Source organism: Halichoerus grypus, chromosome 2 (assembly GCF_964656455.1).
Source record: "Halichoerus grypus chromosome 2, mHalGry1.hap1.1, whole genome shotgun sequence".
Taxonomy (NCBI): Eukaryota; Metazoa; Chordata; class Mammalia; order Carnivora; family Phocidae; genus Halichoerus; species Halichoerus grypus.
Window position 1 is genome coordinate 104,927,125 of NC_135713.1, and position 72,089 is coordinate 104,999,213.

Consider the following 72,089-nt stretch of genomic DNA (forward strand, 5'->3'; position numbering starts at 1 on the left):
TTAATACTATTATATTATATATTAATTATTGTAGTTCCCATTTCAGTATAAAATGTAGAAAAGAGGACTGCCTCATTAAGAGTTCACATTAAAAAGGATTCACTCCAAACTTGGTATCTAAACCAAAATCTCCTGAAGATATACTGAAAGAGGGGATTGTAACTTCGGTGCCTACAGAAATGCGTACTAAATTCCTTTACTGACCCATCATTCCAAGCTCCTTGTGATTCCACAATAGACAACTCTCCTCTTATTCCTTTCCCTATCTGCTTTGATACATTAAAAGGATGATGCCTTTATGGTTGAGTGTCTTGATTTTTTTTTCACTGTTTTAGTGGCATCATGGGAATTAACAATCCATTTATAGAAAATTCATAGTATTCTCTACTTGGTACTTGCATTTAAACTCCAAATTATTATTTTGTAATATGTTTTTTATGTCCCTGAAAACTTCAAAGTTGAACCCTGAGTGAACTTACTAATGGTTCAAGGCAATCTTACAGAATACATAGTAATTCCATCTTATGTAAGTATCATTTACCCTAAATCCTCATATTTTCATTACATTTCAAATGTTATTTGAGCCTTAATGTTCTATTGTTATGGAGTAAAACAAACCTCTTAATCTCTTATTCTGAGAGGGAGAAATGTATCTTATAAAAGCTTTTCTTTTTGTGTGTAACCAGACTCTTGGTCTTGTTACAACCAGAATAAAGTGAGGTTTTCATAACCTCTTAATGTTGTTCACTTTCAAAACTATTGTGTCATTTTCACTGAGTCTATAGGCAACATTTCAGTGCTTTACAGTAAGATAGTTATATTGAGCTGTCTGACTGGAAATTACAACGGAAACAGCATGAGCTTTCCTCTTTTCCTCTGTAAGAAGCAACTACATTTTAGCAACTGCTACCATTTGCCCAAGATGCATCAGAAGGAATAATATTCAACATGTAATGCCTCTGTGAATGCTTCAGTATCATATTTTAATATATATTGTATTTTATTTTAGACTTTGAGCAAGTTTAGTTAAAAATGATTGTGGATTTGCATTCCAAGATAAAATTTACCTATGATATGATTACACCCATTGGAATAAGAACAAAAATGATCATCAGTGCTATGACCTGTTTTGTATTTGAAAACTCCTAAGTCTAGGGAGAAATTTAATTGATCACCCCTCATTGCTTTATTAGCCTTCTCTTGTTGCCATTCTTCCTTATATTCATTATCAAGGATTGGCCAGAGACCTATGACTGTAAACCTTGAACTAAGCCAAAGAAGAATGGAATCTTTATAGAAGTACTTCGATGAAGTGGAAATTTGGGACTTAGAGTAGCATCTTTACCACCTTAAGTGATAACTAAAACCCTCATGACAGCCCTGGAGGGAGGGCTGAGGCCAGTATTGTCGATTGGTTTTCTAATCGTCATTGCTTCCAACTTTTCCTTGGCTTACAGAACCTTGATATTTATAGAAATGCGATGTGTTGAACCATAGAAGAGCTGTCATGGTTTAGTCTACTCAGTTCAAGTTGTCTTGTTTTAATTTCTGTGATCTGGAGACTCCTTTGTAGCAAGTGCTGTGAGTAACAATTACTCACTTGGATACATGTTTTCTGTTTTGTTTATTGCAGTGCTCTGGCCTGTGTGCTGTGTTCCCAGCAGGCTTGGTCCTCTGGTTCTGCCTTCCAATCACTGGATCACACCTCTGGTGAGTCTTACTACACTCAGTAGTTAGCATTAATATCTTCATCTGTCCCCAGTTTTGGGACTGCAGTCACCCATAGCTTTCATGTATAAATTCAGCTGATCAGTTTTAGGAATCACTGGGGTTCAGATTAGAACTCCTCTGGTCTTTCCTGTGATTTTTGTAATTCTTGTACTAAACCCTTTCTGCTAAAATATTTACAAAGATTTTTATTCCCTACACTGAACATGATGGATACAGCCATACTCTTGTTTTTGCAGGTAAGGTTGGCCCTGTGACTCAGTAGTTGCAAGGGTTATTGGAATTTTGTTGAATGTCTTTTGGTAAAGATTGTTTTCTGATTAAAGATATAGGGTATAAAAGTAAGTGGTTTGGCTGTTCTGCTCCTTCCCCTCTTTCTCCTCTTCCTTCCTTTGATCTTAATTTTGGAGCAGCTGTCCTGAAACCATGTAATTTCTAGATGGATGAGGACTAAAGGCTACTATATTAGGCATAGTAGAGAAGGATGGAAAAAGCCTGGGTCCTTGATGATGTCATTAGGCCACTGAAGAAGATCTGGATTGCTTACCGAATTTGTGCATTGTTAGGCTTCCTGTTACATACTAGAAAAATAATTTCCAATTGGCCAGATAGTATTACCTACTGACTTCTTCATGGTCCTAGATTAAAGGTAAAGGAAATCTTAACTTCTCTAATGGAAGAGGTGCTGTCAGTGTCCCACCCATGTTTCAGACTTTACTCTTCCATGGTAGTCTAGCCAACCTCCCATGGCCACACAGTATCTCTGTGCTGGAGAACTTTTCTTGGAATTTCAAAAGGCCTCCTTCCCACCTCTAGAGCAAGGGGGAAGTGCCAACGGATTAATGCCTCTTCAGATACCCCCAAGCAGCAACTCTCAGAAATTGCCATATAAATATACTAATTTCCTGGTCCTTGGGGCAGAAAAATTCTGAGGCATGTGGTTTTTACACAGTTCCCAGACTTGCACAGCATACTGTGGTAGCTTAATAACTGATCGTTTATTGCTTGTCTCGTGTATCCCTTAGGTAGAGGTTGTACCTCCTAAATCAAATAATTGCACTTGATTTTTCTTGTCTCTTACATGCTCCTGCGAGAATCAAACCTAAGATACCTAAATTAAAATCAAATTAGATATATTAGACCCCAGTCAAATGAAAGAGGCTTTGCTGTTTTACTCAGTGGTCAGTGCACAAAGCCCTCTGGAAGCCATCTGCGATGTAATTTATGACTACGGCTTTTCAAAGACTTAGGCTCTTTGATTTTGATATATTACTTCAGTTATAACTGTGTCTTGACTATCCCCATCATATAAGTCCTAATGGGCGCCATTACATCAGCTTTTATCACTAGGTGTCATCAGGACAATCCGTAATTAACCCACTGATCTGACGCTACTACTGCTTCCAAAGACAACTTAATTTTAGTTCATTTAGAATACGATTTTCCCATTTGTTAAATGACTTTAACTGAAAATAGAATTTTGAGTTCTCCTTAATCAAGTATCTGCTATTTCCATGAGCTCAAACCACATAACTTTTTATATCCATGCGTGCAGGCAAGATGGGTAGATTTTGTTATGGTGTTAAAAAAAAAAAAAAGTCCCCGTTGACATGAAAATACTTTGCTTCTTTGCTAAAATACTAGACATTCTCTAGCTGAGAGAGGTTTCCTAGAGTAACAGGCCATTGTAAGGGAATTAAAACATTTTGCTACCAAGGAAGACCAAATAATGAGCTAGCTGATGCATCACTGAGGATGTTCTCATTTAAAATATTACCACCCCTTGTCACCTATCATATGGAAATGACTCTGCTGAGGTTACATCTTAATGAGAAGGAGGAAGAAGAAAACTGATGAATGATTTGTCACTCAGGTCAATTATTATGTATCACAGAGCACACTGGGAAGAAGTCAGGGCCCCAAGAGGCAGATCATAAAATGGGGGGTCAACCAAAAGCTGATATCCACTGAGCAACTCTGCCAGAGGGTTACCCTGTATACTAGATTACATGAAAAATTAAAAAAAAAAAATAATAAGCTACAGTTAAACTTTGCCTTAACTCTCCATTTCTACTTCACAGCACTTAAGAATTATGGGATCAGCATAAAACATTTTGCTTTTACAAGAAAAGCTATTTTATTCTGACAGAAAGGCCTTAGGTAGAAAGTAAATATAAAAATCCAATTTAGAGGGGAAAAATACAGGAAACTGTGTTATTTTATGTTGGTGGAAACTGTTTCACAGACAACTAAGTGAGTTCCCTTGCATGAATCTTTCATCAAAGCAAGGCCAATGAGGCTAGTTAGCTGATGACAGAGCAGTTTTACACAAAACAATTTTATTTTGGTGAGTTTTAGTTGATGACAAACATGTTTGAATATCTACTAGGAAAATTTCCAAGGAGCTCCCCTTAACTTAGAGGGAGAAAGGGGTAATATGTTTTAGGAAGTAATTTTCCTGCTAGAAATTATCTTTCAACTCTCTATTAACTGATTAGTGCCAGGAATGTGTTTTATACAACTTATTGTAAGAAAAACTATAAAGAAAAAAAGAGTTCACCAAATTGTAAGCTTATTGAGAATAAAGCCCTTAATTTAGTCATCTGAAGATCCCCACTGCCCATAACCATACTTTGTAATTATTAGGTTGTCAACAAGTATTTATTGAATAAATGAATGCTAGTTAAGTTTTGGCTTATGTTCTCAAAGAATTTATAATCTAGTTGACTTAGGGAGGCATACTGTTATAAACTAGCCAAAACACTATGTTGTATATGCAAGCAGTGGGTTCTTTGGGTAACTATTGATAGGGGTCAACAGTGTGAAATAAGTAAAGGTAATTCCCAGGCTATAATAAAAGCAAATCTCAGAACAAATTTGGCCAGAGACACCAACATGTATTATCAATCAAATATATGATGCCAACATGTGTCATCAATAAAGTATATGATGTTTTAAAAAATTTGGTGAAGTTTCAGTTTCTAAGAAAATAATTTGCATAGAAGATGTACTTATGGCATATGTGACAATATTCCATTGTTAGATCATGCTAAACTTACTAAGTCAGGCCATTAAGAAACCTCTGGATCAGTGGTGGAAAATAAATATTTAAGAATCAAGCCTAAGATGTCATGCTTAAAGGTATAGGTGAAGGGTGCAGTGTTTGTTCTATTCTTACCCCTGTTAAAGCAAAGTCTGGGATTAGTCCTAAAATTTTTCAGTCAATCTACACATCTTGAAGATCACCAGTGAGATTTCATCCCTAATGACCACTTTGTTAATGAACAAAATTTCTCCAGTAGAGTTGTAATTGTAACATATTGTGCTAGTGAGCTAACTGATGATGATGACCAGAAAAAGAGGTAACTGAAGTGTATATAGTAGCTGTTGGAGGGATGTGGCTAGTTCCTTCTCTGCTGAATTCCTGATGAGGATGAATAAATGCTCCTAGAGTGTGGTTTTCACATGCATATATAATAGCCAATTGTCTGTAGTGAAGTACTTCAAATAAATGCAGTTTCGTATCATATATGACATGAGTGGAGATCAGTAAAAATAACTAACACATATTGAATGCTTCCTGTGTGTGGAGGGAAGATTCTAAATATTTCACATGAATCGTCTCAAACAATCCCACAGCAACACTATTATTTCATTGTCAGTAAGAGAAAATTGAGGCTCTGAGAAGTTGGGTTGCTTGCTAAGGGAAGAAGCTGGCAAGTGGCAATTTATGATTTAAATGTAGATTACTAGCTTTAGAGTCCACACCCTTAACCCAAATGCAGTAGTGACCCTCACAACACGGAATACAGACTGATGGAACTAAGGGCTAAATTGTACAAGCTACTGGGACTTAGAGGCTGACCCGATCATACATGCAGAAGGACTGGACAGGAGTGCTGTTTGTCCTGGATTCAAGATCTGTTCAATAGGGAAATACAGTCACAGGTGAACCGCGATTACCTATACAATAGGTACTCTGTCACGTATCTGTATTCCGTCCATATCATTTATTCAAATTTATAACAGGAGAGTAGTTACCTTCATCAAACAATCAGGCTTGACCTGTAAACCCAGCTTCCCAGGACCTATATAGTTGATAGGACATCTGGATAAGTGCCATGATCAACTTGAACCCCTGGATTCATATTACAGTGGTGAGTTTCAAGGGGTATGGGTGATTTTAGTGATGGTAGAATGTGATTATCTGGTGGAGACAGCTCAGTAGATGAGAAAAATATCATCTAAAAATAATTACTTCAGTGGAATAACCAATTTACCCTTTAAAAAAATTTATTGGCGCATAATTGCATACAGTGTTGTATTAGTTTCAGGTGTACAATATACTAATTCGACAATTCTATACATTACTCAGGGCTCACCACTATTAGGTTAGTCACCATCTGCCATACAGTGTCGTTACAATATGATGGACTGTATTCCCTATGCTGTACTTTTCATCTCTGTGACTTAATTATTTTAAACTGGAAGTTTTACCTTAATCTGTTTTGCCCACCTTCTCATCTACCTTCCATCTGGAAAATACCAGTTTGTTTTCTGTATTTAAGAGTCTGGTTTTTTGTTTGTTTTTTAGATTCTACATATCAGTGAAATCATATGGTATTTATCTTTCTGTGTCTGACTTCACTTAGCATAATATCCTCTAGGTCCATTTATGTTGTCACACATAGCAAGATCTCATTCTTTATTCTTCCTTTTTTTCCCCTCTGGCTAAGCAGTATTCCATTGTGTGTGTGTGTGTGTGTGTGTGTGTGTGTGTGTGTGTTGTGTGCGCGCGCCACATCTTCTTTATCCATTCTTCTATTGATGGACACTTGATTTGTTTTCCTATCTTGGCTACAGTAAATAAAGCCACAATAAACATAGGGATGCATGTATCTTTTTGAATTAGTGTTTTTGTTTTCTTTGGGTCAATACACAATATTGGAATTACTGGGTCATAAGGTATTTCTATTTTTAATTTTTGGAGGAATCTCCATACTTTTCTCCATAGTGTTATGCCGATTTACATTCCCGACAACAGTGCACAAAGGTACCCTTTTCCCCAACTCCTGACCAATACTTGTTATTTCTTGTCTTTTTGATACTAGTCATTCTGACTGGTTTGAAGTGATATAGCATTGTGGTTTTGATTTGCATTTCCCTGACGGTTAGTACTATTGAGTACCTCTTCATGTGCCTGTTGGCCATCTCTGTGTCTTCTTTGGAAAAATGACTGTTTGAGTCTTCAGCCCATTTTTTAATCAGATTCTATTTTTTGGTATAGAGTTGTAAAAGCTTTTTGTATGTACTTTGGATATTAACCCCTATAAGATCTGTCATTTTGCAAATATCTGCTCTCATTCAGTAGGTTGCCCTTCCATTGTATCAATGGTTTCCTTTGCTGTGGAAAATCTTTTTATTTTGATGTAGTCCCAATAGTTAATTTTTGCTTTTATTTCCCTTGCCTGAGGAGACATATTCATACATGTGGTGCTAAGGATGATGTCCAAAAGATTACTCCTATGTTTCTATTAGAAGTGTTATGGTTTTGGTGTCACATTTCAGTCTTTAGTGCACTTTGAGTTTATTTTTATGTATGGTATAAGAACACGGTCCAGTTTCATTCTATTGTACATAGCTGTCCAGTTTTCCCAACACCATTTTTTGAAGAGACTGTCTTTACTTGCATTGTTCATTTCCTTCATTACTGTAGATTAATTGACAATATAGATGTGGTTTTATTTCTGGGCTCTCCATCCTATCCATTGATGTATGTATATATTTTTGGGCCAGTACCAAACTCTTGTTATTATAACATCATATTGATTGATTTTTGAATATCGAATCAGGCTTACCATCCTGGAATAAATCCCACCTGATTTTAGTGAATGATTTTTTTAATATATTGTTAAATTTGGTTTGCTACTATTTTGTTGATGACTTTTGAATCTATGTTCATCAAAGATAAAGGGTATAGGTGTTTTTTGTTTGTTTTTTGTATTTGTCTGGTTTTAGTATCAGGGTAATGCTGGCCTCGTAGAATGAATTTGGAAGTTTCCCCTCCTCTTTTATTTTTTGCAATAGTGTGAGAAGAATAGGTATAAATTAATTCCCCATTACTTGTTTGATAGAATTCACCTGTGAAGCCCTCTGGTCCTAGATTATTCTTTGTTGAGAGTTTTTTGATTACTACATCAATTTTGTTACTAGTAATTAGTCTGCTCAAAATTCCTATTTCTTGCTGATTGAGTTTTAGAATGTTGTATGTTTCTAGGAATTTATTCATTTCTTCTAGGTTGTCCAATTTGTTGGCATGAAATTTTTCATAATATCTTCATAATTCTTGGTATTTCTTTGTATTTCTCCTTTATTTCTGATTTTATTTATTTCCGTACATGCTCTTTTTTTCTTAATGAGTCTGGTTAAAAGCTTACCCGTTTTATCTTTTCAAAGGATCAGCTCGTGATTCATTGATTTTTTTCTGTTGCTTTGCTGTAGTCTCTATTTAATTTATTTCCATTCCAAGTCTTTATTTCCTTCTTCTTCTAGCTGTAGGCTTTGTTATCTTTTTCTAGCTTCTTTAGATATAAGTTAAGTTGCTTTTTTGAGATTTTTCTTGTTTCTTGAGATAAGCCTGTGGTGCTATAAACTTCCCTCTAAGAACTGCTTTTTCTGTGTCTCAAAGATTTTGGAACATTGTGTTTTCATTTTCATTTGTCTTTATGTATATGTTTTTTTATTTCCACTTTGATTTCTTCGTTGCCCATTGGTTATTTAGTAGTATGTCGTTTCACCTCCATGTGTTTATGTTTCCTTCCAGGTTTTTTCTTATAATTCATTTCTAGTTTCATATCATTGGGGTTGGAAAAGATGCTTGATACAATATCAGTCTTCTTAAATTTACTGAGACTTGTTTCATCCTAACATGATCTATGCTGGAGAATGTTTCATGTACACTTGAGAAGAATGTGTGTTCTGGTTTGGAAGGGAATGTTCTGTATAGATCTTTTAGGTCCAGCTAGTCTAATGTGTCCTATAAAGTCACTGTTTCCTTGTTGTTTTTCTGTCTGGATGATGTGTCCACTGATGTAACTGGGGTGTTAAAATGCCCTGCTCTTATTGTATTACTGTCAACTTCTCCCTTTATGTCTGTTAATATTTGTTTTATGGATTTAGGTGCTCTTACACTGGGTGCACAGAGATTTACAATTGTATATTCTCTTACTGGATTATTCCCTTTATCATTATGTAGTGCCCTGTTTTGTCTCTTGCTATAGTCTACTATTTCATATAAGTATTGCTACCCTCACTTTAATTAATTTATTTTTACCTCCATTTGTATGATGTATGTTTTTTCATCTCTTTGCTTCCAGTCTATATGTATCTTTGGTCTGAAATGAGTCTCTTCTCAGCAGATAGATGGGTCTTGTGTTTTGTTTTGTTTTTAAATCCATTCAGTAACCCTATGTCTTTTAATTGGAACAGTTATTCCATTTATATTTAAAGTAATTATTGGTAGGTATGTACTTACTGCCATTTTATGAATTGTTTTCTGGGGTTTTTTTTTTGTAGTTCCTCTGCTCTTTTCTTGCTCTCTTCTATTGTAGCTTGATGATTTTCCTTAATGTTAAGCTTAAATTCCTTGTCTTTATTTTTAGTGTATCAATTTCAGGGTTTTGATTTGTGGTTATCATTGGGTTCATATATAACACCTTGTGTGTATAAAGTCTACATTGAGTTGATGGTTGCTTAAGTTTGAACACATTCTAAAAGCATTACGTTTTTACACCTCCCTGCACATTTTATGTACATATTTTACATTGTTTTATCTTGTGTATCCCTTCACTAATTTTTGTTAGATATAATTGATTTTAGTATTTGTGTTTTAACTTCCATACTGGCTTTATAAGTGATTAGTCTACTATATTTACTGTATGTTTGTTTTGCATATAAATTTTTTTTTTTCCTGCCAGAAATTTCTTGCTTCTAGTTATGGCCTTTTCTTTCTATTTATGCCTTTAATAATTGTTATAGGGCTGATTCAGTGGTTAGTAACCTCTTCAACTCTTGTTTCTCTGGGAAACTCTGTATCTCTCCTATTCTGTAGGAGAGAATGGGTAGAGTTGCTGGGTAGAATATTCTTGGTTGTAGGTTTTTTCTGCTTAGCACTTTGAATATATCAAAGTGGCCTACAGAGTTGCTGTTGAAAAACCATCTGATAGCCGTATGGGATTTCCCTTATATGTGGTTGTTTTCTTTTCTCTTGCTTTAAAAATTCTCCCTTTATCATTCCTTGCTGATTTTTTTAGTTATTAGGTGTCTTGGTGTGGACCTTCTTGGGTTTCCCTTTTAGGGACTTGGAGTTCCTAGAATCTGGGAGTCCAGAAGTAATAGAAGGTAACTTTCAGAAATCTAGAATGATCTCTTTGTATACCCCTGAGGGAATCAAGGCCTAGAGAGGTCGACTGACTTTAACAATTGTGAAAGTTTCCAGAAGGTAATAAAAGCTTATGAATAATCTTGTAATATATTCTGATTAAAAAACTGAACTAGGAAAAAAATGTCTATTTCAGCTGCCTGAGGGAAAATAAGAGATGTGAATGCCTTTGTTAAAGTTCATCATATATGATAGTTTTACGATTTCAGTGTTGGTGTGAAAATGAGTAAGGAAACCTTAGTTTTCTAGCATTAAAAAATGTATATTACCACATATCTTCTAAAACTTTAGATTTAGTTCATTGTCCTTGGGGTAAAACAGTTCAGTATAGCAATAGGCAGATGACCATGATGCTATCAAACTTTTTTGACATTGATACTGTTATTAATGAGTAGTTAATTGAGGGTGATAAAAATTTCTCTCTTTTTACCTTTTTATCCCCTTAAAAACAAAAGTAATACTCCATTTTGGGTGGCAGCTTTTCTACCTCTGTGGAAAGAACTGGACTTTGATTAAGTATATTATACTATTGAAAAGTTTTATGTATGTGTGCCTATGTGCAAATGCATGCATATGTTTATATTTTCACGTTCACTAAAAACAACTTTGATGTCAAAATTTTTCTGTTCTTAATTATATATGTAGCCAATGCAGGTATAGTGTCTTAGAGTAAATATGTATAGTGTATGTATAGTGTCACATTAGTAAATACGCATCATTTGTTAAAATTGTACTATGGTTATGTGTGGTACTTCTCTAAGCTTTGACTGACAAGATAATTTTACTGAAAGGGAATATATCAGATATTGACCATTTGGATTCACAAATAAAACTGAGACATCTAGAATAAAAGAATTTTAAAACCTCATTTTTGGAGAGCAAATAGAAATCTTTCCAGTTGGGGCTCTTGGGTGGCTCAGTTGGTTAAGCGTCTGACTTTGGCTCAGGTCATGATCCCAGGGTCCTGGGATCGAGTCCCACATCGCGCTCCCCGCTCAGTGGGGAGTCTGCTTCTCCTTCTCCCTCTGCCCCTCCCCCATGCTTGTGCTCACTCACTCTCTCAAATAAATTAAAAAAATCTTAAAAAAAAAAAATCTTTCCAATGACTTCACTTAAGGTAGAAGTAATACGTACCAATATCTTTTCTTCTTTGGAAAAATAAAATGGAAAAATAAAAGTTACAGCATGGCCCCCATTTGTAAAGGGAGGCATAAATATGTCTGGCTTCAGCTCAAGTAAAGTTGCTATCTTGCAAGCTCTGGTTTTACTATGTTTCTTTTGGGTATCCCACAAAGGGAGTTGTTTATATACACTATGCCTAAAATAAATATTTACTTTTCATGAAATGCAACTCCCTTGGAAGCACAAACAAGCACCTGTATCACTGTATCATTCCTCTTGTCCAATTTGCAAAATTAAGGACTCTTAAGAGTATGTAATTATTTTCAGTACAATGTGATGTAACTGTGCCACCTTCATCAGCATTAATGAGTGCAGCACAGCTAATTCTTTACTTAGGGCACTGACTTGGAGTTCTATTGTGGGAAATGGCTCTACAACTAATAAATTAGACTTTCTGCAAGTTATACAACAGCTGAGAGTAGGCAGCCTCTTCAGAAATCCTCAGGCCCAAATGGTTTCTCTAATTGTACTAAACATTGAGAGAATTGCTCGGAATAGAGCTTTCCTATACCTTCAAAACTGCTTAGTAAGGGAGTAAAAAAGGAACAGAAAACACTATCTATTGTTTAATTTAAATCATGCTAGACAGAGTGTTGGAAAATAAGTAGACTGTTTTAAATCAAAAGTCATGGGGTAGAGTAAGAGATATTTTAGTTTCCTAAGGGGGCATAAAGGAGTGTCTAAGGGTTAGAGTATTTGCTCTTTGAAGAGGGTATGGAAGTCCTCATCCTATAGGAGAAAACTTCTAATGAACTTGTTTTACTTTCAGTGGGAAAGACAAAGTTTCCTGGCATGACAAAAAATAGGAAACTTTTAAACATAATCTCATTAGTTTTTGAAGATTATTTACTTGATATCTGATATGTTACATTATCTAAAATGATCATTATATTAGAGTCTCACCCTGGAAACAAATGAATATAAAAAGGTCTGAATCCCTAAGGTCATCATCTATGACACAGTATAACAAAGGAGTTCCATATATAGTAAGACAGGACAGCATTTCCTGGACTCAACATCTGCGTGGTCATAGAAGGATTTTTCCCCAGGGAGAAATGTTTTTCTGTGAATGGGCAGTAACATGAAATATTTCAGATGAAATGGAGCTAGGTTTTTTGTTTGTTTGTTTGTTTTTTAGTAAGAATTAACTAGGTTTTTGTTAATACCTACTCATAGCAATCAGTGAAATTTTGGTTCCCCTTTCTGAGTAGCCCCTCTTGTTTGATGGTGATGGTGATTTTTATTTCCCAGTTTACTCCATGTTTTCATTAAAGCTTGATTATTGTGAGGCTATAATCAAGTCAAATTTCCTCCTCTTAGTAAGAAACAGCTCTTAATTCATCCCATATCTCTTGTTTTTTCCTCATTTAGCTTGTGTTCCTTCTCAAGACACTTCTTCAGGAACGCTAAGTGGGAGAGAAACTTTCTGAGCCCTTTCATGTCTGAAATATATTTTGTCTTCACATTTGAATAGTAATTTTCCTTGGCAAAAAATCCAGATAGAAAATAAATTTCCCTGAGTAATTTAAAGATGCTTTCAGTTGTCGCCTAGCATTCAGTTTTGCTGATGATAAATATGATTTTTGTCTGATTCTCATTCTTTTTGGTTATGTTGTTTTGTTTTTTGGAAGTCACTGGATCCTTTTAATCCTTGGGATTATAAAATATTATGTAAGTATTTGGGATTGGTTTTTTTTTTTCAGTCATCCTGTTTGTAACTTACTAAGGCATTTCAGTACAAAGGCTCATATTTTTAACAGCTTTAGAAAATCATTACACTATTTCTTTGAAACACTTTTCCTTTGAACTTCTAGTCACATAGTGCTGAGTTCTTAGTCAATACCTATTACGTACTTCATCTACAGATACCAAATATTGATGGGTAACATATATTTATGGTTTAAAATATGTGGCAAATAATAAAATGCCAGGCCTAGGCATAACATATCAACATATCAATAATCAATATCAATAATACTTAAAGGTAAAAAAAATTAAATATACCAACTTAAAAAAAAAGATTTCCAGTGAGTTTAAAAAAATGACTAGCTTTGAAATCAAATCTGTAAGTATGTTGAAAGTCAAATGATGGGAGGAGATATACCATGCAACCATTAATAAAAAGCATAAGTGGCTACATTAATATCTAATAATGTAGACTTAAGGGTAAGTAAAATTACCAGAGACAAAGAAAAACATATGTAAAGATAAAAAGATCAAACTACCAGGAATGCATAATGATAATAAATAGGTTACCCACTAAACAACAGAGACTTCAAGTATGTGAAGCAAAAACTGATAGAGCTAAAAGGAAAAATTAACAAATTCACAATCCTATAGCTGAGGACTTTAACAATGTCCTTGCAACAGCTGTTGGAACCAGCCAGAAAATTAGCAAGTGCACAGAAGATCTGATCAACATAATCAACCAACAGTATCCAACTGAAATATACAGAACATTCCAGCCAACAACAGCAAGACATCTATCAAGGTAGATCATATTCTGGGCCATAAAACAAACCTCAATAAGCTTAAAAGAAATGAAATCATACAGGGTCTGTTCTCTGATCATTATGGAATTAAAGTAGAAATCTATAACAAAAAGACAGCTGTCAAATTTATAATTCTTTGGAAATTAAATACAACTTCTGAATAGTCCATGGATCAAAGAGGATGACTCAAATGAAATAAAACATAGAACTAAATGAAATGAAAAAGTCAGTATATCAAAATGTGCAGGGTAAATCTAAAGTAGTGTTCAGAGGCAAAGTAGATTTAAATTCTTACATTAGAAATGAAAAAAGGTCTCAAATCAGTAATCCAAGTTCCTATTTCAAGACACTAGAAAAAGGAGAGTAAAACAAACAAAAGACCTCAAAGCAAGCAGAAGGAAAGAATTAGTAAATGTAATAACAGAAATCTATGAAATTGAAAGTAGGAATATAATAAAATCAGTGAAACAAAAAGTTGATTCTTCAAAAATAAAAAAGTGGATAAAATTGTAGCAAGACTGACAACAATAAAAAGAACACAAATGACCAGTATTAGAAATAGAATAGGAAATAGCAGCCTAGATTCTAGAGCCGTTAAAAAGAAGGGAAACACTATGAACAACTTAATATTTATAAATTTGGTACATTAAACCAGGTACTTAAAAATCCAAACTACTAAAACTCATCTAAGTTTGAATAGAGAAACTGCATGGGTCTATAATCACTAAAGAAGTTGAATTTAGGCTCTTCCTGAAAAAAAAATTTCAAGGCCAACTTGTTTCTCTGGAGAGTTCTATTAAATATTTAAAGAAAAATAGTACCAACGTTATGTAATCACTTCCAGAAAATAGAAGAAAAGCACTTCCCGGGGCGGAGCAAGATGGCGGAGGAGTAGGAGACCTGGATTTCGTCTCCTCTCAGGAATTCAGCTGGATAGGGATCAAACCATTCTGAACACCTACAAACTCAACAGGAGATCAAAGAAAAGAAGAGCAACAACTCTCTGAACAGAAAAGCGACCACTTTCTGGAAGGTAGGACGTGCGGAGAAGTGAATCCGAGGCGATATTCGGGAGGATAGACGGCGGGGGAGGGGCCTCCATTGGCCGCTTCTGGCAAGTGATAGAGCCACGGAGCACAAAATCGGAACTTTTAAAAGTCTGCTCCGCTGAGGGACGTCACTCTGGTGGCGAAGTGGGGGGTGGAACCCTCGCGGGACAGTGTGGTCTCAGGACCCTCGGGGTCACAGAAAGACCCGGGGTGCCTGAGTGCGGCAGAGCTCCCGGGTATCAGAGCAGGGAAGCCAGCTGCAGAGACGGAGCCCAGGCGCGGGCTCTCAGCTCGGGGTTGTCATAAACCATGATCCCTGCCTATTTTCAGACCACAATGCTTTGAAACTAGAACTCAATCACAAGAGGAAAGTCAGAAAGAACTCAAATACATGGAGGCTAAAGAGCATCCTACTGAAGAATGAATGGGTCAACCAGGAAATTAAAGAAGAATTAAAAAAATTCATGGAAACCAATGAAAATGAAAACACAACTATTCAAAATCTTTGGGATACAGCAAAGGCAGTCCTAAGAGGAAAGTATATAGCAATACAAGCCTTTCTCAAGAAACAAGAAAGGTCTCAAGTACACAACCTAACCCTACACCTAAAGGAGCTGGAGAAAGAACAGCAAATAAAGCCTAAACCCAGCAGGAGAAGAGAAATCATAAAGATCAGAGCAGAAATCAATGAAATAGAAACCAAAAGAACAGTAGAACAGATCAACGAAACTAGGAGCTGGTTCTTTGAAAGAATTAACAAGATTGATAAGCCCCTGGCCAGACTTATCAAAAAGAAAAGAGAAATGACCCAAATCAACAAAATCATGAATGAAAGAGGAGAAATCACAACCAACACCAAGGAAATACAAACAATTATAAGAACATATTATGAGCAACTCTATGCCAACAAATTAGATAACCTGGAAGTAATGGATGATTTCCTAGAGATGTATCAACTACCAAAACTGAACCAGGAAGAAATAGAACACCTGAACAGACCTATAACCACTAAGGAAATAGAAGCAGTCATCAAAAATCTCCCAAAACACAAAAGCCCAGGGCCAGATGGCTTCCCAGGGGAATTCTACCAAACATTTCAAGAAGAATTAATACCTATCCTTCTGAAACTGTTCCAAAAAATAGAAATGGAAGGAAAACTTCCAAACTCATTTTATGAGGCCAGCATTACCTTGATCCCAAAACCAGACAAAGACCCCATCAAAAAGGAGAATTACAGACCAATATCCCTGATGAACATGGATGCAAAAATTCTCACCAAAATACTAGCCAATAGGATCCAACAGTACATTGAAAGGATTATTCCCCACGACCAAGTGGGATTTATCCCTGGGCTGCAAGGTTGGTTCAACATCCGCAAATCAATCAACGTGATACAATACATTAACAAAAGAAAGAACAAGAACCACATGATCCTCTCAATAGATGCAGAAAAAGCATTTGACAAAGTACAGCATCCTTTCTTGATCAAAACTCTTCAGAGTATAGGGATAGAGGGTACATACCTCAATATCATAAAAGCCATCTATGAAAAACCTACAGCGAATATCATTCTCAATGGGGAAAAACTGAGAGCTTTCCCCCTAAGGTCAGGAACGCGGCAGGGATGTCCACTATCACCACTGCTATTCAACATAGTATTGGAAGTCCTAGCCACAGCAATCAGACAACAAAAAGAAATCAAAGGCATCCAAATTGGCAAAGAAGAAGTCAAACTCTCACTCTTTGCAGATGATATGATACTTTATGTGGAAAATCCCAAAGACTCCACCCCAAAACTGCTAGAACTCATACAGGAATTCAGTCAAGTGGCAGGATATAAAATCAATGCACAGAAGTCAGTGGCATTCCTATACACCAACAACAAGTCAGAAGAAAGAGAAATTAAGGAGTCGATCCCATTTACAATTGCACCCAAAACCATAAGATACCTAGGAATAAATCTAACCAAAGAGGCAAAGGATCTGTACTCAGAAAACTATAAAATACTCATGAAAGAAATTGAGGAAGACACAAAGAAATGGAAAAACGTTCCATGCTCATGGATTGGAAGAACAAATATTGTGAAGATGTCAATCCTACCTAGAGCAATCTACACATTCAATGCAATCCCCATCAAAATACCATCCACTTTCTTCAAAGAAATGGAACAAATAATCCTAAAATTTGTATGGAACCAGAAAAGACCCCGTATAGCCAGAGGAATGTTGAAAAAGAAAAGCAAAGCTGGCGGCATCACAATTCCAGACTTCCAGCTCTACTACAAAGCTGTCATCATCAAGACAGTATGGTACTGGCACAAAAACAGACACATAGATCAATGGAACAGAATAGAGAGCCCAGAAATGGACCCTCAACTCTATGGTCAACTCATCTTCGACAAAGCAGGAAAGAATGTCCAATGGAAAAAAGACAGTCTCTTCAACAAATGGTGTTGGGAAAATTGGACAGCCACATGCAGAAGAATGAAACTGGACCATTTCCTTACACCACACACAAAAATAGACTCCAAATGGTTGAAAGACCTCAATGTGAGACAGGAGTCCATCAAAATCCTAAAGGAGAACACAGGCAGCAACCTGTTCGACCTCAGCCGCAGCAACTTCTTCCTAGAAACATCGCCAAAGGCAAGGGAAGCAAGGGCAAAAATGAACTATTGGGACTTCATCAAGATAAAAAGCTTTTGCAAAGCAAAGGAAACAGTCAACAAAACCAAAAGACAACTGACAGAATGGGAGAAGATATTTGCAAATGACATATCAGATAAAGGGCTAGTATCCAAAATCTATAAAGAACTCATCAAACTCAACACCAAAAGAACAAAAAATCCAATCAAGAAATGGGCAGAAGACATGAACAGACATTTCTCCAAAGAAGACATCCAAATGGCCAACAGACACATGAAAAAGTGTTCAATATCGCTCGGCATCAGGGAAATCCAAATCAAAACCTCAATGAGATACCATCTCACACCAGTCAGAATGGCTAAAATTAACAAGTCAGGAAATGACAGATGTTGGCGGGGATGCGGAGAAAGGGGAACCCTCCTACACTGTTGGTGGGAATGCAAGCTGGTGCAGCCACTCTGGAAAACAGTATGGAGGTTCCTCAAAAAGTTGAAAATAGAGCTACCATATGATCCAGCAATTGCACTCCTGGGTATTTACCCCAAAGATACAAAAGTAGGGACCCGAAAGGCTACGTGCACCCCGATGTTTATAGCAGCAATGTCCACAATAGCCAAACTGTGGAAAGAGCCAAGATGTCCATCAACAGATGAATGGATAAAGAAGTTGTGGTATATATATACAATGGAATATTATGCAGCCATCAAAAGGAATAAGATCTTGCCATTTGCAACGACGTGGAAGGAACTGGAGGGTATTATGCTGAGCGAAATAAGTCAAACAGAGAAAGACATGTATCATATGACCTCACTGATATGAGGAATTCTTAATCTCAGGAAACAAACTGAGGGTTGCTGGAGTGGGGGGTGGGGTGGGAGGGATGGGGTGACTGGGTGATGGACACTGGGGAGGGTATGTGTTCTGGTAAGCGCTGTGAATTGTGCAGGACTGTTGAATCTCAGATCTGTACCTCTGAAACAAATAATGCAATATATGTTAAGAAAGAAAAAAAGAAGAAGAAGAATGTAGCAGGAGGGGAAGAATGAAGGGGGGGAAATCAGAGGGGGAGAAGAACCATGAGAGACGATGGACTCTGAAAAACAAACTGAGGGTTCTAGAGGGGAGGGGGGTGGGAGGATGGGTTAGGCTGGTGATGGGTATTGAGGAGGGCACGTTCTGCATGGAGCACTGGGTGTTATGCACAAACAATGAATCATGGAACACTATATCTAAAACTAATGATGTAATGTATGGGGATTAACATAACAAAAAAATTTAAAAATAAAAAATAAATAAAATAAAATAAAATAAAATAAAAAAAAAAAAAAAGAAAAGCACTTCCCAACTCATTTCATGAAGGTTAAGATTACCCTAATAACTTCACCAGAAGATAGTAAAAAAAAGACACTAGAGAACAGTATCTCTCATGAATATAGATACAAAAACTCTTAGGAAGATATTGACAAACAAAAAATCCAATGATATGTAAAAATAATTATTGTGTTATTAGCAAGTGGGATTCATGCCAAGTATGCAAAGCTGGTACAACACTTGAAAATCAATGTGATTCACTGTATCTACAATTAAAAGAAGGCAAAACCATATGATCATATCAAGTGACACACAGAAAAGCACTTGACAGAAATCCAACATCCGTTCATGACAGAACTCTCAGCAAATTAGGACTAGAAGGGAGTTACCTTAACTTGATGAAAAGCGTCTACAAAAAGACAACAGCTAACATCACAGTTATTTCTGAAAAATGAAATTTATAGGGGTAAAAATGAAATAGGCTGGGAGAATTTTATGTGATTTGTTGCTTCAGAGGCAATTATGTAGAGGCAATAAAATATATTAATAAATCTGAGTTGAAGAAACCTGCTTTATTAAAATTTCAATGATAGGAGCAACTGACAGCTTTGAATTACTTAGTGGTAAGAAATGATTAGGTGTCAGTATGATAACCTTTCCAGCAAGAGAGTGGTGTGGTTGGAACTGATAACTCTGATGCAACTCAAGAACAAATAGAAATTGATAAAAATCAACATAATCTACAAATTGGCTGTATTAACTGAGGCTCTTCCAGATTTTTGGTAAAACTAATTTAGTTCATATGTTGACATAATAATACTCACTAGTACCTTTTGACCACCTGGCCACCATCCCATTCCTCTGTTCAGAGATAATCAGTTTGTTGTGATTTCTTTCCCATATATTATAAACATGTAAAAGTATATATGCATTGGGATATACATTTGCTTACACAAAAGGGGTCATACTAGAAACATTGTTTTGTAACATGCTTATTGACCTTAATATCTCATGCATCCCAGTGCCTACTGATGGACCTTATTCTTTTTTTTCTGCATGCTATTCCAGTGAATTTATTTAAATTGGTCCTCTATTGAACGTTTTCCCCAGCTTTATTGAGATATAATTGACATACAACATTGTGTAAGTTTAAGGTATGCATGTAATGTTTTGATATACATAAATACTGGGAAATGATTACTATAGTAAAGTTAGTTACTATGTCCATAGCCTTAAATTGTTGCCGTGTGTGTGTGTGTGTGTGTGTGTGTGTGTGTGTGGTGAGAACATTTACAATCTACTCTCTAGCAACTTTCAAGTATACAGTACAATGTTATTAACTATAGTCACCATGATGTACATTAGTATTGATGAACATTTATGTTGTGTTCAGATTTTTGTTTTGGGGACTAATGCTGCAATACATATCCTTGTCTATATGTGTCCTTATATTTGAGCATATCCTTGGAGGTGAGATCACTGTAAGTGGTAAGAATATTGATTAATAATACTGACTTTCAGAGGTTATAAAAATTCATTTCCTCACAAACATTATATGAGAATTCCTGTTTCTCTACATCTTCACTAATATTAGATATCGTCAAGTCTTTTTAATGTTTTCTATCTATAGATGAGAATAATATGCTGTTTCTTAATTTGTATTTCTCAGTTATGAGTGATGGTAGGCAATTTTTTTTACAGGTTAATAACTTGTTTGTGAAACATCTTCATATACTTTGCCCATTTTTCTATGGTGAGAATTAATCTAACTTATAAAAGTTAATTAAATATTAAAGAAAAAGTCTTTTGTTTGACATAGGTGATAAAATATTTTTCTTTCTGATCCCTGGACTATTTTGAATTTTGTAGGAGTTTTACTTGGGGAAACATAGAACTTAAAAAAAAGTGTTTTTAGTTAAATTTATTACTCCTTATTTCCAGGATGTTATGGTTTTGTGTCAGCTTTAGAAAATTTTATCCCTACAAAATTATTTTTATTTTTATTTATTTATTTATTTTTAAAGATTTTATTATTTGACAGAGAGACACAGTGAAAGAGGGAACACAAGCAGGGGGAGTAGAAGAGGGAGAAGCAGGCTTCCTGCAGAGCAGGGAGCCCGATGCGGGGCTCGATCCCAGGACCCTGGGATCATGACCTGAGCCGAAGGCAGACACTTAATGACTAAGCCACCCAGGCACCCCCCTACAAAAGTATTTTTAAAATTAACCTGAACATTCTTCTAGTATTTAGTTGGTTTTTTCTCCATTTTAAATTTGGTATATCACGAATTTATTCTGTATAAAGAGGGAAGTAGGGCCTAGCCTGACCCTTATGGTAATATTCTTTGCCAGGAGTACAAAAACATACATGACAACTCACATTTTTTCCTCGCTAATTTAAAAATATACCTTTATCATGCACATTTTCGTATGTATTTCTGGATACCCTGTTTCATTCCAGTGGTCTGCTCTCTTCATTTCTGTATTGTACAACCACGGGAGCTTTATAGCATGCTTGACATAGTGTAGCAATAATCTCTTCATTAATTGCCTCTTTTCAGATATTTTTCGTGGTTATTGCCACATTTACATTCAAATCAACTTTATGGTCATTTTAACAAATTATACAAATTAGCCTGTTTGTAGCTTGATTGAAAGTACATGAATATAAGATCAACTTAGAAAAATTATCATCTAAACATGAATAAGTTTATTCCTAAAGGTTTAAAACATTTTTATTGATACAAAAATGAGAATTTTTTCATATTATTTTCTATAAGTTTTTTGTTTGTATTTAGGAAATCTGAATATACTATGCACATTGCTACTATGTCATCAAAAAATATTAGGAACAACAAAAATTATTTTAAATTATATCTAAAAATGTATTCATTGAATAAAATAAAATCAAATACACATATGACACTGTGTGCAATCAGATGTACAAATGTTTTGGGGATCAAAATAAATGTTTTATGAAGTCCCTCTGAAATTCCAGGATTCTCTGATTAGTAGTTTTTCAAATGAAGTACTTCACTATACTTCATTTTTAAAATTTTATTATGTTATATTAATCACCATACATAACATCATTAGTTTTTGATGTAGTGTTCCATGATTCATTGTTTGCGTATAACACCCAGTGCTCCATTCAGTACGTGCCCTCTTTAATACCCATCACCAGACCAACCCATCACCCCAACCCCCTCCCCTCTAGAACCCTCAGTTTGTTTTTCAGAGTCCATAGTCTCTCATGGTTCATCTCCTCCTCTGATTCCCCCCCTTCATTTTTCCCTTCCTGCTATCTTCTTCTTTTTTTTTTTTTTAAACATATAATGTATTATTTGTTTCAGAGGTACAGGTCTGTGATTCAACAGTCTTACACAATTCAAAGCGCTCACCATAACACATACCCTCCCCAATGTCTATCACCCAGCTACCCCATCCCTCCCACCCCCCACCACTCCAGCAACCCTGAGTTTGTTTCCTGGGATTAGGAATTCCTCATATCAGTGAGGTCATATGATACATGTCTTTCTCTGATTGACTTATTTCGCTCAGCATAATACCCTCCAGTTCCATCCATGTCGTTGCAAATGGCAAGATCTCATTCCTTTTGATGGCTGCATAATATTCCATTGTATATATATACCACCTCTTCTTTATCCATTCATCTGTCGATGGACATCTTGGCTCCTTCCATAGTTTGGCTATTGTGGACATTGCTGCTATAAACATCGGGGTGCACGTACCCCTTCGGGTCCCTACATTTGTATCTTTGGGGTAAATACCCAGTAGTGCAATTGCTGGGACATATGGTAACTCTATTTTCAACTTTTTGAGGAACTTCCATACTGTTTTCCAGAGTGGCTGCACCAGCTTGCATTCCCACCAACAGTGTAGGAGGGTTCCCCTTTCTCCGCAAACCCGCCAATATCTGTCATTTCCTGACTTGTTAATTTTAGCCATTCTGACTGGTGTTAAGTGGTATCTCACTGAGGTTTTGATTTGGATTTCACTGATGTTGAGCAATGCTGAGCACTTTTTCATGTGTCTGTTGGCCATTTGGATGTCTTCTTTGGAAAAATGTCTGTTCACGTCATCTGCCCATTTCTTGATTGGATCATTTGTTCTTTGGGTGTTGAGTTTGATAAGTTCTTTATAGATTTTGGATACTAGCCCTTTATCTGATATGTCATTTGCAAATATCTTCTCCCATTCTCTCGGTTGTCTTTGGTTTTGTTGACTGTTTCATTTGTTTCCATGAATTTTTTTAATTCTCCTTTAATTTCCTGGTTGACCCATTCATTCTTTAGTAGGATGCTCTTTAGCCTCCATGTATTTGAGTTCTTTCTGACTTTCCTCTTGGATTGAGTTCTAGTTTCAAAGCATTGTGGTCGAAAATATGCAGGGAATGATCCCAGTCTTTTGGTACTGGTTGAGACCTGATTTGTGACCTAGGATGTGATCTATTCTGGAGAATGTTCCATGGGCACTAGAGAAGAATGTGTAATCTGTTGCTTTGGGTTGGAATGTTCTGAATATATCTGTGAAGTCCATCTGGTCCAGTGTGTCATTTAAAGTCCTTACTTCCTTGTTGATCTTTTGCTTAGACGATCTGTCCATTTCAGTGAGGGGGGTGTTAAAGTCCCCTACTATTATAGTATTGTTGTTGATATGTTTCTTTACTTTTGTTATTAATTGGCTTATATAATTGGCTGCTCCCATGTTGGGAGCCTAGATACTTACAGTTGTTAGATCTTCTTGTTGGATAGACCCTTTAAGTACAATATAGTGTCCTTCCTCATCTGTTATTATAGTCTTTGGTTTAAAATCTAATTTGTCTGATATAAGGATTATCAACCCAGCTTTCTTTTGATGTCCATTAGCATGGTAAATGGTTTTCCACCCCCTCACTTTAAATCTGGGGGTGTCTTTGGGTCTAAAATGAGTCTCTTGCAGACAGCATATTGATGGGTCTTATTTTTTTATCCAATCTGATAGCCTGTGTCTTTTGATTGGGGCATTTAGCCCATTTACATTCAGGGTAACTATTGAAAGATATGAATTTAGTGCCATTGTATTGCCTGTAAGGTGACTGTTACTGTATATTGTTTGTGTTCCTTTCTGGTCTATGTTACTTTTAGGCTCTCTCTTTGCTTAGAGGACCCCTTTCAGTATTTCTTGTAGGGCTGGTTTTGTGTTTGCAAATTCCTTTAGTTTTTGTTTGTCCTGGAAGCTTTTTATCTCTCCTATTTTCAAAGACAGCCTAGCTGGATATAGTATTCTTGGCTGCATATTTTTCCATTTAGTGCTCTGAATATATCATGCCAGTCCTTTCTGGCCTGCCAGGTCTCTGTGGATAGGTCTGCTGCCAATCTAATGTTTCTGTCATTGTAGGTTACAGATCTCTTGTCCTGAGCTGCACTCAGGATTTTCTCTTTGTCTCTGAGACTTGTAAGTTTTACTATTAGATGTCGGGGTGTTGACCTATTTTTATTGATTTTTGAGGGGGGTTCTCTGTGCTTCCTGGATTTTGATGCCTGTTTCCTTCCCCAAATTAGGGAAGTTGTCTGCTATAATTTGCTCCAATATACCTTCTGCCCCTCTCTTCTTCTTCTTCTGGGATCCCAATTATTCTAATGTTGTTTCGTCTTATGGTATCAGTTATCTCTCGAATTCTGCCCTCGTGATCCAGTAGTTGTTTATCTCTCTTTTTCTCAGCTTCTTTATTTTCCATCATTTGGTCTTCTATCTCACTGATTCTTTCTTCTGCCTCATTTATCCTAGCAGTTAGAGCCTCCATTTTTTTATTGCACCTCATTAATAGCCTTTTTGATTTCGACTTGGTTAGATTTTAGTCTTTATTTCTCCAGAAAGGGTTTCTCTAATAACTTCCATGCTTTTTTCAAGCCCAGCTAGTATCTTTAGAATCGTCATTCTGAACTCTAGTTCCGACATCTTACTAATATCCATATTGATTAGGTCCCTGGCAGTCGGTACTGCCTCTTGTTCTTTTTTTTGAGGTGATTTTTTCCATCTTGTCATTTTGTCCAGAGGAGAATAGATGAATGAGAGAACAAAATGCTAACAGGGTAACAACGACCCCAGAAAAATATATACTAAACAAATCAGAAGAGACCTGAAACTGGGGGAAAAGAAAGCAAAAGAAAGAAAAAAGAAACAGAAAAAGAAAAAGATTTAAAAAAAGCAAAAAAAGAAAAAACAAAAACAAAAACAGAATATGATCAAATATGATCAGGCTGGTGCCTAGATCAGTGCCACACACTAGATTTTGGGTGTATTTTGGTCTGTTAGAAGAAAGTTCCTCCCATAATTTTAAAGAAAGATAAACTTATATATGTACAAAAATAAGGGTAAATACGATGAAGGGATGGAATATGACTGTTAAGATGAAAATTATAAAAAATTTTATAAAAGGAATTGATAAGATAATAAGTTGGTTGAAAAAAGAAAGAGGATTTAAAAAAAAAAAAGGGAGAGAATGTGATCAGGCAGGAGACTAGAACAAAGCCATACACTAGAGATTTAGGGTATATTTTGGTCTGTTAGAAGAAACTGTATCTCAAAATTTTAGAGAGAGAACAACTTATATGTATACCAAAAATAAGGTTAACTACTATGAAGGGATAGAATATGACTCTAAAAGTGAAAAATAAAAAAGATTTTTAAAAAAGGGTTTGATAAGATGTTGGTTGAAAAAGGGAAAAAGAAAAATTAAAAAAAAAAAATTAACTTTGAAAGACTAAAGAATCATGGTAAAAAAGCCATGGATTCTCTGTGCATTGTTCCCCTAGCACTGGAGTTCTGCCGTTCTCATTGATCGGTAAACTTGGTCTTGGCTGGCTGTTCTCGCTGATCTTCTGGGGGAGGGGCCTGTTGCCATGGTTCCCAAATGTCTTTGCCGGAGGCGGAATTGCCCCGCTCTTGCCCGGTCCGGGCTAAGTCATCTGCTCAGGTTTGCTCCCGGGAGCTTTTGTTCCCTGCAAGCTTTCCGTACAGCTTTGGAGGCTGAGAGTGAAGATGGCGGCCTCCCAATCTCCGCCCCGGAGGAGCCGAGAACTCGGGGTCCCGCTCCTCAGTGAGCCCCCAGAGAAAAGCAGTCAGTCACTCCCGTCTCCCCGTCTGTGGCCGCACTCCGTGCTCACCTGGCCTGTGACCGAGCATTTCTATCTCTGGCACCTGACTCGGTGTGTAGTCTCCAAACCCAGCAGATCCCTGCGGTGCGCCTCCGTGCTGCTCCTCTCGGGGGAGGAAGGGGAGTGTCCCCGGATCTGCCACTTGTTGGGTCCCTGCGGGAGGAGCAGTGGCCCGACTGTGCCGCGGATCACGGTTTATGGCAACCCTGAGCTGAGAGCCCGTGCCTTGGCTCCGTCTCTGCAGCCGGCTTCTCTGCTCCGATCCCCGGGAGCTCTGCCGCACTCAGGCACCCCCGGTCTTTCTATGACCCCGAGGGTCCTGAGGCCACCCTGTCCCGTGAGGGTTCCACCCCCCGCTTAGCCACTGGAGCGACGTCCCTCAGCGGAGCCGACTTCTAAAAGTTCCGATTTTGTGCTCAGTGGCTCTATCACTTGCCGGTAGCGGCTGACGGAGGCCCCCTCCCCCGCCGTCTATCCTCCCAAATATTGCCTCGGATTCACTTCTCCGCATGTCCTACCTTCCAGAAAGTGGTTGCTTTTCTGTTCAGAGAGTTGCTGCTATTCTTTTCTTTGATCTCCTGCTGAGTTCATAGGTGTTCAGAATGGTTTGATCCCTATCCAGCTGAATTCCTGAGAGGAGACGAAATTTAGGTCTCCTACTCCTCTGCTATCTTGCTCCCCCCACCTCACTATACTTCATTTTTATTTATTTATTTTTATTCTGATAAGTGTACTCTTTAATCCCCATCATCTGTCTCACCCATCACCCACCCACCTTCCCTCTGGTGATCATTAGTTCTCTATAGTTAAGAGTCTCTTTCTTGTTTTGTCTTTCTCTCTCTCTCTTTTTCCCCTTTGCTCATTTTTGTTGCTTAAATTCCACATATGAGTGAGTGCATATGGTATTTGTCTTTCTCTGACTTACTTTGTTTAGCACTGTACTCTCTAGCTTTATCCATGTTGTTGCAAATGCAAGATTTCATTTTTTAGGGCTGAATAATACTCCATTGTGTGTGTGTCTATGTGTGTAGGTAGGTAGGGTGTGTGTGCCACATCTTTGTCCATTCATCTGTTAATCTGTCAATGGACACTTGGGCTGCTTCCATAATTTTGGTTATTGTAAACAATGCTGCAATAAACATAGGGGAACATAGATCTTTTCAAATTAGTGTTTTTGTATTCTTTGGGTAAATACCCAAATATCCAGTAGTGGAATTACTGGATAGTAGGGTAGTTCTGTTTTTAATTTTTTGAGGAACTCTATACCATTTTCCACAGTGGCTGCCCCAGTTTGCATTCCCACCAGCAGTGCAACACGGTTCCTTTTTTTTTCCACATCCTTGCCAATATTTGTTTTTTCTTGTGTTTCTGACTTAAGCCTTTCTGACAGGTGTAAGGCGATACCTCACTGTAGTTTTGATTTGCATTTCCCTGGTGATGAGTGATGTTGAACATCTTTTTATGTGTGTGTTGGCCATCTCTATGTCTTCTTTGGAGAAGTGTCTGTTCATATCCTCTGCCCATTTTTTAGTTGGATTGTGGTTTTTTGGTGTTGTATCTGTTCTTTATATAATTTAGATATAACCCCTTCAAAATATGTCATTTGCAAATATCTTCTCCTGTTCCATAGGTTGCCTTTTAGTTTTGTTGATTGTTTCCTTCGCTGTGCAAGAGCTTTTTATTTTGATGAAGTCCCAATAGTTTATTTTTGCTTTCATTTCTCTTGCCTGAGGAGACCTATCTAGAAAAGTGTTGCCATGGTCGACATCTTTTAGGATTTTTATGGTTTCAGGTCTCACATACAGGTCTTTGATCGGTTTTGAGTTTATTTTTGTGTATGGTATAAGAAAGCGGTCCGGTTTCATTCTTTTGCATGTCACTGTCCAGTTTTCCCAACATCATTTGATGAAGAGACTATCTTTTTATCATTGGATAGTCTTTCTTCCTTAAAGATTAATTGACCATATATTTGTGGTTTTATTTCTGGGTTTTCTATTCTATTCCATTGATCTATGTATCTTTTTTTATGTCAGTACCATATTGTTTTAATTACTACTATTTTGTAATATAACTTGAAATCTGGAATTGTGATACCTCCAGTTTTGTTTTTCAAGATAGCTTTAGCTATTCAAGGTCTTTTGTGGTTCCATACAACTTTTAGGATTTTTGTTCTAGTTTTTGAAAAATGCTCTTGATATTTTGATAGGGATTTGCATTAAATTTGAATATTGCTTTTGGTGGTATAGACATCATAATGATATTTGTTCTTCCAACCCATGAGCATGGAATGTCTTTCCATTTCTTAGTGTTGTGTTGAATTTCTTTAGTGTTTCATAGTTTTTAGAGTACAGGTCTTCCACCCCTTTGGTTAGGTTTGTATACTTCATTTTATCTTCCAAAATTATATTTCTTTGGTTGAATAATATACAACTCTTTATTTCATTGATACAGAAATGACTTAAGTTGTTGCAATACTTCTCAAAGTAATAGTTTTAATAGCTATTATATTTTGAATGCTTAGAAGCTATAGGCCATACACTGCCTAAGGATTTTAAAACTAACATTTATTATTTCAGTAATCTCATGAAATAGCTGTCATTATTTTCCATTTCTTAAGAGGAGAAAACTTGGTAAGATAGGTAAAGTAACTTGCTAAAAGTTACTCAACTGATAATTGGCAAAGTTGATGATTGAATGTAGGTCTATTTGAGATGAAAGTCAACACAGTAAGCATTAGAGACATCATCTCCTTTACAAAATTCATTAAGAGTAAGCATCTTGAGGTATGGAAATAGATAAAAAGAAATGGATTCCTGAGTGGTGATGAGTAGCACAGGTTGGCAGAGAAATCCCAAACTCAGTACAAGAAGTTGCCAAGAAAATGATATGCAATGCCAGTGTATAAATTTTGTTCTGCTTCCATAGAACACATCTTCCTTGGGTAGCTATTGGGTGAACAGAGGTCACAGTGAGAGACAGAACTTAGCACCTCCTCCTGAAGGATGCTCTGCAATAGATGGAGTTGTACCTGGAAACTGGGTACTTGGAGGAGAGCAAATATCCTCTTCGTGGTGAATATCAGATGGAAAGTTGAAGTCAAAATTTTCTAACCTCAGTGTAACCTACTGCCTAGCAACAACAGTCTTTAATTCACTTTTTTCCTTTGGCCTATTTTCCTGACAGGTAGTTGTTGGTTTTTTTTGTTTTTGGTTTTTTTTTAATTTACTGATTGTAATTTGTGTTGAACTCCAGAGACACTGTTTCTGAGAGTTTCGCTTGAGTTCACTCATTCATTTTAAAGATGATGTAAAGAATGGCTTGGTTTCAAAATAAATATGTTCTTTTATGAAGAATTTACTCAAAGTAAATAGTGTGTTGAACACTTCTTTATCCAGGAAATACACATCTTATTTATGGATCAGTTCCACAATTATTTGTTTATTTTTTTCTCAGGAATAAAAAAGTGAATTTGGCATTTGAATACCCTGAAGAATGATTTATACATTCTAACCTGAGGCAGACAAAACACAGGTGGATTTAGTGTAATTGCTGATTAAAGCTTTCCTACACACTTTAATTAAAACCAAAAAAGTGAGGAGAAAAGAAAAAAAACTCATTTCTTCAATTTCTGGGACTTTTCTGTATAGAGGAGAGGAATCACATAAAATGAGAAAAATAGCTGGATGAAATTCATTTTCCTTTTTCAGACTTAACCAATGCTTTAAAATACCATGTTTTTCATAGGTTGAGAATCTGAAATTACTTCTTAGCTGTATTTTTTGGCATTGAACACTTATTTAGAGAATAGTTATGATGAACCAATTGTATGTCACATTTTAGAGTCTGCACAGCTGTTGTAGAATCTGTTCTAAAGGAAAAATTCAAGTGGACCATCAGGAGGCTATAGGTGAATATCAGGCTATCCATTTTCTAAAGTTTTTCCCACTCACTTCGAGTCATCTAAGGACGGGAATTGTGAATATCACTTGAATCTGAGAACACAGTGTTGAGATTAGAGTGCATTAAACATAATTTTATACCAAGGCAGTAGTCTATAAAGCTAGTTTTGATAAGAGAGGAAGAGCGGAATAGGGGGAGAAGGGAAGGAGAGTAGAGAGGGAGAGAGGTAGGGAGATTGAGATTTTTCAAGACCAGCTGGCAATCATGGTACTTTCATGATTCTTCCATGGCACTTCCATAGAAATCTATGGAAACACAGAAGAGGAAAAGGTCACAATGGGGATTCAGTCTCTTTTTTCCTACCATCAAAATCTTTCAATCACACGTTATCCCCAAACAAATTCATATGTCTTCTTAGAGATGACCTGAGGGGTGTGCAAACAATATGTGAAAATAAGCATCTTAGTTAAAAGAACAGAACAATCACCCTAAAGGACTGTATAGATGACTGTTGGACTCAGTTTACTAAATGATACTAAGATTTAGGGTTTTTTCCTCCTTACCCCATTCCCACAAGTGGGTGTGGGTTTGTGAGTTTAGAATTAGAAATCATTTTTAAAGCTATCTTTTCTTTGTACATCTCAATATAGTGGGTGTCATTTGCAAAGCTGACTCTTCATCAACATTTGGTTAGTGTTTTTGTTTTCTGTTCTTTGAGTGTGACCCACCAGATGCTCTAAGTGAGGCTCTAAAAGTCCTTTCTAGTAATATGTTCATTGTACAGATTCCGAATGATAATTCAGTTAAGAGAATTCCTTCTAAATCATTTGAATGTGTGCCAGTGTGCAGCTAATGTGCACGTATCCTGAATTGTCTGAGAGGAACCCTCAGTCTGCCTCTGAGGTGGAGGATCTCCGTTGAGTTAGCAGGCGGTGGCAGAGCCATTCCGGGTGGAGCACAAGTTATGACTCTGTTTTCGAAGTTACTTGGAAGACTAGAAAATAGACAAGTAATAGTTATACGAAGTTACTATCTTATTTTCATTTATAAAAATAAGATAAAAGTTATATGACAAACATCTTGAACTTTGCTCTTGTTAACTGAACCCTGTTTAAGGTAGGCTTGTAGAGCATCATGTGGTCAAAGTTATATTAAAAAGTATTGGGGCAAACAAGTCAGGCTGTGGTACTGTTGAATTTACATTTTTATGCAAGTGCAGATGATTATATCCTAAAATAGGGTTCTGTTTAATTGTGGGGAGTGATTCAGGCTCAGGGGGTCCATTATATTTGGGGTCAGATTGTCCTTAGTGTATGCTGTAAGTAGTCAGTCTAAGCTGGGGAAATCAGTGTTCCCAACTGTTTTTAGAACACAGAAACAAGGTATTAAGAAGCAGGAGAATTATGGCAAGTAGCAGGACTCCCAATTCCAGACGGAGATTCAGAAGCATTAATCTAAGAGGTGAGCAGAAGCCCATAGTCTTGGGAAAATTCAGATAAGAAGCAAATTAACAAGGCACAGAGAAACCAAGAGAATTCATTTTCTCTAACTAGTACATAAAGTAGAGCCCGTTAATTATAAATGAGAAACAAAATGACTTGGAATTTTAGCCCAGCTATTATACTTAAATATCTCCAGCCTAAGGTCAGGTGCACTCAAAAAGGTCAGGTTGAATTGGGTTTTCCCTGGAAACTTAAGCAGAAAAATACACTTTGGGGAAGAAGTATGTTTTCATGTGTTTCAACATCTTGGTGCCCAACTAGTTGACTAATTCCATGTCTTTGTACAGTTCTCCTCATTTCTTTATCAAGATTTCTTTAGAAACTCTGTCATGTTGATTACATATAGTATACTACCATTTTTAAAGTTATTTTTAAATATTATGTATTGATAACCTGTACTTAACCCTTGAGATCTCTATATACCTCACACCTTCTACTATACATTCAGAACTTCTTCCTCTGATAAGTTGCATTTAAAACTTGGCTTTAAAGTCTGATTTGTGTAGGGGCCTAGAAAAAAAAAAGTGTATATAAATTTGCCACATTTTTCACCAGCATTGGGCATTATTGTTCCAATAATGTTATAATAGGTAAAATTACATTTAGTTATTGTAACTTTCATATCTTTGATAAGTTAAAATGAATATTCATCATATGCATGTATTGGTTGGATGTACTCTTAAACTCTATTCTAGTCATTTGTCCATTTAACTCCTGAGGTTTTATGTTTTCCACATTAACTTATTATTTTATTGCAGTAAAACTACTTCCTGTTTATTCATCCCTTGGATTTGTCTCTGATTGAATTGAGTAAATATTTAATAAAGGACTATAGAGTTCAAAATTAATTAAACCAGGAAATGTACTTGAATTCCATTTCACAGCATTCTGAGTTTAACAACTTTGTGTTTCAGCAGTTCTTCTGAAGATGAACACAACTGACTGACTTAAACACTCTGTAATTCTGATCTTTAACCACCTAAAAGCCAAGAAAGCAAGTCCTTTCACTCTCAGAAAAAAAAAAATAATAGAAATTTAGAAATTGTGTGGAAATGATCTTTTTTTGCTCTATTTTCATAAAACATAGATCACTTCTGATTGATTAATGAGACCATATTAACAAGAAAATATTATGAGCACATAGTCATGTCATTATAAGAAAGAATATAGATTGTGTATGTAATGTGGTACCAACTACAAAAAGCCTAAAAGGAAATCTTCAAATGTTACACATTATCTCTAAATAATGGAATTACATGTGATTTTAGAATAATCTTCTTTACATTTTTATAATTCCCAAAATTTTTACAATGACCACTTACTATTTTGGTATACATAAAAATGATATTTATAGCAAATATCCATTCAAACAGTCAGAAAGTCATGCCTTCAGGGCACCTGGGTAGCTCAGTCAGTTAAGCATCTGCCTTCAGCTCAGGTCATGATCCTGGAGTCCTGGGATGGAGCCCCACATCAGGCTCCCTGCTCAGCAGGGAGTCTGCTTCTCCCTCTCCCTCTGCCCCTTCCCCCCATTCTTGCTCTCTCTCTCCCTCCCTCTCTCTCTCTCTCTCTCTCTCTTTCTCTCTCAAATAAAAATATCTTTAAAAAAAATTCATTGCCTTCATTGTTTAATTATTTTTATAATAACTGCCTTGGTCTTTCCCAATTATTTTTATGGCTATGCAAATCTAAATCTATCTAGCCTGAGTACCCAAACTCCCTTTAAACTACCAAGATGACAGATTTTCTCTATTTTTTCTGTAACTGTTTATAAGGATAGTGCTGGAATATATTTGTTTACATTCATTTGTCAGTATTTGAAGTGGTTGTCAGGAAGAGGCTGATAATATTGGGGATGAGGAAACAGGGCATAATCAATTAGAGCTATATTTTTAAGTACGTGCATTATTTTTCTTAAGTATACATGCTATTTATGTTAAATTGTTAAAATGGAAGATGGGGCAAAAGTAATACTCCTCAATGAAACTATTCTTTGTAATCTTACTCTTCAGCATGAACGAATTTATATTTAAACACAAAAATGTGAGTGCCTCTTAAATAGAGAGCAGCTATTCAGCAATACCTTATCTTCACTTTAATATCTTCTGCAGATTTTGTAGGCTGAATGAGTTCTGGCACAGAATTTTTATTATAGAATTTATATTTCAACAAAGTTTGTATGTCGAAACCCACACCACTTAGGAGAAAAGTGACTTATAGAGAGCTTTTTAAAAATGTAGATTTGAAATGAGTGTGATTAAACTTCTCATTAACTGTTATCTGGATATTTGAAATTCCTCTAATGTCACAGAGTAGGAGTATTTTAAGCTTTGTGTGTGTGTATTTTTCAATGATTACTAAGACTATGGAGTTTCAGAGTAGACAGAGCCCAGAATAGTGAAATGACCTGCTAAAGGTACCGCAGTATCTTCTTTTAGACATTGATTTGTAGTGACAATTGTTTATCAGTTATCCTCCCCAACACAAATGAGAACCTAGTAATAGCTACTCTACATGATTCCTTCTTGCTCAAGTTTTTCCCTTACTACTTACTGACTTTAACCTCCTAAAACGATACATTTTAGCAACAAATCTTCCATTAAGTAAGCATTTTTTCTTCTTTTTGAATTGTATATACTTTGGAAAATATGAAGCTAGGGGATCACAGGAAAATGTGACAATTATAAATAAAAAATACTATACACTTAGGCACACATATAAACAAATCCCTATCAAATGTAGATCATATTTCTTTTGCATGGGAATTGCACTAGAGTCCAATTTAGATGTTACAGAAGTTTTTTATCTTTAAGGATTATGAAACCTCTTTGAACACTTCTGTTAAGGCAAGGCTACAGAAACTAATTATGGAATGCATAGGATAGGAAGAGTAAGAATAAGATATAGTAAAACATAGATTTCTTTAAAGATTTTCTTTTCATACTCCTGCTTTCAGAAAATTGTACTATTTTATTTTATTTTTGCCAGTTGAAATGGAAATTTCCAGAGATTATTAATTTAATTATTTACCTAAAACATTAATATTGAGGCAGCAAATGATAAAAAATAAGGTTTATTGTGAATGATAACACAGGTACTTGTTTTATTGTTTATACTGCTTTATCTTCTTTGTCAAGTTCCTTCGTACTTCCAAGCCTCAGATCTACATATCTCTATGCTCTTATTATTAATGCTAGTTCATCTGCTCACATTTGCAACAGTTCATGAAATCTGTAGTCGGAGCTCTGATATTATTCCTCGTTCCACCTACAACTCAAATCCTCATCTTTATTGACGTTTCTCTTGGGCTTAGGTATGTAGAACAGGAAAATTAACATGTTTAAAACTAAGCTCATGAACTGTTCTTCCAGACAGCTACCTTTCCTTAATATCCTCACCACTGCAGTATATTATTAACATCTTCCAATTTCCCCTATTCTATGTGTGTTCTCCTCTTTGGTCAGGATTTATGTGGTGTTCTCTGGGCAATGTAGTCTTCCTTTTAAGAGGATGTGAGAGTTTCTTTTGGATAAGTTATGCTGCAGTAGAGCTAGCTACCAGACAGGGGAATCGCTGACATGTGTTTCTTCAAGTATTTTACTGCCTAATGTGCACCAGGCACGTGGCTGGTTCTAGGTCATAATAAAGGACATAGGATGAATCCAGATTCTGTCCCTCTTAGAATGGACAGCCTTGAGAAGACATAAGTACATCAGTACATAATTATAGTCTTTGAAAAGAGCTATGAAGAAGATGTGTAGGGTGCTAGAAAGACCTACACCACAGGAGTAAAAACCAGATTTGGAAGTCAGTAAATAGTGCTGCTTTCAATTTGTGTGGCTCTGGACCATATCTCTGCAGTTTCTGGATTTCTCATTGCTTTTCTGATACTATTTTTCTCATATTTCTAAAAAATCTTGGCCTTCTACAATTGGAAACAAATAAAAGTGGGTTTAATGGTTTCTTAATAAAAAGCTCACTTCAGAAATCAGTTTGGCTAGAGGGTCTTGTCAGCATAATTGCAAGTTAGGAGCTGAGTATGCATTGAGGGAAAGTCCGTGTGTATATACCTCTTTGACTCATATCCATCCTAGAATTATTTCCACCTGTCACTGTTGAAGTAGTTTCTCCAGGCCATTAAATAATAGTGTACAACCCTTTCTTCACTTCCTGATAACAGATTTCTTTCTTGTTTCCTGGGGCTGGGCTCAGAATAGAATCTTGGATTTCATGGTGTGTGTGTGTGCACGTGTGCAGGGGTACTAAACAGTTCATGTAAGTATAATGAAGATATACTGAGTGTCAAGTGCAGATGAACTTGACTTTGTACAATAGTTTTTTTTATTGGTAAGAAGACTGAGATACTTTGATAGCTAAAAGGAATTTTTGTGTGTAAAAGAAGTTGCTAAATACCTTAGGCTAACTGAGACACTAACAAAGTGACAATTTGATATTTCAGAAATAGTACCAATTGGAGGCAGAATTAAAATCTGGATGAAGTGTCAGTGCAACAGCATTTTTCTTTCAAGTTTATATGGCTTTCTTTATGATGTGGGGGCTTAGTTTTTTAATTCATAAACTAGAGATAATATATTCTGTAACTACATCCTAGGGTTGGTGGCAGGTTTAAAAAAATGTTGAATGTAAAGTAACTTTAAAGTTAGAAATAATTAGATAAGCCAAAATTAAAACTATGATGATAATTATACATTGGACTATAAAGACAAGTATATCCATACATTTAAATAGATCAAAATCATGGAACACTACATCAAAAATTAATGATGTAATGTATGGTGATTAACATAACATAATAAAATTTTTAAAAATCATATAGGACACATTTTCTGAGCACAGTGGAATTAAACTAAAAGTCACTGAAAATAAATCACAGTTAAAGTAAATAATGACTAAAATTAAGTAATTCATTTGTAAAGAATCTATGGGCTATGAGTGAAATAATAAGAGAGATAATGAAAGCAGTACCTAGTGGGAAACCTACAACTTTAAATGCTTATGTTAGGAAAGAAGATATAACATCCGTGACCTAAGACTCCATCTTATAAAGCTATAAAGACAAAGCAAAGTAAAGCTTGAGTCAGTAGAAAAAAATAAGTGCAGAAATCATCATCAGCATCAACAAAAAACCTGCCAGGTAATAAAGAAAATTAACAGAGGCAAAAAAATTAATCAAATTGACAAATATGTAGCCGGACTGATTATGAAAAATAAGAAAGAAAAGAGAAACTACTAATATGAGGCATACGAAAGGACTTATTACCACAGATTCTACAGAGATTAAAAGGATTATATGAGATTGCATTTAAAACTTTATAAAAACAAACTTGACAACATAGATAAAATGGAAAAATTTATTGAAAAATTAACACAAGAAATTGCTAAAAATAAATAAACTGCTGCAGTCTGAATAGTTGTGGTTCAATGAAAGAAATGGAATTTTTTATCAACTCCTCCAAAACACATTTAAGTAAGAAATAACACCAATCTTGTGCAAAAATTTTATAAAAGGAGGATAGATCACTGCTCTCCTTGTTTGTGAGTCCAGCACAAAGTGACAAAATTATTACAAAAAAAATTAAGACCAAGATTCCTCATGAGTATAAACAAAAGATTCCTTAATGAATTGTTAGTATTTGAAGTCCAAATATATCATGACCAAGTAGGGTTTATCCTAAGAATATAGGAGTGGTTTGGTCTCTTAAAATTACTCAATGTAATTTACTATATTAATAGATTAAAGGAGGAAAAAAAGTACATGATCATTTCAGATGTAAAAAATAATTCAAAAGCAATATATAGGCATTCATTATTAAAATGCTCAGCAAATTAATAATAGGAGTTAATTTTTTCAAAAAATAGAGCTCCTTCCAGTTTGCAGCCCAGCTTATACTAAAGAGGGCACGTATTGTGATGAGCATTGGGTGCTACGTCAGAAACTAATGATGTACTATACAGTGGCTAACTGAACATAAAAAAAAAAAAAAAGAACATGGAAATTGCCACTGAATTGTAATAGCAGGTAAAAAGCTGAACAAACTGAAAATCAGCAGTGCTTCTTAGGTCTGTCAGAGATATTAGGTCACCAGGAAAACTTCTGTTCCCAAAATTGAAGAGACAGACAGGTAGATGCAAGAATCATAATATATAGGAGCGTAAACCCATTAACAGAAATCTGCTTGGAGGCCAGTACTAAGGCAGGAAAACCTAAACTATTATTGACTAATTGCTGAAGGCTCAATATATGCAAGTCTGAGAGTTAAAACCTCGAAGGGAGCCCACTGATACAGGGACCACCACTTATTTGTGAGTTTCACTTCCTGAGACCTGTCAGGTTTTCACAGTGAAGATAATAATAATAATAATAATATATAATTATATATATATATTATTACTACACCTAAACATATATTCAAATTGTAAAAAAATCAAAGGTAAAATATATAATAATTATTATAGTTATATAATAATAATAATAATTATTATTATTCCCTTGTGCTCTGGCATGGGGAGGGAAAGACTAACTATTTTGAAATACATGAAATATTCTGTCCTTCTAAACAAGGTCTGCCTTAAAGAGAAACTTATTTACCAGAGCCCAGAGCCTAACCAACCTGGGGGGAAGAAAAATATCCAACTCCAACCCACCCTAGATTTATGCATTGTGAAAGGGAAATATTCATTTCCAACCCCCTCTAGCCAACTTGTCTCCCTTGCCAGTGCGGTGGGGGGTGGGGGGTGAAAAAAACTGAGAAGAACTTTTAAACATTACAGCCAAGGGACACAGGTTCACACAATGACTGAGATTTAATCATGGGACAGAATGCTTCCCTTCCCACACTCATCTTACCACCACACCACTAAAGACCTATTTATCTCAGTTTCTTTTACCTAGTACATCGTGTCTGTATTCCAACCAAAATCTACAAGGCATACTAAAAGGCAAAAACTAGTTTGTAGTGACAAAAATAGCAAACTAGAGTCCATAGTCTCTCATGGTTCGTCTCCCCTACCAATTCCCACCCCTTCATTTCTCCCTTCCTACTATCTTCTTTTTTTTTAACATATAATGTATTATTTGTTTCAGAGGTACAGGTCTGTGATTCAACAGTCTTACACGATTCACAGCGCTCACCATAGCACATAGCCTCCCCAATGTCTATCACCCAGCCACCCCATCCCTCCCACCCCCCACCACTCCAGCAACCCTTAGTTTGTTTCCTGAGATTAAGAATTCTTCATATCAGTGAGATTATATGATACATGTCTTTCTCTGATTGACTTATTTCGCTCAGCATAATACCCTCCAGTTCCATCCATGTCATTACAAATGGCAAGATCTCATTCCTATTCCATTGTATAAATATATATATATATATATATATATACACACCACACCTTCTTTATCCATTCATCTGTCGATGGACATCTTGACTCTTTCCATAGTTTTACTATTGTGGAACACTACATCAAAAACTAATGACGTAATGTATGGTGATTAACATAACATAATAAAATAAAATAAAATAAGAGAAAAGAAAAAAAAAAAAAAAGCAAACTAGACCCAGATATGGCAGGGATGTTGGAATTAGCAGACTGAAAATTTAAAACAACTACGATAGGTGTGCTAAGGGCACTAGTGGATAAAGTAGACAGGATGCAAGGACAGAGAGTCAAATGTAAGCAGAGAATTGTCCAAGAAAAAATGAAAAAGAAATTTTGGACATCAGAAGCACTGTAATAGAAATGAAGAATGCCTTTGATGAGCTCATTAGAAGATTGGACATGGCTGAGGAAAAAAAAAATCCATAATCTTGAGAATACATCAATAAAAACTTCCAAAACTGAAAAGCAAAGAGAAAAGAGACTGAAAAACAAAAACAAAACCCAGAATATTCAAGAACTGTGGGACAACTACAAAAGGTGTAATGTGTAAATGGAATATCAGGAGAAAGAAACAGACAAAAATTTTTTTGAAGCAATAATGATTGAGAGTTTCCCAAAATGAAAGACACCAAACCAAAGACTTAGAAACTGTGGAAAACACCGAGCAGGATAAATGCCAATAACAAAACCGAAAAACTACACCTAAACATATATTCAAATTGCAGAAAATCAAAGATAAATTAAAAACTTGAAAGAAAATAGAGGAAATAACAGTATCTATAGAGGAACAAGGAAAAGAATTACACAGCACTTCTCAGGAAACCAGGCAAACAAAAAGGGAATAGAGTGAAATACTTAAAGTGTTGGGGAAAAAAACACTAACATGAAATTCTATGTCTTGCAAATTATCCTTTAATACTAAAGAAGTAAAGACACTCTGACAAACAAAATTGAGGGAATTGGTTGCCACTAAATTTGTTATTTCTGCCTTGCAAGAAATGTTAAAAGAAGTTCTTCAAAGAGAAGGAAATGCGAAGATGAAATAAAAATGTTTATTTTTCTTACTCTTAATCTAGCGATAAATTTGTTTTAATTCATAACAGTACCAATGTATTTGATGATGATAGCTTATTCATAAGTTAAAGGAAATATAGTAATGGCAAAAATAGGGAGGGAGGGATTAGGAATACTTTGTTATTTTAAGTCACTTACACTACCTGTGGAGGGGTAGAGTATTGTCTGAAAGTGAATTTGGGTTCATTGTACATTTATATTGCAAATTCTAGGACAACAACTAACAAAAGTGAAAAAGTAATTTTTTCAATTTTGTCAAGAAGGAGAGACAATATAATCATACAAAATGTTCACTTGAAACCAGAAAATGTAGAAAAGAGTGAAAGAAAAAACAAAAAGAAAAAAAGAGTACAAGAAAAAAGAGAACAGTACAACAAATAAAAAACAGAAATAAGATATATATGTATCTAAATACTTCAATAATCACTTGAATCACCAATTATAAGACAGAGATTTTCAGAGTGGATAAAAAAACAAGATCCAGTTCTTTGTTGTTCACAAGACACCCACTTTCAATATAAAGACACATGTAGATAAAAGTAAAAGAATGGAGAAAGATGTACCATGGTAACACTAATTAAAAGAAAGCTGGAATAGTTATATTAATTACAGACAGCAAATATTAGAGCAAAGAAAACCATCAGGGGTAAAGAAAGGCACTACCCACTGAGAAATGAGTCCATTCTCCAAAAAGATAAAGCAGTTGTTAATAACAATACACCTAACAACAGAAAGTCAGAATATATAAGGTAAAAACTGATAGAACTACAAGATGGGATAGATGAATCTAATACTGTAGTTGGAAACTTCACCACTCTGTAAGTAATGGACAGATCCAGAAGGCAGAGCATCAGTAGGTACATAGTTGAACTCAACAACACCATCAATCAATGATTATAAATGATACATAGAGAATACTTCATTCAAAAATAGTAGATTGCCCATTTACCAAGAGAGACCATGTTCTAAGCCATGAAACACTCTTTAAATAATTTAAAGGAACATAAATTATATAATGTACACTTTTAGACCACAGTTGGAGAACTATTTTGTTTTGTTTTGTTTTGTTTTGTTTTTCCCCCTTGTCTGAGTTCTTCTTTTTCCTTTGGTTGGACCTGAATAATACTAAGAGGCCTTTGATCTGATTTTTCCACGGTAGTCTTCCCACCATTTTAGTCCCCCTTTTTCTCTGAATCCATATTTTCCACAAAACTTCTGAATCTGCTCAATATTAGTTGCCTCTGCTAACAGTGACTTTACCAAGTGGGTACATTTTTTATATAGTTTTCACATCAAGCAGTTTTCTCAAGAGGATTAAAAGCAGAAAACATCACTTGTTTTGTTGACAAATTTAATATACTTGGCATAGCTGGTTGATAAGTTATTGAACTAGAGGCTATCTTTATATTTAATGTTTCAATTTCTTTTCCGTACTGCAATACAAATTGCCTAAAAGGTGCAATCAAGAGGCATAAGATTTGATGAGAAATTTGTTTCACATTCAGCCAATTTGTCCTTTGCTTTAATTTTACATTCCTGTTAAAAGTTAAATTTGTTTTCAAATTCTATTAAGGAGGAAGTGGGAAGAAACTTGGTGAAGTCATTTGCCTTTTCTCACAGATGGAAATATAAACTTTTTCTGTATGTCAGCCTTAAGGAAGTTTCACCTAGCTTAGCATTGTTGAGGGCAATGAACAACCTGTTTGCCAACAATATGACTAATAGTTCTCACTGGGTCAATTAGATTTTCCCAAGAGCTATATACAAACCATTTTGCAACTCCATTGTACCCTCACTTTGGAGTTGAAGATGTATTGCTTATTTAGTAAGTACTCTAGGCAGCAATAGTAATTAATGGAACAGGATTATGGAGGCATTTTAAAAAGGCAGCAAAATGATCATTATATTGAAGTGTTCTTTTGTACTATTGAACCATGTGGAAAAAACCATTTTTCAAATTGGACATGAGGGAATACTGAATATTTATGGCTTCCTATTTTAGCAGGTGTCCAACAAACAACTAAGTGTTAAATGATAATGTAAGAGTCAGGACAGTCCAGTGAGAGTGATGCTGCCCTGTGAATCCAACCAAAGTCCATCTGGCCTATTCCCAAAGTATCCTAATAATTAGTTTCCTCAGCTTTTCTGAATGACCCAGTTGAGCATCTAACAATCCTTGTAAGGCATAGAGTTTCTCTTATATTACCATCATTAGTGACGAAAGTGGTAAGCTGCATTTTTTAGAGCAATTAAAGTTCGAAAAAGAGCTTTCACAGACACATAAATCATCACAGTCTATGCCCAATTTAGGTATAATTATCCCAAGTCAAAGGATCAAAAATTTAAAATTTTCACCAATTTTCATGGCATTATGTCCTTTAAAACTCAGGAGATACATGTTGACATTCTAAATCTATAATTTTGGTTCAGTGATGACTGACATGGAGCCAGTGTCACATGGAGGGAATTTTCTAAGGATAGGCATCAAGGATGCCATGAATTCCTTCAAACTGTACATGGAACGTTATCCATGTATATAGGAAAAAGTAACTTTCTGAAGGTTCTCAAACGGTATCGAGAATCTAAATACATTCAAGAATCATAGGTTTAACTGATTCTATTTTTTACTCATGTTTTAGAGACCATCCTAATAATAGACTTCTATACATAATTAACTTCTTTGCTGTATTAAATCACGTTAGAAATAGACAAAAATACGGGAAAGGCTGAATTTTATCTATTGTTATTCATTATCTAGGCCTGAGTGACTTAGAAATTTAATTAACTGATTATTCTAGGAGAGCAACCTGCTTGATTGTGAAGCTGCAGTCTCTAGTCCTGTTCCTAGTCAGGGCAGTTCAAATTAGCAATAAAATCAATTACTGAATACTGTTGATTTTTCTCTAATAAATTTCTCTAAGCTGCCCAGTCTGATTTCTTGCTATCATCGTTCTAGTCAGGTTCTATTAACTCTTCTCTATGTTACAGCAGTTTCCAAATAATATTTTTGTCTTTTTCCTCATACTGTAGTTAAAGTAATACTTTTAAATGTCAGCTTACTGCTTAAAACTTTTAATATTTTCTCATTGCTCTTAGTATAAATTCTAGATTTTTAAACACTACCCATTTTCCCTTGCAAGACTTGACCTCTTTTTTATTCTGCAGACTCATATTCTGTGACATATTTACCCTTCAACTTTTCCATTCTAACAATCTTGAGTCTGTTGTGATGCCTCAGAATAGCCAAAACCCCTTAGAACTTCCTGGTTGTCTTAAATGCTGCTCTTCACTCTAGAACAGTGGTTCTCAAAGTATGAACCTCAGATCAGCAGCAGCATATTCTAGGGAACTTGGTAGAAATGCAAAATCTAGCTTACTTCTAAGACCTACTGGATCAATGACCTGTTGTTTGTTTGTTTTTAACAAGTCCTCCCAGTGAGTCTAATGTGTGCTCAACTTAGAGAACCACTGTTAAAAGAGCATTTGGTACCTACTTTTGCCCTGGTAAATCCTACACAGTCAGCTCAGATCTTACTTCTTTGAAGAAATTTCTATTACTTTCCAAGTTTCTCAGTGAATCCCCTATTTTCCACAGAGTTAATACTACCCATGTGTCCGTATGCCTGCAGATTTCCATACCCATGGAAAAATTCTGATTAAATGATTTGGATGGAGAATAGAAATAAGAATATTGAAACACATATAACATTCCTGGGTGATCCTGTTGATAACTCAAATTTATAATTACAGGTTAATTATATAGTTCTGCATTTTGAGGAGTGGCATCAACAGGAATGTACTGAACATGTAATTTTGTTACAAGTAAAATTTCAGTCTGTGTTAATCTGAATTTTTTCTTTCATTCCTTTATAGTGAGTAATACACTATTTTATTCTTAAAATATATTTGAGGTATATTATACATAGGGATAAGTACATATTTCATCAGTGTATACCTTGATAAGATTTTCATAAACAGAGCATGCACATGAAACCAACAACCAGGTCAAAAACCTAAACATTATTGGAGCACCTGAGTGGCTCAGTTGGGTAAGCATCTGACTCTTGATTTCAGCTCAGGTCATGATCTCAGGATCCTGAGATTGAGCCCAGCATCAGGCTCTGAGCTCAGCAGGGATCTGCTGGATATTATTTCCCTCTGCCCCTCCTCCCATGTGTGTTCTCTCTTTCTCTCTCTAAAATAAATAAACTTAAAAAAAAAAAAAACCTGAACATTACCAAGATTCCAGAAACTTCCCTTGTGCTTCCAGTGAATGACCACTATCCTGCCTTCCAACAGCTTAGTTTTGCTCATTTTTGTACTTTTATTAATAGACTCAAACACTATTTTTTTTACTTATTTGACATGAAAAAACACAGTAAACTCTTCAAACACTTCCAAATGACATTATATTAAATAAATAATCATGCAATTCTGTCTTCAGCCTGGCATTTTAGCAAAATATTTGGAAACTCCCAACTCTGCCACTGTTCTGGGTGAGGTTTTGGCTATCCCAGCAAATGCTTAGTTCTAAACGGGACTTCTCTCATGGTCTGTGCTCCTGAATCCACTGTTCTTGTTAGTGGCTTGCAAGGTAATAGCTGATCACCTACCCTGATGTGACAAATGGCATCCTTGTACATGCAAGTAAGCCCACTGGCAAATGGAGCCAATCAGAGTTTGAGTATTTGCTCCAGCCAAATTAAAATTCAAAAGATTATTAAGCATGTGGAATTACTGGATTTGAACCAAATATGAGGTATTCAGCAGTCTGGAAGAGTGTTAGTGTTTATTGCTCTAATCCATTCTTAAGTGCTAAGTGTGACATTTTGGTATGTAATGAAAATTATTTCTTTGTCTGATTTCCTGTATTTCTCCCTAGTTGAAAGGACTGTGCATGGCCAGCTTTCATGATATCTGAGGTTAAGCATCTTATTTCTATGTCCTTCACAGAAAAAGAACTTCTGCCTCTGCTCAACCATGCTGAAAGTGAGGTAGAGACGCTCACCTTTATGGAGGGTAGATTCACGCTTATAGCTGATGGCTCTAGCAGAGGCACAGTTTTGGACCAGGAGAGCCAGGGTCCAAATTCTGTATCTGTGTGACTTTGGCCAAGCTGCATAAAACTCTATGCATCTCAACTTCCCCATTTGTAAAATGGTGATACAGTGCTATTCTACCCATAGGGCTTTTGTTAAGTTTAAGTATATTCAGATATATAAACATAATGTTTTCTTAGAACAGCATCCAGGAAGTTATAAGCATAATACAAATGTTAGCTTTTTGAGTTCTTGTTCATAGCATTTGGATACCAACAAATCAGTGAAGCAGTCTCAGGAACACTGCCATTGCCTCAATCATTTAGAAGCCTGACTTAGTATAGACCCATGACTGGTTGTGGGAGAAGCTCTGCTTCAGAGTCAAACATATGCCTTAGAAGGTTTTATGCTCTATAAATCCAGATGCATAAACTACTATGTAAGTTCTGGACTTGCGCAGTATGCTTGCCCTACTCTCCTCCCCCAAATCCTGACTACTTCCTGTCTCTCTTAATGCCTCTGCACTTGACTTCTTGAAGTCAGTACCCGACCTGCTTGTTTAGAAAAACAGTGTGCTTTTGCCTGCCCAGATTGACTTTTTGGTCAGCTTTCAGCACAGACTTAGTCTCTGTCATGTACCAAAACCTTTAAAGATCAGGAGATACTATAACTGTCACTTGATCTCAAATTGGGAGTTCTTAGAGCCACCTCTTGAGTTCTTATAAAAACAAAATGAAATAAAAATTTACATGAAAAGTATCCATCTATAAAATAAGGATAAATTACCTACAGTGTAGATTTTATAGAAATTAGGTGAGATTATAGATTTGAAACCTTAAATACAATATCTGGCAGAAAAGAAATGCTCAAGTATTGATAGCACTGTTTTATTATGAGGCAGCAAGATATAAGGCCCATATCACAATAAGGGATAAATAAGTAATCTCCACAGTACTTAACAGAACTGGGGTAAGAGTTCATTTTGGCATACTTAGATAAAACAATGTAAGGAGAGAACATTGTAGGACCATGCGCTATCACCAGAAAGCGTCCGTAGGCAGACTGAGCAATGGAACATGACCGTTAAGTATTTTACAGCAGATAATAGTGTCTATGATAGAATATATAAACTGTTAGAACTTGCTCTCAGCATTGTTACAGTTGAAACATGAGGGTCTAGAGAAGTAGAACATGTATTCCACTGTAAGTAGCAGAACCAAGAGGTCCTGTAGTATATAGCATAGTGGTCTGTCTTCACCAGACTCTCACCTACCTGACCATATGATACAGACCTTGGTTTTCACACATCTGTTCCTATGTAAGTTCACATGGTCACACATAAATATACCCCATGCGGGCATGCACATGCACATACACACACACCATGCATGCACACACTACTTATATCCTTGATCAAGCTAAGATCTATTCATCTGGGATAGTGGGTGTTCTCTGACAGCAGATTTAAAAATATTTTGACTGATCCACAATAGGAATTGCATTTCACACTGGAAGCCTAACAGAGATGTGCAGGGGTGTGCGTGTGTGTGTGCGTGCGCGTGCGCATGCGCGTGTGTGTGCATAGGATTAGATACACTATATTTAAATGTGTCACCCACAGAAAGATTGTTAAAGTTTCATAAATAGTACTTGCTCTTATTATGAGTAATACATTAAAGTACAGCTTTTCATATCTGTATTCTCTTTATTTTTGTTTTACTTTTTTTTTTTTTAATGCTGGTTTCAATCCACCACTTTTAGATTTCATAATCCACTAGTAGGTCTTGACCTGCAGTTTGGAAAATATTTTAGAAGTTGGTTACTGAGTATTCAAGTGAATCTTGCATCAAAATTGTTGCTTTGTGTTGTGTTCTATAAAGCTACTTGGACTTCAGCCTTGAAAAAGCACATAGCCTTTTGACCAAACTACGCATGTAACAAATTCAAGTATGCCCAAGGAGTAAAGTTTCTGCTTGCTGAAAGTGGGTCAGTTCTTTCCTCTACCCATTATACTACCCATTATACCCTGTTTTCCAATGAATGTCTTATATGCCTAAAGTTTATTTTTTAGCTCAAAATAGATTGCTCCAGAATGACAGGTAAAATATTAAAAAATATGCTTTGAAATGCCTATGACTGCCAGCAACAGCATGAAAGCAATTTGCACATTTTCTGTAATGTAGCTTTGAGGCACCATCAACTTTCATGCATGGAAAGTTTTTTGTTTTTTTTTTCAATTTTTAAGAACTTTAAAACTGCTAAGTAGCTCTATTTAGTCATACATTACTTTTCTTTCAGTCTTCATTTGCTGCACCGCCACAATTTCCTGCTCTATTTACTTGATCTGGCCAAATGATGACCTATACTTAATAACTTTCTACCTTTTAGTGAATTTCTTTAGGCACTCAAGTAGTTGAGGCCAAAGTTGTAAGTGTTGTAAGGAATTTTTAGTTTTGTGAGCTCTTTAAAGTGTGCCAATCTCAAAAAATCCTTTCCTAAATAAAAACAAAAAAGTCAAATTTTCTTTCTTTTATACTTTGTTTCCTACACTGCTTTTTAAATTTCTTCTGGTATATATGTTTGCTTGTTGAATAGGGGATGGTATGAATTGACCCTTCCCCCAACAAAAGCTGAATAATTTTCCAAACATAATAGATTTAATAATTCAATCTTTTCTAAATGATCAATGATGTCTCCTTTATCACATATTAAGATTTTATTTATACTACAGTGTTGTAAAGCTTTTCATCTCTTTTATCTCTATTTTTGCATGAATACTAAATCGTGTTAATTATTGAAAATATGTTTATATATTTGATAGGTAAGTGCCTTTCTGGTTCTCCATTTTCTTTATACTAATATTTACAGGGAAAAAAACCTTGGAATCAACCAGTTTTTCTTAATCGAATTCCTTATTTATCAGTAGAAATTGCCCTTGGCCACAATTTTATATTCCATTTGTTCTGGTAATAAAAATTATCTCTAAATTATAGATAATAGAAACACATGCACTGTATTCAGTACATTTATGATGTTTAATAATGAGCACCATGAATTCCAGGTTTATTACTTTGTGAGCAATTGAAAATATTTTTTGAGCACATAAATAGGTTGACATCAGTATATTAATTGGTCAAAATTCAGAAAGATAAATTAAAGGGCATTATTGTGTATCTAGGGATAAACATTCGATTGGATCCTAAATAGATGGAAAAATATCCTTGTCAGCAAAAGATAGTCTCAAAGTAGATATTCAGTGGCAAAGAAATAAAACCTTAAGAAAAAAAAAAGGCTTTATTTAAAATGCTAATTATGTAGTTCAGTGCAGGGACAAATAATACTGTGGAAAAATTTGTGATGCCTGTATTAGACCATAGAATAACATACAGTTAAGATTCATGGCATAAAGACCTGAAGGAGATGAAGCAGAGGGGCACCTGTGTGGCTCAGTCATTAAGCATCTGCCTTCTGCTCGGGGCTTGGGTCATGATCCCAGGGTCCTGGGATCGAGCCCCTCATCAAGCTCCCTGCTCCACGGGAAGCCTGCTTCTCCCTCTCCCACTCCCCCTGCTTGTGTTCCCTCTCTTGCTGTGTCTCTCTCTGTCAAATAAATAAAATCTTACCAAAAAAAAAAAAAAAAGAAGAAGCAGCAGCAGCAGAAGAGGGCGCCTGGGTGGCTCAGTCAGTTAAGCATCTGCCTTCAGCTCAGATCATGATCTCAGGGTCCTGGGATCAAACTCTGCATCAGGCTCCCTGCTAAGTGGAGAGACTGCTTCTCCTTCTGCCTCTGCCATTCCCCCTGATTGTGCTCTCTCTCTCTCTCTCTCTGTCAAATAAATAAATAAATCTTAAAAAAAAAATAAAGGGCGCCTGGGTGGCTCAGTCGATTAAGCATCTGCCTTCGGCTCAGGATCAAGTCCCGCATCAGGCTCCCTGCTAAGTGGGAAGCCTGCTTCTCCCTCTCCCGCTCCCCCTGCTTGTCTCCTTCTCTCTGTCAAATAAATAAATAAAATCTTAAAAAAAAAAAAAAAACAGAAGAGACGAAAAGCAGAAAAAAGAAAAAAAAACGTTAGCAGAGATGTGTAGTGGCACAGGTTCCTTGAATATAAACTTTCTCAGTAGTGGAGCCGCACATAGAGAGTGACAAAGGAGAAAGATTGAACTTCTCTGGTGTCAGAGGAATCTAAAGATACAGAACTGGTGCATTGGTTCTTGACCATCTGTCTGTCAACCAGCTATTCATTTTTTTCATATTTCATTTATATATTTTATTAATATCTCCACTTCATTCTTTTTTTTCTAGATTTACCTTTTTTTTTTATTATGTTCAGTTAGCCACTCTATAGTACATCATTAGTTTTTGATGTAATGTTCAATGATTCATTAGTTACGTATAACACCCACTTCCACTTCATTCTTACCATGGAAAATTCACACTTTAGAAATACTGATTTAAAGTTCATGTAGAAGGTGTCAGTTTTGTTCTTAATGCTGCATTTTAATAATTGTGATGAAATATACCTGACATAAAATTGATTACTTAAACCATTGGTAAGTGTACCGTTCAGTGGCACTAGGCACATTCACCTTGCCGTGGACACCATCACCACCATCCATTCCCAGAACTTTTTTTTATCTCGCAAAACTGAACTCTGTGCCCATTAAACAATACCTTCTCATTCCCCAGCCCCTGGCAACAACACTCTACTGTCTGTCTATAAATTTGACTAATCTAAGTTCATCATAGCTGAAGAATCATACTTGCCCTCTTGTGACTGGCTTATTTCACTTAGCATAATACCTTCAGAGCTGATCCATGTTGTTGCATGTGTTTGAATTTCCGCTGTTTTTAAAGCAAAATAATATCCCCATTGTAATATATACTGTAGCCTGTTTATCCATCTGTCTGTTGATCCTCTCCCTATTCTTAACATATCTTTTTTTTTTTTTAACGTATCTTTTTGAAGGACAAAAACTTAAAACACTTAGGGAGAACCATGTCTGTTGAGTTAAATGTTTTATTTCCAGTGTCTTGCCCAATGCTCAGAAGTAGATGTTCAATAAGTAACTTAAGTGGATACAGGAATATAATAAATTTAAGCACAGGAGTATGTGAAGTCATATGTAGGGAAGAAATGAGCAAAGTTGTGAAGGGTGGGGGTTAATGGCCATTAGTGTACCACAGTAAACACTTCCCCGAGGAGAAAGTTCCGTGGAAGAGCTGAGTTTGTTTTCATAAAGAGTCCTGGGTTTATAAGGTGTAGGATGTTAGTTCTTCCCTCTTTGTTTCCACAGGTCAAAACAAAAAGCTGTAGCATCACAGTATGATAGTGTGATTTGCAGTAGCTTGTAAGACCCACCCAACCTTTTATTAATTCCAGTAAATTAATGTTCATGCTGATGTATAAGCCTTAAAAAGGCCAATACACAAAACTGTAGTTACTTTATTCAGATGAACTCAGAATTATTGTTAGTCCAAAGGGGAAAAAGTCAATAATTAAATACAGAAGAAATTCGGAAATAGATCACTGTCCCTTCACTCTGCATGTTTTCATAGCCATAGAAACTTCTACAGTTTAACCGGCTTACCTTGAAGAAAGTTTCCATAACCCAAAATGCTCTTATGAACATGCAAGAATCAATCTTAATTTCAAAGGGTCCAAAAGCACAAGTAAAACCAAGCAACTCCTTCAAATCAGATGCTTCATTTGGTACTCTAAAAACACTACTGCAACGAAATGTCTTTACCAGCCATCAAAAATGTAAAGTATCAAATTTTGTAATAAAATGAAAGGTAATAATTTTCAACTAGTTTTCCCTCCTTTCATATAAATGGTATCCTACAGTATGTAGCCTTCTCAGATTGGCTTTTTTTCACTTAGATATAAGCGTGTAAAATTCACCCATGTTGTTGTGTGGATTGAAACCTCTGATTCTGAGCACCATGGTGTGCACGTACCACAGTTTATCCATTCACCTGTGGAGGGTCATCTGGGTTGCTTTCAGTTTTTGGCAATTATGAATAAAGTTGCTGTAAACCTGTGCATATAGGTTTTTGTGTGGACATAAATTTTCACCACTTGAGTCAGTAACTAGGATTGTGTTTACTCTGTCACATGGTAAGTCCATGTTTTAATTTTGGAAGAAATTGCCAGTCTGTCTGTCAAAGCGACTAACCTTTTTACATTCCCAATACCAATGGATAAATCTTTTCTTGCTCTACATCCTCACCTGTGTTGGATATTGCTGGTTTTTCATTTTAGACACTATAATGATATCTTGTTTTAATTTGCTTTTCCCTAATTAGAAATTATATGGAGTGTGTTGTCATGTGCTCTTCTGACATTTGCATATCTTCTCTGGAGAGACATCTGTTCAGATTTTTGCCTACTTGTTATTGGATTATTTATTTTCTTAGTGCTAGGTTTGAGAGTTCTTTGCATTTTCTGGGTATAAGTCCTTGATCAGATATGTGATTTGCAAATATTTTCTCCCATCCTGAGATTGCTCTTTTCTTTCTCTTAGTGGTGTTATTTGCAAAGCAAAAATTTTTAAATTTAATAAAGTTCAAATTATTATTTCTTTCATGAATTTTGCCCTTGATATTTTATGTAACATCTCATCACCAAACCTAAGGTCATGCCTGTTTTCTGTTGTTTCCTTTGAGAAATTTTATACTTTTGCACTTTCATTTGAGTCAAATTGAGTTTTTGAGTTAAATTCTGAGTTGAATTTCATGTTAGGTGCAGAATGTGTGTTAAGGTTTATTTTTTGCATGTGTATGCTTTTGTTTCTTTGCCAAAAATAAGTTGGACATATTTGTATGAGTCTTCATGAGCTTTCTGTTCAGTTCTATTTGTGTGTGTGTGTCCAATATCAGGTTACTTTAAATACTTAAATACTGTAGCATATGTATATATATATATATATATATATGCACATATATACATACATATATGCATATATATACATACATATACACATATATACATATATACATATATGCATATATATATACATACATATATACATATACATGTATCTTCTGTATTTTGTTCTTCATCCTTCTGATAGAAGTTTATCAACTGAATCAATCTTTTCAAAGAACAAGTTTTTAGTTGCATTGACTTTATTTTCTTTATTGTTTTACAATTTTAAATTTTATGGATTTCCGTTATCTTTATTATTGACTTCTTTTTGTTAGCTTGCTATTTACTTTTTTATTTTTCTGATGTATTAAGATAGACATTTAGATCATGGATTTGAGTTTTTATGTTTTGTAACATCAGCATTTAATGCTGTATATTTCCAACTAAGCCCTGTATTTTGTTAGATCCCACACATTTTGATATGCTTTATTATGCTTCTTATATAGTTCAAAGGTTTTAAATTAATTTCTTTTAAACCAATGGGTTTTTTAGAAGTGTGTTGCTTAATTTCCAAATGTTCAGCAATTTTCCATATATCTATCTGGTATTGGTTTTATTTTCATTCCATTGTGACCAGAAAAAAATGCTTTATGATTTCTGTTCCCCTACATCAGTTCTGTACCATAAGAGAAACTTCTCTAGCGCTCCACCAAATTTTCTGTGAGTTCTAGATGGGGTTGGTGGAGGAAAAACTGGTAACAGGATATGCACTTGACCTAATTTTGCTTTCCCAACGGATTCACTATCTCTCACCAGTGTATACTCAATTTCCACTAATTTGCCAATCACCTAGCTGAACACTCTTACTGGTCTGGCTGTTTCATAACCCAGCAAGCCAGTAATCATGTCTTATCACAGCCTGCAGACTCTTATCCCTTATTTTGCACAAGTCGAATACTCCCTAAGTCTTCAGCACTATGATGAAGGTCAAGAAAATTTGAGAACTTGCTATTTGTGTGGCTTTTATACTCTTTACACATCATTCAGAGTTTGAAGGTTTTCTCTGTTTCCTAGGTTTGTTGAAAATAGTGTTTTTTTTCTCATTCTCCTATCACTTTGTATTATTTCCAAAAGAATTAATGGATGATTCAGAATTAAGTTGTCTCTGTATTTCTCTAAGCTTGATTTTTCAGTGGAATTTAAAAAAAATTAAACAACCTTTTTTTAATGCAGGAAGTATTTTTCAATAATCTCTTAAAATTTTTTCACTTCAGTTGCATTCATATTACATTGTCCTCCTCATGCTTTTTCTTTTCCTCATGCTTGTAATGTTTTTCTGTATTGGCCTCACAAGAGCTTAGTTTGTTTGATTGCACTTCTTAAAGAACAATAGCATCAATGAAGTAGATAAGTCTCTTGTTAATGAATGAAAATTTATTCATTACAAGTTAACTATGATGCAGTAAATTCAGATAAATACTTGGAATCGATTCTTGAGGGTGTATTTATAAAGTGTTGTATGTCTCAAATACCAGTTTCTTTCTCTTCCTGAACCTGAAAATGTGGCTGGGAAAAGACATTTGAAAAGATCATAATAATGTAAAATACAAAATCTCTTTGTACATTTCTTTCTCTTAAATCAAAGTATCATTAATTTCTTTTTTTTTTTTAAAGTATCATTAATTTCTAAGCCAAGGTGGAAGCCCTCTTATTAAGTTAAAGTATAATCTTTTTTAAAAATATTACTTATTTATTTGAGAGAGAGCATAAGTAGGGGCGAGGAGCAGAGGGAGAGGGAGAAGCCGGCTCCTCGCTGACCAGGGAGCCCGATGCAGGGCTCGATTCCAGGACCTCGGGATCATGACCTGAGCTGAAGGCAGACTCTTAACTGACTGAGCCACCCAGGCACCCCTAAAATAGAATCTTAGTGGTTGAAATTTCTTCCTTGTTTTAAGTTACTTTGAAGATTTTTTTTTTTTTTTTTTACTATTTAAAAAATGCCTAGATTACTTTTCATTTGCTCCAATTGCTTTCAATTCTCTTCATTTGGGAGAGAAATCAAATGTGTCACTAGATCATTATCTTTTTAGTTTCCATTAGGACTTAACTATAGCACAATTGAAATATTCTTTGCTACTATGCTTCATGACGTAGTAATAAAATTTCCTTAGTTTCAAGAAAAGCTGGTTACAATTTTTAGATATGACATCAACTGATAAAGGAGTATTGAAGTCTCCAACTAAAATAGTAGATTCATCTATTTCTCCCTGCAGCTTTATTGGTTTTGCCTACATATTTTGATACTTTGTTGTTAGGTGCATACACATTAATGATTATTATGACTTATTGGAGGATTGCCCTTTTCAATCTTTAGGTAGTATCCCCTTTATCCCTGATAATTTTCCTTGCTCTCAAGTCTGCTTTGTATGAAATCAATATAGCTACTCCAGCTTTTTTTGATTAGTGCTAGCATGATATTGTCTTTCTCCATCACCCGAGTTTTAATCTGTCTTTGTTTTTATATTTAAGTAGGGTTTCTTGTAGAAAAACAGTCTAACATTTCTGCCACATATAAGTCTAATTTTGATAATGACTTTCTTTCTTCAAAGTGGGTTTTTTATCTTTTAGTATGCTTTGTAAGTAAGTAGGTAAGCTGGACATGATGTACTAGATAAAGGAAACTAAGATAAATAGGTCATTTGTGTGAGGTTTACGGTTATCTGGTTATAAGTTAGTCTCTGTTTACTATTTGTTATAATTCTAATTGTTAGAGGCTAAAATTTCCTCTGGTGTCCTTGGTTGTGTCTTCCCTGCTGTCTCTGAGTTTCTCTAGAGACTTTTCAAATAAGGTCTGAGATGTATAGTTCTTTCAGTTGTATCCCCCTGTTATTACACCGGAGCCCTCCTGATGTGGTGGTAATGTTGGAGGGAGGGAAGAGAAAACATTCTATTGTCCTATTATTATGGATTAAATGTTTGTGTTCACCAAAATTTATATGTTGAAATCCCAATCTCCAACATGATGTTATTAAGAGGTGAGGACTTTGGGATGTGATTAGGTCATGAGGGTAGAGTCGTTAAGAATATTAGTGCTCTTGGGTGCCTGGTGGCTCAGTTGGTTAAGTGACTGCCTTCGGCTCAGGTCGTGATCCTGGAGTCCCGGGATCGAGTCCCGCGTCCGGCTCCCTGCCCGGTGGGGAGTCTGCTTCTCCCTCTCCCGCTCCCCCCTCTTGTGCTCTCTCTCTCTCAAATAAATAAATAAAATCTTAAAAAAAAAAAAAAAGAATATTAGTGATCTTATAAAAGGGATGCCAGAGAGTGTTCTCACCACTTCAGCCATGTGAGAACACAGGAAACCACCATCTGTGAACCAGGAAGTGGGTTCTCACTAGACAGCAAGTCTGCCAACACTTTTATCTTGGACTTCCTAGCCGCTAGAACTATGAGAAATAAATTTCTATTGTTTATAAGCTATTCGGTCTAAGGTATTTTGTTCGAGCAGCCTGAACTATGACATTCTATGGTCCTATGATTAGGTGTCAGTTTTTAAGTGAGCTGGTGACCCAGAGATTTGACTTTCCCAAGTATTTCCTGACACCTCTCCACTTCCATAGGTGAGACAGGAAGCTTAGAGGTGGCTAACGTTATATATTCACTAACCTTCTACATGCAAAACTAGCAAGGGCTGACATTGGGCCTTCCCCTTCCCCTGGATGGGTTAGGCTCCAGTAAAACCCCAGTCACTTAGGCTGTGATAAAAACAGTTTCTCTTAAGGACAGGCCTTGATAGGAAGAACAGAATGCTGTGGGAATAGTTCAGGTGGCTTCTTTTTTTCCTCCCTCTGCCAAAATCACAAGGGATTTTTTTTTCCTGATTATCAATGTGAGAAAATGGTGGGACTCCTAGAGGTGAAATCAAAAAATGTTGGGGGTATCCCTACAGCTGGGGGCCACGTCCTGGGGCTTAATTCCCAAGCTTGTCCACCCTGAACCTCCAGCACCTGCTAATTATAGTTGGGGTTTCCCTACCCTGGTGTTGGTTCCCACAGTCCTTTGTGCTCCAGGGCTTCCCCTCCAGTGACTTATTCTCTCCAACTGGCTGCTTGTTTCTCCAATTCTAGAGGTAGTGGTTTGCCCTGTGACCTCACTTCTCTGATGGATCTAAGACAAGTTGTTGATTTTCAGTTTGTTCAGATTGTTTTTCTTGTCATGAGTACTGACGTGACAGCTTCTAAGATCTTTACATGCTGGATCAAATAACAGAATTCTATTTCTTGTAACTTTAATATTTTATGACTTTCCCAAGCATTATTAATTTTAACTCAGGTTTAAATAGCAGGTGATAGGTTTGACAAAATTTGGTTGATGTGTTGAAGTTTCTCATTCCCTTTTATTCCATGACCACAAGGAGATGATTGTTCAGAATGCATGGGGATGTCTCTGACTTGATTCCCATGTCTTTTTTGTCATCCGCCATCAGGAATATTCAAGTTCACATGAAAAAGGTTTAATTTCTGATTCCAGGGATTTGAGTCTTTGAGAAAAATTTTCATGAGTTTCAAACAATCTATTCTTGTTTTTTTGTTGTGTTTTTTTTTTTTTAATGTAGTATCAAATGATTGCTGACCTTTGTTTTACCAAGTTTAAGAGGGAAAGGGAATCATTCTCCTAAGTCACTAGTGAATTATCTGTGCCCCATGGTTCCATGTAACAGGATTTTGAAGAGCTAGTTTCCAGTCAACACCATTCAGTACACTGTCCCAGGGGCTAGAGAAGAACATCAAGTAAAATGAGCTCAGAATACGTAAATAAATTTAATGGCAGCATTATGGGAGTTCATACTGAATCATACAAAATAGTTACAAAAGATAAAAGAATAGTCATTTGGGGACAAAAATAAATATAAGAACAACAGAAAATGAAAGTGAAAAAAGAAAAGAAATAATGAGAGAGAATGCCCATGTTCGCTACATACACAGAATGCTAAGCTGTCAACTTGTCAGTTTCTTCCTGCAAGGAAACTCTTTCACTCAATCTAATAATAATCAAGCTAAAGATAAATGGTGTACTAAAGAAAGAAAATATGAAGATAAATGTTCAGAGTTCACATCGACTATATTAATGTCACTTCTTGGCAGATTCACCTTTGCCAACACTTCTCCCACTGTTATGTATACTCCATTTTTGCGCCGTTTATTTCTGCTTGCTTTGGCTAGCTTTTTCTGGAACAATGATGGCTATGCAATGAGAATTTCGACTCTTGGCATATACTTCATATTTACATTAGTATCCAAGTGCATAATTTCTTGAGCTGTCTCACAGCATTAAAAGCATTTAAAGGACTGTAGATTGAGTTTTACTTTTTTAAAAAGTGGTAGAAACAATGCTATATGTTCAGCACGCCATTCTCATTTTTCTTGAAACACAAGAAGACTGTATTTACCAGCCTCCCTTGTATTGAGATCAGGGCCGTGTGATTATTCTCTGGATAGTCTAGTCAACAGATGTCATGCTGAAAAACTGTATATGCCACTCCAGCCCTGTGTAACCCCACGTGCTATCATCCTCTCCCTCCCTGTCCCTTCCTCCTCTTCATTCTTGTGATTGGGATCAAAGGTCCCCAGGATAACAGAGCTACACTTGTTGAAGAGGGGATGCCAAGGAGAGCCACTAATCCACATTGGATTGTGCTGTGAGTGAAAAGTAAATGTATATTGTACTAAGCCACTAAGAGTTTGGGATTGTTTTTGAGAGTAGTTCATGAGCATTACTCCGACTACAACAGAACTATCCACCTTTTGAAGTTCAGAAAGGTGAAAACTACAGGTTGTGTTCTATCTCCAAAGCAATATTCCACCAATTTAAAGTCATGGAGAACTGGAGAGTGCCTGTGGTCCTTATAATCCACACTTCCTAGCAAATTGCCTACACTTTGGTGGGGTGAATATCGTGGTGCTCTTGTAGCAGAGAAAATGAATGTTCACAAGATTCTCAGTTACTTAGCAAGCCAGAAAATAGATGAACCAGGAAAAGGGCTAATATTTCTATGCTTTATCTTTGGTTTCTGTAGGGTATTTCTTCACATTGTGTCCTTAGAATCCATCTTCTGTGTTCAGAGAGCCAAAATTAGCAGGCAGGCTCAAGTTCTATTATTTCCTATGTGAGCAGCTCTGAATCCTTGTTCATAAAACTAAACACCAGTAACATATGCTGTTGCCAAATACACCTGCACATCAGAGGAGGAGGATATTGAAGCCCAAAGTGGGGTTTTTTTTCACTATTTTTTAGTGATAGAACATTAATAGTTCTCACAAAAAAAAAGTTTGCTATCAGTATCCTTTTGTCCTCTTTGACAATTCTAAAGCTTATTTTCAGGTGCAATTCTGAAATGACTGCAAATCTTGAAGATAGCGTTGCCTGTGTTATTTAGTAGGATCGGTGGCTCTGCAGCCACATGTGGTGTCCACGACGTAGTCTATCAGCGTCATTGGGACCATTGTGGTTAAGCTTGTCTGCAGCTTTTCTTCAGGCTGCTAAACTCCAAGGCTTGTAATTCATCCCCCCGCCCCCCATCCCTTGGCTGACTTGCGAAGCATGGTCCATTTAGGAGTTGACTTTTCCTTAGCAATTTATTTATTTTTTTTTTTGCTTCAAGTTTTTTTTTTTTTAATTTTTTTTTTTTTTTTTTTTTTGCGAGAGAGAGAATGAGAGACAGAGAGCATGAGAGGGAGGAGGGTCAGAGGGAGAAGCAGACTCCCTGCTGAGCAGGGAGCCCGATGTGGGACTCGATCCCGGGACTCCAGGATCATGACCTGAGCCGAAGGCAGTCGCTTAACCAACTGAGCCACCCAGGCGCCCTTGCTTCAAGTTTTTATTTAAGTTCTAGTTAGTTAGCCTACAGGGCAATATTGGTTTCAGGAGTAGAATTCAGTGATTCATCACTCACCTATAACACCCAGCACTCATCACAACAGGTGTTCTCCTTAATACCTATCACCCATTTATCCCATCCCCTCCCACCTCCCTCTATCAGCCCTGTTTGTTCTCTGTGCTTAAGAGTCTCTTGTGGTTTGCCTCTCTCTCTGTTTTTATCTCATTTTATTTTTCTTTCTGTTCCCCTATGTTCATCTGTTTTGCTTCTTAAATTCCACATATGAGTGAAATAATATGGTATTTCTCTATCTCTGACTTATTTCGCTTAGCATAATATACTCTAGCTCTATCCATGTTGTTGCAAATGGCAAGATTTCATTCTTTTTGATAGCTGAGTAATATTCCATTATATATATGACATTTGGGCTGTTTCTATAGTTTGGCTATTGTTGATAATGCTGCTGTAAACGTTGGGGTGCATGTATCCCTTTGAATCAGTATCTTGGGGTAAATACCTAGTAGTGTAATTGCTGGATCATAGAGTAGTTCTATTTTTAACTTTTTGAGGAGACTTTGTACTGTTTTCCAGAGTGGCTGCACCAGTTTGCATTCCCACCAACAAGAAAACAATTATTTTTAACTGAAGTGTCCTTAATCTTAAGACAGAAGTCATTACTGACCACCAAGGTTTAAACATTATCACCCTCTCTACTTGGAAAAAAAAAAGTGATGCTTATTTAATTGGTTTTAAAATAATAACATTCTGAAAACATTAACAGCCAAATAGCATTTAATGAATAATTCTGAAAATGAAACCACAAAGCCAAGGATCTGTGACTTCTCAATAACTTCTGCCTATTATTTTTCCTCATGTTTATAGTAGACTGTACATTTTGCTTACAGTTTAACTGTTGCTCTCTCATTGAATGTTTCTTTGGAAATAATGGGTTTGGAAAAGATAAAAACTAAACCAAATAGCACAGTGTGAAGTTTGTTTACAGTAAGCTTTAAAAAGAAAGTATTACTCCACATTTCATTCAATTAAATTCCTATCACACCAATTTTTTTTTCTGACCACTTTTGTCATGAAAATGAATTATTAAATTCACTACCCTAAAGAACTTTGGTTCAAATATGATCCTCACAAGAATCGAACAGTAAAAGCATTTCATTCTAATATTCTTGAAATACTGCTTTTTCACTTAGGGATAAAAAAGAATATGCACTGAGAAAGATACAGGATTATTTAAAAACCATTTTGGGGGGAGATGTAGGGATTGTTTTTAAGACACAAGTCCTAAACTTCATATAGCTAAAATATGTGACAAGTTATTCTTATTTCAATGATTTCTTTTCACAGTCTGGCCAAAGAATACATTTTGTGGTGGCGGGGTGGGGGGGATTGCAACTGCTGGCTATCCTTCATTTTGAGATCTCGCTTGCTGAGTGTTGTTGTTGGTGTTTTAATCATGAGTGTTGCACAGTCTTGAACTTCATTGCTTTTATTTGGCCTTTGAAAAAAGTTACCTTTAGGTCTTTTAACTTCTTTATTTCATTTTTGTTTTTTCTCAGTCTGTTGGTTGTGGTTTATTGGGATTCATGTTTTAACATCAACTGCATTTTCATTTGCTGAGATATCACCCTTGTAGAAATCCTATTAGCTTTCTAAATATGAATATTCAAATAAGAGAGACTATAACTACCATAAACTTAGAGAATACATCAGCCTCCTTTCCTGGGCTAGGGCTGCTCCTCTCCTTGTATTAAATCACATCTCTCCTGCCTACGAATACACTGGCATCCTTTGTAAATTAGAAAACCTTTCCCAGAAACAACATTATGTTGATAGTGTTGACCTCATTCCTAAATTCTTGTGTCAATTTCTAACAGCTTGCTGCACCTGGATGGCTAAGGTAATGTGGTCTCAAATTTAGTATGTTTAAAACCAATCTTAAATAAATTTTAAAAAATGATAAAGCCAGTCTTTGGTGTCTCCCCCATTTGTGCACACCAGCTATTGCATTTCATTTAAGAACCTTTCTATTCATTCTGTCTGCAGGCATCATTTGGGATTCTTTCATATCCTTCACTATTCATATTCAATCTCTTCAAAATCTTTGCAATTTTTTCCTCCTATTCAACCTCCATGAGGCTGCCTCTGCTTAGCTCCTTATCATTTGTCACTGGAACTATAAATCTCTCTGCCTCATGTCTGCCGTACTTCTAATCTATTCTTCACAGTGCCACAAGAGTGGGATTTATTACACATCAAAATGTTATCATATTGTTTCACTGCTTAAAATCCTTTAGCGTACTTCCATCTTCACTCCCCAAAACATACCTTCTTCCAACATACCAAATCTATAATCGCAAGACTGATGTCTTCCTTCTCTCACACTTTTTTGCATATTCTTTCCACTCCTGGGAATGACTTTCGCCCTTGTCCAACTGGCAGCAGTTATCACATCTTCAACATTCAGCTCAAGCTCCCTCCCTGGTAGTTAACCTTCCTTTTCTCTGTATTCTGGGATTAGGTACACAAAACAGATGGTAGTAAGGTTCACAGAGAGCAAAGATAATACCCCTAACAATCCTTTTCAACCTTAATAATTTCTTTCAGCTTTGTAATTACATGGGAATAGTACTAAAATTTAAGTAGGTAATATGAAATAATAATACACACCCTGACGGATATTAAAATGGGTATGTGTGGTGGTGCCTGGGTGGCTCAGTTGGTTAAGCTTCCAACTCTTGGTTTCGGTTCAGGTCATGATCTCAGGGTCCTGGGAAGGAGCACTGCATCCAGCTCCGCGCTCAGTGTGGAGTCAGCTTGAGATTCTTTCCCCCTCCCTCCCCCTCTGCTCCTCCCCTGCTGGTGCATGCATGCTCTTTCTTTCTCTCTCTCTTGCTCTCTCTCTCTCAAATAAATAAATAAATAAAATATTTAAAATAAATAAATAAAAACATAAATAAAATGTGTGTGTGTGTAGTAGAAGTCACTCATTTGTAAATTAACTAAGAATGTATAGCTTCAGGGAGTCTATAGGTTTACTCAATTTTCATTTGTTTCCTGAAAAACTGGCATTGATTCCTTCATTGTTAAGAGAATTAAGATTATATTACTTTGACAAATCAATCAAATGATTATGGGAAACAAAAGACAAGAAATTTTAAATTTCCCAGATTGAAAATAATGAATAAGATACACTTACTTTTACAGGAATACACTAAAATGTGTCCTTCTGTAAAATACATCAATCCTCATTTCTCATTATTATTTCCCTCTTAAAACTGAGAATGAGAAATATTAAAAATTGTGATTGGAGGTTATTCCTAACTTTCCCTTCACAGCTTCTGAAGTTGGGGTCAGTGATCCATCTGTCTTTTTCAGAATTTCCTGAGGTATTTGCCAATTAAAAGTGAAGATACCTGAGTCTTATCCTATTCCTATTAAATGAGTTTCTAGGGGTGGCATAATTTGACTCTGATATAACCACCAACTACATGATTCCAGTGTTCTCCAAAGTTACAAAGCCATGCATCTAGTCCATTTGCTTAGTGTATGTCTCTTAGTCTTCTCTTGAAGACTTCCAGTAGTGCAAAACTCTGAATTTCTGAAAGTAGTCCATTTAGATTTTTTTATGATAGTGTAATTTACATACAATAAAAATCACATTTTGGGCAACCCTGTCGGAACCCTTCTCACTCTTGAGAGCTTTTCCTGTATCTTCCCTTAATAAACTTCTATCTCTTTACTCAAAAAAAATTGCGCATTTTTTAGTGTTCACTTTATTCATTTTTGACACTCATATACACTCATGTAACCATCACCCAAAGATACAGAACATTTATTTATTTATTTTTTAAGATTTTATTTATTTATTTGACAGAGCAAGAGAGCAGAAGCAGGAGGGACAGTAGAGGGAGAGGGAAAAGCAGGCTCCCTGCTGAGCCAGGAGCCTGATGCCGGCTCAATCCCAGGACCCTGCGATCATGACCTGAGCCAAAGGTGGATGCTTAACAATCTGAGCCACACAGGTGCCCCAAAACAGAACATTTCCATCATCCCAGAAAGATTACTCCTTCCACTTTCCATGCATTTATTTCCTTCATAAAGGGGCTGCTGGTGATTCCAACACCTCAGGTCAATCTTACCCGTTAGAGAACTTTATATAATTGGAAATTAAAAGTAAGTGTTCTCTTATGTCCAGCTTCTGTTGCTCAGTTTAACATCTCTTGTAAGATTCAGTCATAGTATTGAATGTATCCACAGTCCATTCACTTTTAGTTCAGGTTAACATTCTATTGTATGAAAATACCAAATATCTTTCTCCTCACTTAATGCTGGACATTTGGACTGTTCCCATTTTTCAGTTTATTATGAACAAGCCTGTTAGAACGTTTTTATAAAAGTATTTGTGTAGATATGTTTTCATTTACTTGGGATAATTATTTGGGATTGGAATTGCTAGATGATATGTGTTTGACTTCATAAGAAACTGCAAATATTTCTTCAAAGTGATTGTACCATTTTGCGTTGCCACCAAAAATGTATGATGATTCTAGCTGCTACTATCCAATATTTGGTGTTACTGAGCTTTTCTTTGATTTTAATTGTTCTAGTGAGTAAGAAATAGTGCCTCCCATTGAGCTTTAAATTTGAATTATCATAGTTGTAAAAATACTTAGTATCTTTCCATACACTTACTGGTTTTTCCTATATCTTTTTGTGCATAATATCAGTTTATGTCTTTTTCCCCCATTTTAAAGTGGGTTTTGGTCTTTTCATTTTTTGATTTCTAAGTCCATTTGTGTTGTATTAAAAAATCTCAATACTCAATTTTGAGAGACTTGAATGTAGTACACCACTAAAAATGGCATTTTGATACATTTTTAAATTGTTTTGGGGGCACCTGCCTGGGTCAGTTGGTTAAATGTCTGGCTTTGGCTCAGGTCATGATCTCAGGGTTCTGGGATCGAGATCTGAGATGGGCTCCCTGCTCAGCATGGCGTCTGCTTGTCCTTCTGTCTCTGTCCCTCCCCCTGCTTGTGCTCTCTCTCTCTCAAATAAAATTAAAAAAAAATCCTAATCAACAAGCATTTGTACTGTATTGCCTGAATTTGATTAATTTGGTTTATCTATTTACAAAATAGCCTTGAGAGATTAAAACCAAGGTATCTTTATTGTTTTGTAAAAAGAGGAAGACACTTTTAGAGACACTTCGTTCTTAGTTACAGTAGAATTCTGAGTGACAGTATTTATGCAGCTGACATTTTCTGTTCTGATGACTTAGAGTCCACGTCCCTTTCTTGCAAAATCACTAACACAGGGAGTTGTGGGAGTCATTTTTCCTATTTTATGTGAAACTTGGTAATAGTTCTTTGCTGCCTGAAAGAAATGACTTAGAGTGTGAACATCCAATTGGCTAATTTGGGGCATCTATTCTAGATCATCATGTGTTTCACCTTTTCAATGTGTAATTCCCAGGATATATCTTCCTGATATATATTCACTTAATATGTTGAACTTGCCCAAATGCACCAAAGTGTACTTAACCTTGGCCTCTGACATCGAATTTACTGTTCCTATGATCTTCAATAAACATGATTCAGTATGCATTTATTGAAGGTCTTTTTTGTACACAGTACTCTGGGAAGCATTAAGTTCCCAGATGCCATTCTGGTGCAGTATCCAGCCCAGTACTATGTATATCCAGTCAATTAGTGTGCATGTGGACATCTTTCAACTGGGGTTCATTGACTGTTGGTTCTAAAAGTACAGCAGCCTGAGTACCCTGAAATCCTGCAGTACAGTTTCACAGAAATGTCGGCTAGAAAAACTCATTATTTTAAATACTTTTCAATATCTTGCTGGGCTCACTGAAAAGAAAGAAAAGTGACCACGTGTCAGAAACTAGAAGGAGTTAATAATCATAGCAGCCACTTAAAAAATGACACTGAATCAGCTGCCACAGCGTGGTCATAGATGTAGTGGTGGGTGGTCTTGGTTGCCAGGGTCTTAGCAAGGAGGGATACTCACCCAGGGATTGGAGAGGAGGCCAGGCATCCGTGAAATGTAAGAAGCAAGAACAGAAATCCAGCATGAAGTCTGGATTGGTAAAGAGTGGGCCAGGGAAATTTTATTCCACTCGTCTAGGAATAATAATGAAACTTGATTCTCCCTCAATGCAGGCACAGGAGGCCTAAGACAAAACAAAACAAAAAATAAAAAAAGCTAAACAAAACAAAAGATCACTAAATGCAATGAAATACTAGATACTAAACCCATGAAATCATAAAATCAACTATAAACAGAAATACTATAAATATATAATAGTATTTAAGATCATTATTAAGCATTGAGAGCACTGAAGATAGTTGTTGATTTGGGAATACTTTATATTTGGCTTTCTGGCATATATCTTTCTGGCATTTGGTTGGTGGTCACTTCCATATCCTATTTAAGCAGTCAGTTGTCTTGCCAGTATTGGAATAGTTGTGAAGAATATTCCTAATGCCAAGTATGCTGACTCATGCAGATTCATGGTGAAAAGGTGCAGGGCTAGAGATAGCCTAGGGACACAAAAGTATGCTATAGCACATGTCCCAAAAGTACATGGACCAAGAAAGAGAAATCATGTTTGAGATGTATAAAGACAGAAATGAGTATGTGTATAATTCTTCCAATGATTAGCTGTATCTACTTGTAAACAGAAGATTCAGATTCCATTAAGCTAGTCAATAGACATTCTCCCTTACCAGGAATATATTCAATTACGTAGTGTATAAATATATCAGACTTTCCCCCTCTTTATTGATGAGAACCAGGTGAAATAAAATTTATTAATGTTTTGCTGTTTATAGAACACAAATCAGTAAAAGTACTCTAAATACGTGTACCTATATGGAGAGTATCATGCTTTTTGCATCCCTATATGTGGATTGCATATTAGCACACTGGATTCCTTTCCTTCTGATGAAGTCTGAAATCTCCTGATGAAATGGTATCTGAAAGTGCCACTAACAAAAGACTCTTTCTTCTGTGAAAAGCAAAGCTTTTGTGCCTGTTTATCAATAAGTCAAGGTGCATAGGGTAAGAGGAATTTGATTATAAAAGTATTAGCTCAAAATAGTGGAGCAGCAATTTTAAAATACATTTGGCCTGCTCTTGGGTGATAATTTCTGGTTCATTTTTTATGTCAGTAATGATTTAATCAGGGAAGGGAAACCACTGTGCATATTGTGGAATAAGGAATTTATGATAGGAATTAGAATTTGCTTAATTGTTGGAGATGCTGGCAAGATAAAGGTCCAAGAGAAATATTAAAAGATCAGAAAAATGTCACCTACAGTGTTGGCACAGGTGAAGAAATCTGAAAATGAGGTACATGGAGCTGCTGGAGTGGGATTCTTAAGGACAGTGATTTAGAGGCTGGTGGAAAGGTTTTTAGTTCTTTGAGATTATCGCTGCTCTAAGTACCCAGTGAAGTATCAGGTGGTGGCCTTGGGGTTGGTCAACAGGACCACATGTAAGGAGAGCTGGGCTTGGGGTCTGGAAGAGTAACGACAAACTGGAATCTGCCTGCACCTCTCTATGTGTCATTCACTGACTCTGAGCGATGATGACCTCAGATAATAATGACTGATATTTCATTTATTCCTCCCAAATTTTGCCTGCCTTCCCTCGTGGCCATGTCAAATGCAGAACCAGACAGGGAGATTCTGAAAAACCTAGCTCTCCCTATAACCAACTTGACATTAAAAGCATCCCAAAGCTGTATATGGTCTTCCAGGATTTTTTGTCATAACAGAATTTATGAATTGAATAAAATTTCCATGTTTTAAAGTAAAATCCAAAAAAGGAAGCAAAGCCAAAAATCAGATGGTAGGAATCATGAGGGTAAGAGAAAGAGTTGAAACTGCCAAGGAAATATGGATAATAAAAATGACAACAGAAAGAATCAAGATTTTTAAAGATCAGGATCCTTGAAAACAGGACACACACAAGATGAAGGAAAATAAAAGAAATAATTTAGAACCTCACATTTTTTACAGACGAGAGGGTGCAAAAATGGCTTGCAGCAGAATTCCAATGAATTCTTTGATTTCTCTTAGTTCTGAACATTTTCATAATGACTTGTTAGGAGGAGAAACAATTTTATTGAACACGGTTTAATGAAAGACAATTTAGTTTTCATAGTATAACACTCATGACTCTCTGGAGAAGGCATGGAGGTAAAAACAGGTTAGTGCATATTGCTGATTAAAAGTATATTTAAGACTAATTACTGAGCAAGAAAATTTTAAGGGTCCTAAGACCTTATATCTCGTGTATGAAAGAAAGTGATAGACATTTCCTCAAATGTTACAAAAATCTTAGCATCAAATGACATGACCAATTGTAAGTCATGAAACTGAGAAACGACACTAAATTCCAATAAGTAAAAAAAAAAAAAAATGTTTAACTTCCTCAGAAAAAGATTTAATTATTTTCAGTGTTTTTCTTTTATGTTTAAAAATTGTTGTCAGATGAAGAGTTGATCAAAAAGTAAACAGCCAAAAACAGAAGAATAAAAGCATTAGTCAGGCAGCTAAGTAATAAAACATACTTACATTTTGCTATCTCGTGATGTTTATGGCATCTGCCAACTTTTAAAAGCTGTTAATTTGCTATGATTTGCTTTTTTAATCCCAGTAAGTATTAACTTTCTTGCCTAATTTTATATTGTAATTGTTCTAGTCTTTTTTCTTAAGTGAGTGCCTGTGGAACAACAAATAGTACATGAAGGAAATAAAATTAGAGCTATGTTTTAAATCTGTTACATTTATGTGGAGAGATAGGATTTGATAGGCTCTCAATCTCTTCTTCTTTTTTCAATCTAAAATAATTTCACTTCTCTCCGCTCTTTGCACGGTGAAGCAGTGGCTATCCCCAACTCAAAAACTTACATAGTATTTAGATGAAGTTACCTTTTTTTCCCCAAGATATATTCAAGAAACATGGAGATCTCTTTTCCTCAGGTCTGAGTTGGGTCCATCATTAGAGTAGATATGTAGAGATACAAGTTGTAGTCTGCTACCTCTGAGTGCCAGATATTGAATAACATGGCGTCCATAGGTTCTTCCACGAATTTGTTATGTAGAACCCTTAAAAGCACAGGTAAAGTCCTCTCCCTTATTGAGGCCTGAATTAGTTTTCCAGTGCTGCCCTAACAAAGTAATAAAACTAGGTGGCTTAAACAGTAGAAATGTACCTCCTCACAATTCTGGAGGTGAGGAGTGGGAGAGCAAAATGTCAGCAGAGTTGCTTCCTCCTGAAATTTGTGAGAGAGAATTGTTCCATGCATCTCACCTTAATTCCTGTGGTTTGCTTGACAAATTTTGTCCTTTTTTGGTTTGTAGAAACATCCCCCTGATCTCTGCCTTCATCATCATGTGGTGTTCTCCCCATGTGCATGCCTGCATCCAAATTTCCCCCTTTTCGTAAGAATACTAGTCATAGTCCATTAAGGGCCTGTCCTACCCCAGTATGAGCTCATTTTAATTAAATGCATCTGCATTGATTCTATTTCTGCAAAAGGTCACATTCTGTGGAACTGAGAGCTAAGACTTCAATATATTAGGGTGGGGCACAATTTAACCATAACAAAGTATGAGTATTACTTATGTAGCAGCAGAGAGCAAAGAAAAAAGAAAAACAATTGGACAAAATGACAATTGGACAATACAGGGCTGAGGTCCTATAGTGCTTAGGTGAGTCAATGCAAGCTGAGGAACGACAAAAAATGGACACTTTATACTCAGTCAATATTGGTGGGAGGGTGTTAGAAACCTATGGATTTGATTTAGATAATTTAAGAAATGAGACTCTGCTTGTACTCTAAATATCACAAAATGAAACATGCCGAAAATCGTAGCTTTGCATATGAATATTAAGAGGACATGAAAGTTTAATATAGTGCATAAGTCATGGTTCATCCAGAGAAGTGAAATAACATGGGAGTGGATAAAACATTATGTAAGTCCCTGGGTGGTAGTTTGGGCAGAAATATTACAGGCATGGAAAACATATCTATATCTGGAGTAAATGTCTCTTCCAATAAGAGCAAATTGCTGTTACTTCCATGGTGGAAGTGGTCCAATGTAATCAACCTGCCATTAGGCAGGTAGCTATTGACTTTAAGAAATGGTGTCAAATCAGTGCTGGTAGCTGCTGCTAGCAATTTGGGCACTCAGCAATGGCTATCATTGCTCATCAGGTAAGCCTTGATGAGTGCAAGTCTTTGTTGCTGAGTCCATCCCTCCACATAGCCACTTTGTTCCTGAGCCTATTGGACACTGAGAGAGGGTATTACTGGAGTCCACAAAATAGATCATTCTAGTCACTTGATTATTTAGATCTATCTCTGCCTATATCAACCTGTGGTAAACATTTGCATGGGACAGAAATATCTTCAATGTGTGTATTCAGGGAGGCCTACCCATATGCCTCCACCCTGGATCTCCTTGTCATCAGTTTTCCAACTGTGTTCTTTCAGATCCCCTGACCATCAAGCCAAATCACTGGCAAAAATCCATAAATCAACATAGATGCATACCCCTCTGGCCATCTCTCCTTTTAAACACGATGAAAAACCTCATGCACTACTTGAGGTTCTGTCTACTAGAAGGATCTCCCTGGACCAATGGCTTTCTGGGCTGTCCCAGCGTGGTGCTCTGCTGCTTCAGATGTTCGCTTTTGTGCAGGGCCTCCATTTCATGCAGAGCTTCTGTAAGCCAGACCTGAATTTTTCTTCCTCAGTCAACTGATTGGAGGGAGCTTTCTATGAGTCCATGGGTGTGGCCTGAGAAAGAGAAGGTAATATAGCAAGGTCATGGGTATTTAAGCCACTTCTTCATGCAAATTACTTATTCCCCAGTGAAATTATAAAAACTTTCAGGTCATTAATGTGGAGCTAAAGCTGGGAATTTGAAGCCCTGAGCTCATCATTTTCTTTCCCTGATTTCTCCAACACCCACTCAAAGCATCCAACAAACACCATTATACTCTTTATTTTGACCCAAATATTCTAAATTAGAAAATATTTATCCAGAGCCTCATCTGTGATAAGTATAGGTAAACTATGCCTTTCTTTACCACTAGAAAAAAGGTCATTTTTTTCTTTAAATCACATCAGATGGGAGCACTAATTCCAAAAAAAACCCAGAACCAATCCAGAGAAACCATCCTTAAGATTCTTTTTCCCTAGAACCACTTCCAGTACCAAATTCTCTATCAGTCAGGGCTCATCCAGGCAAGAAAATTTAGTAGGAGAGCTAGGTGACAGAGATGTAGATGAATATTAATATAAATATAGATAAATACAAATATCAGTAAAAGGATTTATTAAAAGGAGTTAATTTATGCAATTGTGGGGGCTAGATAAGCTAAACAAATCTGAAGTCTGTAAGTCAGGGGTCAGAAAGAAAAGATTATAATTCATCCAGAGCCCCAAGAACAATCTGAAGCTTGTTGTCCAGTGGAGGGAATGTCTCCCTTTGGGAAAGGCCTAAACTAAAGTTGAAGGACCTCCAGCTGATTAACTAAGGCCCACCCAGGATAATAGCCCTTTTAAGTTAAAGTAAACTGATTAGAGGCTTTTAATCAAAACTTCAAAACTTCAAAATCCCTTCACAGAAGCCCCTAGGTTAGTGTTTGATGGAATAATTGAAAGTGTGTACATGTAACCAATGGTCTTGCCTCTCTCATTTCCCAACTCTGTTGGAGGGATATCCTCTATAGCCCACTCCAACTGGAAACATAGTAAAAGGGAATTTTGAGACTTCGTTCACTCTAGATTGACACATCAAAAGTCATTACATATCACATAATAGGGTTACATTATTCTTTTTTTTTTTTTTTAAAGATTTTTATTTATTTATTTGACAGAGAGAGACACAGCGAGAGAGGGAACACAAGCAGGGGGAGTGGGAGAGGGAGAAGCAGGCTTCCCGCGGAGCAGGGAGCCCGATGTGGGGCTCGATCCCAGGACCCTGGGATCATGACCTGAGCCGAAGGCAAACGCTTAACGACTGAGCCACCCAGGTGCCCCTAGGGTTATATTATTCTTGAGTAGAAAGATTATGATTTTTCTTTGTGCTTTTCTTTAGTGCCCCATTTTTGAAATATACACATAAATGCAAATTTCAAAAACTGGAAACTAGTTTTGAAATCAGTGTTAATAAAATGTAATGGGAAATCCCACAAACAAAAAACACACACAAATGGCCAAGAGACACTTAAAATAAATGTTCATTCTTACTGTTAATTACAGAATTACAAAAGCACAAATAAAACTATAAATGCTGTTTTCATTTATAAAGAGAGTTCAAGAAAATAATATCTATTGTTGGAATTGATGAGGAAATAGTCACGTACTGCTTTTATCATAGAACCTTAGAAAGAGTATATACTATATAATATTTCTGGAAACGTGTGTATGAATCAACACTCAGGGAAAATTAGATACTGTTCCTCTTTTAAGTGAAATCAGAAATCAATTTTTGGTATTACCTGAACAGAAACAATTGAAATATCCATCAAATTATAATAAATAGTTACCTTTTTGAAAATGTTAGGTTTTTATCCATTTTTAAAATGTTAAAAAATGATATTGCTATGCTCTCTTTATTACTACACTTTCCTTAGGTGATATGTAGGAAAGAGTCCTACCATTAGCATAGGCTAAAAACAATTCACAGAAATATCTTTTTAAAAATAATAGAAAATGAGTTTTTCTTTTTTAAAATTATTTATTTATTTATTTTTGATGTAGTGTTCCATGATTAATTGTTTGTGTATAATACCCAGTGCTCCATGCAGTACATGCCCTCCTTAATACCTGTCACCAGGCTAACCCATCCCCCCACCCCCCTCCCCTCTAGAACCCTCAGTTTGTTTCTCAGAGTCCATAGTTTCTCATGGTTCGTCTCCCCCTCCGACTCCCCCCCCCCCCTTCAAGAAAATGAGTTGCTCATTTCCTATCTTTGCACTATCTGGAAACAGATTCCTTTCATAGGAATTTAAAAATATTCTGATGTGAAACAGAAAAAAACCACTAATACCTAAGAGATATGTATTAGATCAATAAAAATTAATAGCTTCCAGAATATGTGAACATGAATCCTGACTAGGATATTAAAAATATATAATTTAGGTAATCTTAAGATAAAGACAGTATTATCTTGGGCAAACTAGATTAAAAAAAAGCAGAGGAAATAGAAAATACCAGTTCTCTAATCAAAAGTTTCTGTTACTTGTTGTTACATAATCATCCCAAAATTTAGTAGCTCACAACACTTCATTATTTCTCATGGTTCTTTGTATGGACTAGGATCAGCTGAGTGGTTCTTGCTTGAGGTCTCTGTTGTAGTTTCAGTTT